Here is a 72,089-nt window from a genome sequence, read left to right as displayed (position 1 = left end):
TGGTTTCAACTGGGCCCTTATTGCTGTCTCCTGTGGTCTTTTACCTCCAGCATTTGGCTAGTGGTATTTTTGGCGAATTTTCCGCTGGTTTTATGGCACTAATAGCACCTACGCCGGACTAGAGATGGCTCTGTAATTGCGCGAGTGGGCGCCAGAGCTTTTACTGCCGGCACTATTACAGCCGGCTGTACTTGCGCCGGCTGTAATAGCGCCAGCGATATTTGTACTTGTGATCCGGCGGACCCTTAATTGCGGCGGTAATAGAGTTACTGCCGGATTTAAGGGTTACCGCCCAACTCGTGATGAGGCCCAAAGAATGTACAGAGACAACAAGGAATCTATTCGTTGAATGTCCGGCTCTCACGTCAAAAAGACTGATATCTCTTAAGAAACTGTTTTTCTCCATATGTTGGGCTGATAATGAAAATGTGATGAAAAGATGTCTAAGTGTTATCATAACATCTGATGGTATTGCAGTGGCTTCTTTTTAAACTCTTTGCATTTAGGCATCATGTGATCTGGCCAGATGACTGCACTTGATATGGTATAAACTCCTTTAATTTCTTAAAATATTGCGTGCAGTGACATGTTTTTAGAAAAGTGTTTATTGGGACTGAAATATGATATTATGGTGTGTTTGGAAAAAAAATTTAACAGTAACTGATGTGATGATGATCTAATTCCTTGTGTCCTTGTCTTCTCTTTTTGGATTGATGAATTGTAAATGTTTTTTAAAACCATATACATTAAAAGAAAAACAAATGGTGAATTTCTTGACTATACTATTTTTAATACTCATGTATGATATCTACAAGACAATATAGATAAAGGCCAATCAAGCGTGTGTGAGCATAATTATGAATATAAAATACACTATATTGCAAGTGCAAATGCTTGCTCACTTAGAACACTGTAGGCATCCATTTTTTATTGTGCACACAAGGGTAATATACATTGGTTCCTAGCTACTCCAAAGATGGGCGCGAAAAATATTGCTGTCACTAACCACTGAGATCTCACTCTCTCCAGAGCTTTGTATTGGGTACAGCACTATTCTATGCCTCAAGACCTCACTCGACTCCAGGTGAGCATTTAGACAAACCTTTGGGGTGGATGTTAGCCTTTGGCATGCATATATATTGCCAATATCATGTTTGGTCTGGCTGTTCAATGTGAAAATGATAAACACATTTCTCTAGAAGGCAATGTCCCCAGAAATGTTGAGGTTCCATTAAAAACCCACTTGGCAAAAGGCTGTTGGCTAAGCAGAGATTCTGTGAGCAACATGTAAAACACTGGCCAAAGTTTCTGGAAACAGCACTGACATTGCGCTTCTTGACCCGCCTGGTGCAAGATGAGGTCCTTGGCCATTGTTAATTTGGGATCTGCCCACACATTAAGGTCGAGACATTACCACTTTGAATGCATCAAGGGAGCGCCATGCCACTGGAAGTCAGGGCCCCGTTTGAGTTCATATCGGCCTTCCAGCAGCCATCATAGCCACAGGCCATGGAATGCTCCTACTTTGAGACAGCACCCCGGGGTGGACGGGAATGTCCAGACCCCCTTTAGAGCTTTTTCTTGGTGTCTTGATAATAGTCCAAGCTGTTTAGCTTCTACAATCCATATATTGAGGCTTGAGGCGTTATCTTATTCAGTTCAAGGTCTCTAAAATGCTCAAATCCTCAACTGAATTATGTGCTTTTGCAATGAGAGTTTGATTCCTACTGGATGCTCCCTGATCGTACTTGTATGAATCTTGTATGATTCTTAGATCTTCTCCATGTACACAATCCCTAAAACCTTACATTGGGTAGGGGCGGCTTTCCTGTTTTCTTTATCGAGATGGCTGCTTGAATTCCTGAAGGCTGTGCCATCTTTCCGATAAATTGACCAACACATAGCAACTATCTTTAGTCATTGTTGCCTGCCAAATGGGTTTCCACATTTACACTGACAGTCCTCAGGCCCAGCGCCCTCCACAGCAAGTTTCTTGAGTGCTTATAGAAAGCACAGGCTGCATGACATTCATCTGGAGGTGAACCCTACAGAACGGCCAAATGCCTAGCTTTGTAGCAGAAAGATGTTGTAGTCCTGCATTCCATCCAACCAACCACTGCGCTTCTCAATTGGAACCCAGCTATGGAGACCTGTCCATGTACCACCTAGATGATATAGCATATTGGTGTCACTTCTGATGGAGCCCAACCTTTAGGATCTCATGTAAAATAGAATGGACAGTGTATGTTCTGCAAGGTGCACCTCTTTCACAGGTTAGTCAGGCAGCTGCTCTGAACTCAGTTTAGAGAGCTATGATTATTACAGTGACACAGTGTCGGGTCTTCCTGCAAAGGAAACAGAAAGAGTACAGGCATTGACGAACTATGCCCCACCTAGCACATTTTCCGCAGGGCTAATTGTGATCACACTTCTAGGACCTGGATAATGCTCCAGCTGACCCCAATCAATCATGGCTGACACTCCAAGGGCCTCTTGTTAGTTCATAATAAGGTGCGTAGATCTACTCCGGGGGCCTCTTATCAGACACCAATCAGGGCTGTTCGTGTACTGCTCATCCTCCAGAAACAAACTTTAAATACGTATATCAAAATACAAACACTTTGGTTCTAAGATCTCTGCATGCATTGTGGGTAAAAGGTTTGGCTGGACCAGCCCCGAATAATGGAGGTGAAATGCCACTCCTTGTGGTAGCTGTTGCCTGTTGTCCACAGTTTTATGTGTTTTAAAAAATAAATACATTGTGAAAAAGTAAACAACTCTGTCCTCAAATTTGCAAAGAGCCTTCGACCTCTGCAATAGAAAGTGGCTTCAGAAACAAAGATAAAGTGCAGTTTGCATTGTCTTCTGTTCTATTGCAGCTGGTGTATGTAACTGGTTAGCCTGGCCCTCCCACCACACAGCTCAATAGACTCTCTTGCCTGGGGTTCCAATTTTTGCTGCCCTTCACAGAAAGAATTAGGTACGTTGTAGACCAGTTTCCCCTCCCCCCAGACATATATTTGACAAGTCTGCCTCACCCTTTTACATGTCACACTGTTGCCCTGCTCCTATTACTAGTATGCATGTATTTATTTGAGTAGTGTTCTCTAGCATGGCATGCAGCACATGATATATAATGAAGTATTAGTACCCAACAGGGTCGTGGCTTTGTCCTCCCAGCCAATGGAGATGCTCGGAGTGGCGGAATTACCATACAGTAATCCCGCCGCTCTGAGCCTTCTCAGTGCTGGAGCCTGCCATCGCTCCCATCTGGGAATGAGGTAAGTGCTGCCCTGAGAACCACACCCCCCTTTGCCACAGTTTCCACTCCCTTCAACTCCCACCACACTTACCTTCTCCTTTTTGTCTTGGGCAGTACCCGGAACAGTAGTGTTTCTGGCACATTCCGATGCATGCCACACCGTCATTGAAAGGGAGAACGGACTAAATAGTCCCTTCTACGGATCCATGGCAGACATTTTTGTTTTGTTTACTTTTTTAAGTTGAGAAACGACCTTGCCCTTTCTATACTTAAAAAAACAACATCTAACTATTAGTATCCTGTACATTGTGCCCGATACTAATATCAATATTTCCCTTGCAGGAGGGGGGGCCTTACCGGGCCTGGTAATGCCTCGGGATAACCGTAAAGCCCTCGTGGGGCTTTACCTGGCCTGGTACTACTCCCCCAAAACAGGTAATATTGCTTATTTCATGTCCATATGAAATGAAAAGTGTAATGCCTGCTGATGCCAGGGTATCCCTCATGTGGCCTAGGACAAAGCAGATTAATTGCCGACCACCCTCCCTGCCTGCTCCTGTGTTTCATGTCATCCTACTCTGCTCACTACCATGGCCACAGCCTCCTTAGGACGGTCATGCTGGTCCAAAAACAGTAATATGTTTTGCCTGTTATCGTGCATGCAATGTCTTTCTTCGTTTTGAATACTGCAGACATCAGCTGCAAATGTTGATCTTATTTTTCTTCCTTAATCCTGTACCTGAAAATGGAATGTTTTGTTGCTGTCCATGCCTGCCCGCTACCACTTAATCTCCCTTGGGAATGTTTACTCCAGTGCATTATGGGTCATGTAGTTTGTACCACGGCCTAGGTCTGACATTCAGAGAGTGGGACTGAAACATTTTGATGGTGACCATGACCCAATCCTTGTGTATGCGTTGACACTGTGTGTTTCAGGCACAAAGGAGCTCATGTTCCTGAAAAGTGTACTTTGTACACCAACTAAACCTCGCCCCGCTGCAAATGTAAAGGGCAAAAGGCGGTAAACAAGTGTGTACGCCACGGTATACCCTTCACATTTGCACTCTGCAGTGCAAAGTGAGTAAACACTGCCGTGCATAGTGTTTACTTTCCATTGTGAGCACCGCTGGTCATGCTTGCATGGCAAGCAGTGCATTTTTCATTTCAACTGGACACACTGCCTACCATGCACGTATGCTAATGAGTGTTCCCAATTTAAATTAAACCCTCCCCCCTGACATGCTTGCATGGCAAGGTGCATATACAATGGATCCCTATGGATCCCCTGTGCTAATTCCCTTCAACCTTAGAGACCCCCAGCCCTTTGCTGGAATCTGGGACATTTTTTATTTTAACCTCCTCTTTTTCCCACCCACTCATGCCTTTTCCCTCTAAGATTGTGAGTTCCTTGTGATGAATGGAGTCTGGTAAACTCCATAGTCATCTGCTTTTTATATAGTGACACAGAGCACCCTTTTTGCAGTGCCAGTGAGGAGTCGACTCCTCTAAATGTTTAAATACATTTTCTTGTGTGTAACAAGTTTTGTATTACTCACCTTTTTCCTTTGTATTTCCAGCACACACCACCTTATGTGGAGTGCTGGGGGTTATCTAGTAACTCATCCCACTTTTCATAAATATTTTGTTACACCAACTACCTTGAATGTCTGCTGGCAGTGGTTTCTTTTTACTATGTTTTGTGCAATGTATCTGTAGGCTGATTTCTGCGCTGCACTACAGCACCCAAGGGTGACCATTTGACCAAAATGGCCCCTGTGTTCTTTTTTCAAACTTTCATGCTTGTTAGTTCCTTCTGGGCTTTCACTGTGTTGTTTAGATCAGGTTTGCTTCCATTGCTTATTGCCCAGGCTCCAGTGTGTCTGTGAAGGCTTGAAGTGAGGGAGTAGCCCGAAACTTCACTGCTCTTTGTTTGTAGGCATGCCTGCGTGAACCAGTTCCAACTGGGCGGGTGGCTGTCCTAGAGGACGACCCCCCCCCCTCTGTGTGATTAAAAGCTTGGTGCTGTTAATGAATAGGATTGTGCATATAAAGTAAGCGTTTTGGGACTACAGGCAGAATCAACCACTGGAACATCAAATCCAAAGGTGCAGAGAGAAGCCAAGCAGCAGCTCCCATGACCACGAAAGTGCCAGTGATCCTTGCAGCTGTGCTGACCCCTTTTCCCCATCGACAGTGAAGCTCCACCAAGGACGACTTCCTCCTGGTGAGACCAACTACACTTAAGACCTACTTTGTTCTGGGCCAATCCCTGTGTCACTGCGACCTTCCTGGGCTGCAATAGCTGGGGTGCTTGGACCATAGACAAGTGCAACATCTTCCGAAGGGCGAATCTGGCTGAAACTTTGCAGACATCTGTGTGAGTATAAAGAAGCAAGAAATATTTATCCAGAGCCCCCTCACCAGAATTCAGGACTGAGGGGCTGAGGAAATTCCAACCAGGGATATTAGTTCCACTTTGGCGCCGAGAAAAAGGCCCCAAAACCACAAAGGGCCACTGAAATTAATGGAATCCATTGCTGCACAGTCGCTAGAGAGAGAGTGCTGCCACAGAAGCCCACCCGACATAATCCTTTTTGTCAACATGACGAAGGACCAGGAAAAAGGATCTACATTGCTGCATCAAGGAAGAAGTCAGCTGGAACATCTGCTTCAATTCTAAGGTACTGTGGGGCTTTGGCTTTAACCACTTTTAGCCAAATCTAGTGCTTCCTAGCTTGGTGAGTGCTTCTTTGTATCCTTTTGAATTATTTCAATGTACTTGTCTACGCCTAACAGCTTGTGCACATCAGGTGGGCCCTCTTGAGCTCCTGGATTTTTCCTCAAAGAACCATTGACTGTTCAACTAACTTGTTCTAAGAAGATTGCATCAAAACTAGAACTGTCCTATTGACTTTGGCTGCACTGGTTCCCTAAAGGCATCCCTTCTGAACCCTACTGGCTTGGGCAGTGCTTGTTTCCTATAAAGGTTTTTTTAATTATTGTACACTCTTATTGCTCGTGAAAAGACTTCCTACATCCCTGTGGGAGAAAATACTATTGTTGCAATGCAAAAGTTTTCTATTCTACTCTAGCACTTTCCCTCCAAACTCAATATTGTATGGTGACCCATAAGTGCTACTACTGACCGTGATTGATGTCACTCCGTGTGCTGGAAATGTTTTAGTATGAAAAGAAATTACTAACATGCATTATTGCTGCTTGAATAACTTGATTCTGAAATTATACTTGATGTTACTATTGGTTGCTGCATATTTAGTGTTATTCATTTGCTTTGTGTATATATACATGCATAATGTAATATAACTTTTAAGGGTGTAAGTGTTTACTTGAATACTTGTATTTACTGATTTCAATGCACTGCTCTACAGCTCACAGTACCCCTTCTAATATAAACCTGGTTGCTCAGCCACTCTACCAACGTGTGTAGTACAGGGCTATGTTAAAAATTGGGTCACTAATACCAAGCAGATAACTCTTGTAAAGTCCCACACCTGTTGGACTCTACAAAATCTTACGTAACAAGCTGACTTCATAGGGTTCTCCAGGATTCGTGCCGTTATGAAAGGAAAATGCATGCCAGTGCAGATGCTAGAGCATGTGTGTGGCGGAGAGGAAGGGTGCGGCAGAAATGAACGTTGGTTTTCCACCCCTCCTCTCTGCCATACAAAATGAAAATGAGCCGTGGCGTGAATGCGAGGCGTTAAGACCTTACGCAAGGCTTTTATGTCTTGCATTCACATCACAGCTCAATGGAAAATGCACTTCAAAGAGAGGGAAAATAAAATAAAGTTAAACTCCCTAGCCCAGTGTTTTTGCAGCTCAAATTCTGAACTGCATTAGATTTGTGAATGGGAGTACATATTGAGTCAGGGCTTTTCCCAGCTTAGTCTCTGCAGAATTGTGGGCAGAGGCGCATCATTTCATTTCATCCCAGGCTCACTGTGCCAAAGACTTTGGTGCTATATGCTGCATGAATAATAATACATCAATACATCAATCAAATATAGGTACAACAGGGGGTCCCTAACGAACCAGGTTCAATTGCAAAAACCTTTTGATTCCAATGTCTAGGGATAGACTACAATTTTATCAAACAAGGGGTCTAATTGAAAAACACAACAGATTTTCTTTGTAAATTTTGTATATATGTATTGTTGTGTTGATGAAATTCATTGTTGAAAGGTGGTCTCTATTGGTACATTTATGGTAATATATGTGTTCATGATTCTGATTCAATGAAAAGGGTGCAATAAGAGGAAACATCTTTGTATAAAGTGCAAACCATTTTTTATGAAAAAGATTTTTATGCATAAAAACAAGAATGTCTTATATTAAATGTTTGATGATTAATTAAATGAAAAGCTGTATTTTTTGATGCATAACATTATAATCAGTGTGTATGTTTATAATAACCAGAGGTCACCAAGGATGATTTGACGATGTATGAATTATACAAACATGTCCCTTTGCATCATCTGCAATGCCCAATCAGAATCCTGCTCGCAGCCTAGGAAATTAAAGGAATTACAATGGGGACATACAATAGGACATGGGAGGGCTGTCCAAGGCAATTCGAGGATTTTCGATGGCAATATTGCATACAAAGAATATTTTGTAATTCCACAGGGTATTTGTCGTGCAAATCCAAGGCTAACATGTAGGTACTCTAGCTTGTGAAGAAATCTCTAGGTAGCGAGGGTGTTGTTGTCTTAGGCTAACAATTCTTCATGGATTGACAGAATACCAATATCAAATTACATTTGTTTAATTTGGACACAATCTATAAATACATGATCACATTTGAAACATTGTTGTTCTGCATTTTATGAAGGGGAGTAGTTTGCAATCCCAGAGAGTATTGATGACCCTGTTGCAATGCAGTAAGTAAGTAAATGGGGCGCTGCCATGCATACAAAAAGTTTCCTGCAATATCTTACAGTATGAGTGTCCGAGACTGAATATCAAAGCTAAAGAAGTGACTCGCCTGTTAGGGGAGTAGGGAAGAGATGCCAAGGAAACATACATAGAGGCATTGCATGTGTGACTTGTGTTAAGGGGGTTATTTGTGTAGAGGTGCAGAGGAGAGGAAACTATACCCTACAAGGTCAGCATCATAACGTGCTCAGCTACCAGAGCAGTCTTTATTTATTTATTTTAATTTTTGTAACCCGCCACATGCCGGCAGGCCTCAGGGCATGCCACAGGCTGCAGGCCTTTCTAGCAGTTCAAGCGATGTGACCTGGCAGATGGGTCGATTGACATGACTATGCCACTGGACTCGAAGAACCACCTGGAAGGGTTTCAAGGTGGAGGAGGGAAAGCTGGTTTGTCGTTAGGAGGATTAGGCAATGTTTACAAGTTTACCAAAGATGGATCAGAAAGAGCGAGCAGGGGTAGAACCTCTGCCCAACTTGACCATGGACCGTTCTGCTATGTAACACCACGTTACATTACATGAATATGCATGTGAAGTGGAGCAGTAAGGTCAGGTACTGGCTTTGTAACAAGCAATGTGGAAGATTGAGGAAACTGGGAAGCAAATCATATTTGAGAGACAGGGTATAAGCCTTGGGAGGATAGCTCAGGGGCAACGTGCTCAGATTGGAAGCAAGACGACACAGAGCAACACGGGTTCGATGCCCGGGTCCATGGTTAAAAACCTCTGGGTATGAAGTGCTTTATAAATAACCTATTTTATCATGTCATGTGGTAGAGAAATAGCTCCACCATGGCTGTATTAAATCAGGGCATCTCCGATGTGTGGTGAATCTGTGGCAGAAAGTTAGTAGGGGCCTTAGAAAAGGGGGAGGAGGGGTGCTTCAACAGTCAGGTCTCTTGCGTATGAGTTGTATATCTGCGGTGTAAGATGTGTCCCCAACAAGATCATTAACCCCCTCTGGAGGACAATGAGGGATGTTGCCCTTAGCAGCAAAGTTCAAATGTTGGTCACAGCTGGACATTTGCAGGTGTTATTTTTAATACTTCTTGTTCTCCCCTCACCGCTATCGTGCACGCGTGTCTGATATATGATATGATGATAGGTTATTTATAGTTCGCTTAATACGCAGAAGTTTCTAAGCACTGACCCGGGGATCGAACCCATGTTGCTCCATGTCCTCTTGCTTCCAAGGGAGCATGTTGCCCTAAGCTATCCTCCAGAGACATGTGTATATGTTTGTGTGTAGGCATCTATGTATGTCTCTGCCAGGAATTGCACACCTTTCAGTATCACTGCACAGCAAGGGGAAAGAGAAATAGAGTCTAATGAATGAATACTATTAATCAGTGAGGTGGAGCTGTACCTCTCTGAGCACAGTGAGCAAGGGGTCTGTACTTTTCACAAAGGAGGAATATCCATTTGCATATCAGTCTTTGTCTAAGTTACCTGGGGGAACCCAGGCGTGGACCTCTTGTTCACTGCGCTCAGAGAGGCACAGCTCTACCTCACTGATGAGGCCCAACAAGGCTGAAACTCGTGTCTGGGGTTGCTGTTGATACTCCTGTTCAAAGGAGGTTTGCCTGGCATTCCGGTGCTGGCTTGCCCTTGGGGGTGGGACAAAGACTGATATGGAAATAGATATTCCTCCTTTGTGAAAAGTACAGTGAGCTAAAAGCTATGGCTGCAGACTCTCAAAGTGGGAAAAAAAAACACAGAACAGGTTTTCATGCAATGTTCTGTCTAGACAGAGACGCCTGCTACCTTTTTTGTATCAAAGCATAAACTTGATTTACTGAACAATAATATTCAACAAGGAGTAATATGTTGACTAAAATACATTTGAAAAAGTGCCCTCTAATACATTAGGATAAGAGGAGAGGCAACAATGAATAGTGTAGTAATTATAAGTAATACAAATCAAGCATCCAAGGGAGTCCAGTCCAATACGTGTCTTCCATGCAAATCACTATAAGACCACATCGTGGGGGTACAAACCGTCACCAGAAACAGGATAGTTAAGTAAATTTCATGCAAAGCCAGTGTGCCTTGATAATTCAACAAATATCCCCCAAAAGAGGTGTAGACCAACTGATAAGTCAGAACAACGACCAACTCAGTAAGTGTCTAAGGTCAGCACTCAAGTGGGAAAATAGACACAAGACATACCTCAACAACAGCCAATGTAGACAAATGTAGTAGTCATGATAAGGTACAGGATTCAGCAAGATGACGTCCAGCTTCTTATTTATAGTGGAGCAAACCATAAGCATCCTTATCTACTTCTCATAGCGGCAATAGAATGCAAGTATCTCGATGCAGCAATTGACATGCAAACCCTAACATACCTTCTTATTCCGATGATGTGGTAAAGCTACCCATAAGTACCCAATGCACCAATCCGATTAGGTCACTTAGCCATAATGTTGTGGAGTAACCCCTACAAGTCCAGTAGCCTCCACGATAGCAAGGCAAAAGCCAATATTGATATAGACCCTTTCATTATCACATGAACATCCACAGAAATCCTTTAGATTAACCTAAAATATTAGGAGCCAGGTCCTTTACCATAGGGTGTCTATATCTAGGTCCTCACTCTTATTTATAGGTCTCCCATTTAAGTTGGCAAATATTGTCTCAGCAGTACGTCGTTACGACCACATTGATGTTTCGCCGATTTCAGGCAACCGTCTCATGTGTGAAGGTGCTGAAATCCAAGGAAAGGGGCTGGTGTGTCAAATGTCATGTAGCCAGTAATGTCGGGATGGTCCTAACAGGTAACTATGCACAAAATGGTGCAGACTGGTGACAATGTGTGGAATTCTACAAGCAAGGGACATGCTTTGCCAAGCCACAAAACCAGCCACAAACCGCCACAAACCCACACATGTTCACTTTTATAAATATAGATGTTACATGCTTAAGATTTTATTTTATCACTTACGATGCCATGTAATACATTTGCAGATGCAATTTGTCTCTGCTCCTGAAGAAGGGTGGTTGCCCGAAATGCATTGAGCTATAGTGGTGCATTTCTGATTGGAACTAACTACTATTGTTAATGTACCAAATACAATGTATTTCTTTATGAAAGATACCTGTTGAATTATTGTTTCTTGATTTGTCTCTTCCTTGCCATTGCTTGTTCTAAAACAGCAGACTATTATTCAGTAAATTGGTTGGCAGGGGACACAAGTGTATTTTTCTGTTTTTGTGCCAGGACTGTTTCTACCTCCCTTGTACCCAGGGACCTATATACAAACCTTTGACTTAGATCCTTATCATCACCTAGTAATTTAAAAGGTGTGGAACTTGGTAATTAGTTATTCTTGCATTGCTAGTGTTAAAATTACCACTATCAATATACTACCTCCAGCACTATGAGTGCCAGTAATTGTTTTCTTCATTTAATAATATACACCCAGCCAATCGGCTTTATATATGCAATAGACATTTACATAATGGAACACACAGTACATAAAACAAAACATATGCATCCTAAATGTATTAAGATTTCCATACTTCATCCAAGGAGGGATTTAACAAAATGTCCACGCAAATTAAAAACAATAAAAGATCTTCAATAACAAAATTAGCAAATATCAATCTAAAAGTCCATATGACAATTCATCTAAAATATCTCTACACTTCAAATTCTCTCCACAAAGACGGCACCTCCGGTCCACTCTAACCAGACCTGCTTTAGGACCTCGAATTTCAGGGGTGGCACAGACATTGAATTTTAATAGTAAGTATTACCTAACGACAATACTATTGAGGAAAGCAGATATGTAATGTGGTTTACATGTGCGGAATATTCTATAATGGATAAAAGCACTGCTTTTATGAGAATATGCTTTTATGAGAATATAGTTTCTGCCTTAGCCAACGTTTGGATGGACAGACTTGGGTATTGACTGCTGTACGTTCAAAACCTTCAACCATTCAGTGTTTAATGTCAGGATTTTGCCCACAGTGCCCGTGCTGTCAAGGCTCAAGGAAGCCTGTAGGTAGCTTACCATTATGATGCCATTTTCTAATAATGATAATTTTTCATAGCACATGCTAAAGATAAAGTGGGACCACATGCCATTGAAGTCAAATTCCATCCATAAGAATTCAACAGATAGTGAGTTTGGCATTCTAAACAATTATTGCACTATCTTTGCTTCAAATTTCTTTAATTCGCTGCTTAAATTATGTCCCCAGATCTCTATGCCACACATCAACACAGGTAGAAGTTTAGCAGTGTATAGCAACAGGATTGTCTGTATGGAACATCTCCATTTCTGCCAATGAATGCAATGACAGTGTTAACTATTTTAGAGCATTTATCTCTGCTTTAATTGCAATGTGAGTGCCATTTCAAATTCTCATCAACGTTGACCCCCTAGATATTTGTAGCACTTAACACGCTCAAACCACACACCGTCAAGTTTATATTACACCGACATTTAGTTTTGCCTGTAAATGACAATAGTCTTACCCTTGCTAATATTTACGTTTAGGCCATTATTGTTTACGTATATACCCAAAGCATCAATCATATTTTGCAGTCCTTTAGGTAATGGTCTAACAAGATTAGATCGTCAGCGTATCCCAGCCAGCTAATTTTTTTGTTTTCCCACTTTAACTGGGATGTTATTCAAGCTGCTAAAGACATCTTTCAGATTGGCCAATTACATTTTAAAGATGGTTGCTGTACTATGCAGCCTTGTTTCTCACTTCTTGTATTCATGGGTTCAGATAACTTTCCTTTACCATCTAAATGGACCCTTGTGAAAATGCATCTATTCTGTGTTAGCCTAAGCGCTCACATTGAAGTGCGCCATTCAGACTCCATTTTGGTTTCTTTGATCACTTGCTGGGTTTTCATGTTTGATGCAGAAAATGATTGCAGCCTGAAGGGCTGGCAAACATGTCTCTGCGAGGAATGCTTAGCTAAATGTCTTTACCAGCTTCAAACCTGGAACAGGCAGGCACGGACAGAGATAAAGGGCAGTTCATGTGTCTTCCTGGCTCCAGACTTCCGAGGCTAATTGTGCAACTGATGATTAGGGAAAACATAATGTGCCATGCACATTACAGAAAGAAGGCTTAAGTGAACTATCAAGCCGAAATGCAGAGGTGAACTCATTGTGGGCCTGCATGTTGGGGGGGTTCCCCAGGCAGTGAAAACTCAAACATGTGATCAAACTCAAAGACCTGGCATATGTACTGGCTAAACGTAGGATGGCAATGGGTTGGAAAGCAAGTAGGAGACCGAGTACAGAGGCTTGGTAGCAGGATCTCCAGAAATGGGCGAATGTCGAAACAACTGTGTGGAATGAGGCAGCAAATAGAGGTGGGGAGGAAGAAGCAGACACGTTGAGTGCCTGGAAGCAATTAGTTGTGACACTGTCTGAATCGGACCGAGTATGCACGGAGGAAGATAGCCCTTTAGGAGAGGAGGAAGGAGGAACGCCCACAGGAAGGGGTGGAGGGAGGCTGTAGTGTGTGGTAGGACCAAAAGGGGGTAGGTGCAGGAGGGTGGGAAGAAAATGCAAATTGGAACTGTACATGAAAATTGACATGTATACTTGCTGCTGAACTGTATGGTTAACAATTTGAAATTAATAAAAATTGTTTAAAAAAGAAAAAACTATCAAGCCGAAATGTGAAAAAACCTTTTGGTCAAAGTCAAACATAGATTAAGATAGGCCAGGAATGTCTCCTTGCGCTGGGAACCAGGTGTACCTCCCTGCTCTGAGAACAGTAAATTGTACAGACGTGACATACAGCGAGGATCCATGTGTTGCCATGGATAATGCCCACGTTACGCAGGTCATAGACTATCTGTAATTGCAACACCCAAAGCATGTCTGAACTGTATAAAGAGGCTAACTGTCTGGCATGTAAATTGCCCAATTTCTCTATGACTGTCCGCAGGCATAGCTGAACCTGGGTCTGCTTGAAGCGAAAATAAACTCTTGTTGAATATTTGATTTGTGACTGGTGTTCTTCATTTATTTGCAGTAACTCATTTTGGGACTTACACCCTGATGATGGTATGTGTATGCACCCACATAATCCTTTTTAACAGACCACACAGGATATTCCATGCCACTAATTCTTTCCACAGTCTGTTATGCATAACAGTGTCAAATGCAGCACTGAAGTCAATGGGCCTCATTACGACCCAGGCGGTAAGTTACCGCCTGGGTCGTACCTTTACCACCATAGCGTAAACTACGTTTACGCCATGGTGGTTGGCGGACTTACCGCCCCATTCCGAGGTGAGTGGGGCGGTAAGTCCCCATTTACCCATTTACCCTTCCTCATTCCCATTTTTGCCCCATAGGGCATAATGGGAGTGGGGAAGGCGTTAATTACGCCACCGTAAATTACGGTGGCGTAATTAACAACAAGGTCCCTTACCGCCATGGATTTTAACACCTGCTAAAAGCAGGTGTTAAAACCTCCATGGCGCTAAGGGACCTCGGAATCAGGCGGTAAGGGTCGGCGCTGTTTACGCCGCCGTAAACCCCTTACTGCCTGGGTCCTAATGAGGCCCAATGTATGCACAATAGACGGCAGAGTTACGTCTCGTCCATGCATAATCGACTGCAGAGACCAATAAAGAGTAAGCTATGTAGCGTATTGGATTTCATCCTAAAACCAATCTGATTAGGAGTGAGTATAGCATTATTACTTATCCACAGATTCAGTTCTACCAACAGGAGCTTGGCAAATATTTTCGCCGGTATATCCAACATGGCTAACATGCACTAATTGGAGGGCGCATTCCAGGGACCCTTCTTGTGCACCGGCAGGCTATGACTTTCAGTCCAAGTGGCAGTAAGATTATCACATTCTCCAATGTGGACAAATAAATTATGAGTGCATGCGCCCACAACCCAGGGGACAATTTGAGGAGACTATTACATGTTCCGTCAGGACCCACTGCACAGGAGTTATGTAGTCTCTCTATTATTCTGGTTATATCTAGAACAGATGCCTTACATGCCCATTTTACAGGTGGCATAGGCAGTTCTTCATCAACAGGGATTATCGCACCTAGGGTAGAGTCACTATGGGTAGTCCACATAGGCTCAGGTACGCTATTAATTGGTTACTCTATTTTGGATGTCCCCCTTATCACCCTCCAGATTTCCATGGTATTTCTAGCAGTAGCGAGGTTGGAAATCTATTGCCATGTCTCCCTCTCACATCTGAGTCGGTGTTCTCTAAGCCATGTACGATATTTGTTTCAGTGGCATCAGATAGCCCTACTATAGAATAAAGGACTTCACTAAAATGTGCACAGAGTAGTTATTTTGCTGCTACAATCCTGCAATCATAATGGGATCCATTTTTATAAACCCGATTCCAAGGCTTATGGGTACTTTCTTTGGATAGACTTGTTCACTCTTTTAGTCAATACTGAGAAGTCAGAAAGAATATTAGTGATACAAGAGTCACTTTTGACAACATATTTCAGAATAAAGATGGGAAGGAGCCTATGAGAGGAGGTTTCAGCTTTATCCAAATTTGTGGCGTTCCAAAGAATGCGATTGTGCCCACTATTAATATATACATCCCCATTTAAGTCATAGGAATAGGGTACCCTATTCACTATTAAAGGTTTAAGAAGTACACACAAGTGCATGTGATTGCTTTCTTCGCGTGTCAGAATAGCCATTTCCATCACCAGTGCCAGTCCAGCCTGATTAGAAAAAACATAATCTATAGTGGAGCCACTTTTACTGGTTACACGCGTAATAGCTTTAGTAGCATCTCCAGTGAAGTTTCCATTGAGCCCACTAAAGCAATGTGCATAGAGCATGTTCGCCCAAGCCTTGCCTTTGGCGATTAGTAGTAGAGAACAATGCCGGAGCAGACGTTCTCCACCTTCTCCCGGCCCACCCCACCTACACCTGGTCACTTCTTTCGCATGATGTCTTCACCTAACTGTGTTCCACAGTTGTGGTAAACTAGGGTTTTTCTCCCCTCACAGGATTCTCAAACTTAGGTGGCCTCTCCACTGTGTACCTAACACGCATTTACTGTTGTTTTTCTGAAATGTGGTAAACTTGGGCTTGCCGCTCACTTCCTGTCTGCATGCTCTCATATCGTCTGTCTTCCCCCCTCACTCCCTCCTACTCCATGGTGCTCTCTATCTCGCCTATCTTCTCTAACTGCTTCTCTATTGACTATCCTGCTCTCCTCACTAAATCTGGTAGGAAAAAGTTTAAAAGGACATCCTGGTCACCAACCCAGGCCTCCTATAGAAGTCAGGCTTTTGGGGGCATTACGGGATGATAAAATCTGCCACGGGGTTGACCTTGAGACTGAATCGAAAGCAGTTTTTAAATCTAAAACCACCACATTTTAGTACATTTTCCATAAAACAGTGTATTTTAAAACTAACAGATAAAATATTGAACATTGATCAAATGTGCCTGTTCTTTCTAAATCCAGCATGCAAATCACTAATTATGATATTTCTTTACACCCATTCCTGGAGATGATATAATACAATCTTTCCAAAAAACCTACCAACCCTATCCAAGAGAGAGATCAGGCAATAATTTGAGGAGTTGTGCTGGGCCCCTTTTTTATAAATAGGGACAATAACTGCATTGCACCAAGAGCTAGGGATAGTTCCCTGTGTTACAATAGTTTTATAAATCTTTCAAAGACCAGGGGCCCAAACAGCCACCTCATCCTTAAAGAGATTGAATGGTACTAAATCAGAGAATGCAGCTTTACCCCTCTTAAAAGAGCCCATTGCAATTTCTACTTCTTTCACCAAAATACACAAATGGCCAGAAGCCGATTCCATTGTTGACAGACAGGTGGGAGATTGAAATGAGGAATCACAATATAAAACTGTGAAATGTGACTTGATGATTTGCAAATATTTCCAGAAGAGGGAATTATTCCCAGTGTTAAGAGCAATTTGCAGAGTTCTCAATGTGTTTGCATTAAATTCCTTCTTTTTAGATAACATCACGCTTTTATAATTGACTGTTATGCCGCAAAGCTTACCCTATCCATGCCTTGTTTCGAGTACAATTTTCATATTTCCTTTTTGCCATATGGCACACTCCGTCATACCACTCGGAATGAAGGGATGTTTATTCCTTATACATTTTACAGGAGTAGATAAAATAGGAAGTACTTTATCCTTCATATTTCCGCATTCTATTAGTAATGCCTTGTCAGCGATGTCCAACTGAAAGAAATAATTCTAGATTTTGAATGAGTAAATCATATATACAAAATTTGATTATGCTGTCATTAAATGCCACCCACTTTAGTGATTTACAGACGTGACCTCCAATTACCAATGCTTGGTCATCGGAAGTGTTGGAAAACTTAAGGCAACCTTGACCAGATACCGAGACACAAAATGAGCGTGAACAGTGATCAAATCTCTGGTATATCTCAACATCGCTAATTTTACCGAAATAAAAAAATAAAATCAATGAGGGAACTTCCTTTCACCCCATTATAGGTGGACTGTGCCGGCTTATCAAATTTCCCATTACAAGCGCTCAAACATAAGTTGGACATGATATATATAGACTCTACAGCCAAGCGACGCTTTCTTGGAGGAGGAGCCACCACCAAGAGTGAAACGCCCCAAACAAAATCCTGGTCGTCCCACAGTCCCCAAAGCCCTTTTAGTGGTTCATACTGAATGTTGAAATCTCCAGCTGCAATAATATATTTATTTTTCACAGGCAAAGGGATACATGTGATCATAATTTGGAATTAAAAACCTTCAATGGTTTTCAGATCAATCTGAGTGCAAGCGCTACTGTAGATGTTACAAAGACAAAACATGCCAACATTTCTTGTCCAAATATATAGCATCTGGAGATCTGCACAAACAATTTGAATTTCCATAACGTTCCAATTAAAAGTGACATCAAGCCACATTAATAAGTCCCCAGAGGGCCTCCCCTTGGGGCCGTTATTTGCCAGAAATAATGGATCGACTGCCCAGGTCTCCTGTAAACTGCGAAGGAAGGAACACCAATCCGGATTAGTCAGCAGTATACAAGCACCTGCAATATTCCAAGAAAGCAGTTTATAACCACAGACAACCTTAGATCTACTATCTGTCCCTATATTTATTCAGCCCACTGCCTCAAGGACATTGCTGCTCCGAATCTGCCCCTGCCCTTGTAAAACACCCTCAGCTCTAGGGCCCAGAATTGTTACACCACTGAAGATTGGGGTCCATCATTCCCAAGAGAGGCCATCTATACGGAGTGAAAGTACTCGCATGATCTAATTGTTATAGCAGATTTTCCACTTGATAGCGCATGTAGTCAATACGCAGAAGGTCTTTTACAAAATCAGCTGATGCAAAAGAGATCTGTTTATAATCATGGTCAGAACCCAGAATTGTACCGTGGGTGCATCTCACTATGTCATCTCTAATAATTGAGGGACAGGCTTTTGTGTGCCAAATCCAGAATATGAATTTACGTATCAATGCTTAGGGAGAAGCAAAAGACCCCCATAGATACTCTGGGTGTATTTACCATAAAAACTGAACACACATGGGTGGTAATTCATAGAATTTAGCGCACAAGTGGCGCACGCGGCTGGCGCACAGTGGGCGCGTGCGAATCTCTGCGCCAGCCGCGTGCACTAAAATCCATTTCCGCGCACAGCGTATTCATGGATTTTAGCTACCAAAACCAGCCGTGGTGCATAGTGGCGCAGCGACCCTGCAGCAGCGCCAGTTACGCCCCCAAGAACGCCCCTTGCGCAGGGAAAAGCCATCAAAATCCCCAATCCAGCGCAAAGGGCTGTGCTAACCCTGTACCAGCACGGCAAGCGGGGAACGTACATTACTGGGGGGCACGGGAAGTTTCACACGAGATAGGCCCTGTGCGAGTGGGGTACATGTATTACTGGGGTTCGCGGGAAGTTTCACACGCGATTGACCCTGTGCGAGTGGGGTACGTGTATTACTGGGGTTCGCGGGAAGTCTCACACGTGATTGGCCCTGTGCGAGTGGGGTACGTGTATTACTGGGGTTCGCGGGAAGTCTCACACGCGATTTGAGCAATGGTACGTGTATTTTGGGGGGTGCGCGGGAAGTTTCACACGCAATTGGCCCTGTGCGAGTGGGGTACGTGTATTACTGGGGTTCGCGGGAAGTTTCACACGCGATTGGACCTGTGCGAGTGGGGTACGTGTATTACTGGGGTTCGCGGGAAGTCTCACACGTAATTGGCCCTGTGCGAGTGGGGTACGTGTATTACTGGGGTTCGCGGGAAGTCTCACACGTGATTGGCCCTGTGCGAGTGGGGTACGTGTATTACTGGGGTTCGCGGGAAGTCTCACACGCGATTTGAGCAAGGGTACGTGTATTTTGGGGGGTGCGCGGGAAGTTTCACACGCAATTGGCCCCGTGCGAGTGGGGTACGTGTATTACTGGGGTTCGTGGGAAGTTTCACACGCGATTGGACCTGTGCGAGTGGGGTACGTGTATTACTGGGGTTCGCGGGAAGTCTCACACGTAATTGGCCCTGTGCGAGTGGGGTACGTGTATTACTGGGGTTTGCGGGAAGTCTCACACGCGATTTGAGCAGGGTACGTGTATTTCGGGGGGTGCGCAGGGAAGTTTCACACGCGATAGGTCCTGTGCGAGTGGGGTACGCGTATTACTGGGGTTCGTGGGAAGTTTCACACGCGATTGGCCCTGTGCGAGTGGGGTACGTGTATTACTGGGGTTCGTGGGAAGTTTCACACGCGATTGGCCCTGTGCGAGTGGGGTACGTGTATTACTGGGGTTCGCGGGAAGTTTCACACACGATTGGCCCTGTGCGAGGCGGGTACGTGTATTACTGGGGTTCGTGGGAAGTTTCACACGCAATTGGCCTTGTGCGAGTGGGGTACGTGTATTACTGGGGTTCGCTGGAAGTCTCACATGCGATTGGCCCTGTGCGAGTGGGATACGTGTATTACTGGGGTTCGCGGGAAGACTCACACGCGATTTGAGCAGGGTACGTGTATTTCAGGGGGTGCGCGGGAAGTTTAACACGCGATAGGCCCTGTGCGAGTGGGGTACGCGTATTACTGGGGTTCGCAGGAAGTTTCACACGTGATTGGCCCCGTGCGAGTGGGGTACGTGTATTACTGGGGTTCGCGGGAAGTTTCACACGCGATTGGCCCTGTGCGAGTGGGGTAAGTGTATTACTGGGGTTCGCGGGAAGTCTCACACACGATTGGCCCTGTACGAGTGGGGTACGTGTATTACTGGGGTTCGCGGGAAGTCTCACATGCAATTTGAGCAGGGTACGTGTATTTCGGGGGTGCGCAGGGAGTCCTACACGTGAATTGGCAGTGTGGGTCCTCCCAGGTGTTCCCTCTACACCCTCCAAGGCCCCTGCAGGCAGCCCACACCACAGGGGACTACCCTGCACCCCTGGTCATGTCCCGCAGGCAGCCCATCCACCATGGGCAAGCCCCCCAGCCAAGTCACATGTCTGCTTGCACTACTGATCACCAACTCTTGTCCCCCTGCACTCCACCCGGCAGTGCAGGGCACCTGCCAGCAGGCCCCACTCATGTCCCACTCATGTCCCCCTGCACCCCCACCCCCCAGCAGTGCAGGGCACCTGCCAGCAGGCCCCCACTCATGTCCCCCTGCACCCCCACCCCCCAGCAGTGCAGGGCACCTGCCAGCAGGCACCGACTCATGTCCCACTCATGTCCCCCTGCACCCCCACCCCCCAGCAGTGCAGGGCACCTGCCAGCAGCCCCCCACTCATGTCCCACTCATGTCCCCCTGCACACCCACCCCCCAGCAGTGCAGGGCACCTGCCAGCAGGCCCACACTCATGTCCCACTCATGTCCCCCTGCACCCCCACCCCCCAGCAGTGCAGGGCACCTCACAGCAGGCCCCCACTCATGTCCCACTCATGTCCCCCTGCCCGACGTCATGACGATCCTCAATCATGGCCCTTATAGCCAGTCTCCCCAGCCCAAAGACCCAACCAAGTATTGCATCCACCCACATAGAAAAGGCAATTACATGATACAACCCCCAAAGGCAAGTATGTTACTGAACACATGTCCATCACACACACACAATGGGTGCAAGTGAATGTGAAAACCCACATCATGACATGCATGAAACCAATGAGATAATACCACACATCGAAGTATGGAGACAAATATGTATTAAACACAACATGAATGTAATTAAAAGAAAACACACAACAATGGGAATAATTAAAGAAATGCTGCATGCCCGTAAAAGAATAAAAAACAAGAAATCATAATCCAAAGAAATCCAAAAGAAATGGTGTCCAAAGTCACAGTCCAACAAAGCAAATCCAAAGGAAAAAGAAAGTGAAATCCATTGCTCCATGGTGAAAATAAAAATAAATGAGAATAATCCAATGGTGAACTATGTACAAATGAACAATCCAGGGTCCATGAGCCCAAATGATGAAATTAAATCTACCAAAAATACTACCTAATAAAAAACTATATACAAAAACGTGGTGCATGGTCCAAGCGCAACCAAAATAAAAAAGAAAATGAAAGGAAACCTTACACTATCTAACTATATACAATGGTGGTGGGCAAGTCCTGCGGATCACTCTGTGGTGTCCCGGGCCAGGGCATCATCGAACTCCATGTCGATGTCCTGGAGGCGGGCCTCTGCCCTGGCCCCAAGGTCTCGCAGGGAGGCACTCATGGCCTGTTCCAACTCCCTGCGTGTCGCCTCGAGGCACTCTGCCCGCCTCAACACCCGACGCATGGAGAACTCCGCCCTGACTATGGTGAGCCACGCCTCTTCCGCCCGCCGCCGCTCTGCATCTATGCGCTGGCCCAACCACAGCCACACGGAAGACACATCCATTCCTGGGTCCTCCTGCCCTCTGGCCGATGCCTGCCCCCCTGATGTCGATGGCCCCAAGCCATCATTACTGCAATCTAGAGCCTGCTCGTGCTGTTGCTGCTGTCCATGTGCCCTGTCCGATGATGCCTGCACATCCTCCATCAGCTGGTCTCCAGTTGTGGTGTCCACGCCTGCTGGACCACCGACTCCTGACTGTGGCAGGGATGACCCACCAACCAGGGCCCCTCCCAACAGTGCCACGTTGCGGCGCTGCACTTCTTGATGGCGTGGTTCTCTGCCCAGGAAGAACGCACGTCATCATGAATGTCACGCGTGCGCAACGCGACACCAATCAGGACGGAGCCCATACGTTCATTGGACCCCTCGTCCGCAGGTAGTGGAGAGGCAGATGACATGGCACTCTCCCCTACCTGCGGACGGGCCTGGGACGGGGCCTCCCTGCTGGTGCATGGTGGTGCAGTCACAGGGTCAAGGACAGGGACATTCACAGGCCCCTCCACGGGGACCTGTGCTGCCTCCTGACCCTGGCCCTGGACTGCACCACTTATACCAGTGGTACTACCCCCACCAGGCCCCATGTGTGGCTCAGTAGCAGGCTCCTCCTCCTCTGTGGAGACCACGAACCTGGATATCTCCATACCGTCTTCCGCCATTGCAAGCCCCTGTGGGGGCTCACCCGGCCCTTCCGCACCAGCCATAGTGGCAGACGCGGCACCAGCCCCCTCGATCCCAGATTATGGCAAGTCCTGGGAGGGTGGCTGGGCCTTGCGTCACCGCCGGGTGGAGGCATCCCCGCCGCTTGGCTCCACAGCGCCGTCTCCGCCTTCTTCTTCACTTGACGCTGCATAGAGGGAGACATAGAACACAAGCATCAGGGTACAGTACAATATTCCCCTAGACAGGAAGCAATAACACATGAGTGGCAGTGTCTAACATCACTTCCATCCTGTCCCTCCACAACACATGGGTGAATGCACATAACACACATGCATGGCGCCTGCAATCAACATCAGCATCCATGTACAAGGGCCTCTATTAATCAAAATGTTGCCTTCAAACTCACATGCATCCTGGCTCACACTGACCCCATGCACACACATCACCGGAGGGTCATGCATCATGCCTTGTACACCACAGATGCAGTGGATAGACACAGTGCATACAATGGTGACCGCACTGCATGAGTGAATCTACACATCATCACGTACATGTGTCATGAATCCATGGCGTATCAAAGTCACAGACAAACTTCTCAGACACACACACATGTACACCATATATGTACATGACAGCAGCACCCAGCCCTCACACCCCCACCATGTGCAAGAACAGACACTGGCATGCTTTCATGTGTGCATTTGCCATACAGCTGCCATGTAGCATTGGAACTCATGCACCAACCATGTGGTTCGCACATTAGTGGTCTCACATGCATGACCATGATGTCCCTGCACACACGCACCCATACATAGCCCATGTCACACATACAGGCAAGTATCAGACTATCAGCACACTGCAACATGCCCTGTCTCGCACACTCTGGACTGGCTAGCTGTGCACAACTGCCAGTCCTGGTCTCTGCCATACTCCTGCAGCCCTGGACAGACCATTACTTGATCTCGTTCACCCTAGAGGCAACCCCAGCACAAGCTAACAGCATAGCTCCAGCTGTCCAATCCCGAAATAAAAAAAAAACATCACCCCCGAAAACTTGATCCCGCTAATCACACCAGCCTTGAATGCCATTCCGGATCATACAGATCCATTCACGATGGTGGACATCTATAATAAAATCATGCTCTCATCCCTTGATGCCATAGCCCCTTTGAAGCTAAAAAAGAGCAAGCCCCGGAAACACATCAACTCCTGGTTTTTGCCCCACCTTAAAGCCCTCAGACAGGAAAAGCGATGCTGTGAAAAAATCTGGCGACCTTACCCCTCAGAAAATAACAAAAAAAACTTGAGCAGTCTAACTTCCCAATATAAAAAAGAAATTATATTGGCCAAACAAACGTCTTATAGTACGCGAATCTCACAAGCTAAATCTAACACTAGAGAGCTTTTCACAATACTTAAAGAGGTTGAATCCCCGATCCAAGTGCCCGACTCGTGTATCAAAGATAAAAACTGGTGCAGGGGCATACAAAATGCCCTAGCGAACAAAATCTCCTCCCTTAAGACTAAGATAAGCATTAAAAAAGAATCTCTGCTCTCCTCTACTAAGCCGAGTACCGTCTCCCATAAAAAGGTTCACCTGACTCAATCATCCCCCCCAGCGCACAACCCCTCCTTTAATTTTCATAAAGTATCCACCAAAGAGGTAGAAAATACTATTCTCACCCTCAAACCTTCAAATTGCCACGGAGACCTATGCCCCCCTCAACTGATTAAGGATGCAGCCCGTGATCTCGCACCATTTATTACCAAACTAATAAATGCGTCTTTCACATCAGGCACCATACCTAATAATTTAAAACAGTCCTGGGTCCTCCCTCTGCTTAAAAAAACGAATTTAGACGCATCCACTCCAACTAACTACCGCCCTATTACCACAGTACCGTTCCTTCTTAAAATCATCGACAAAATAGCATACCAACAGATCAACATTACCTTGAGCACTTCCATCTCCTAGGCGTCCGACAATCGGGCTTCAGGCCACAGCATGGAACCGAAACTGCACTTATAGATCTCAAGGCACAGATAGACGTGCTGGGAGACCAGGGTAAGACAGCACTATTGCTACTCCTTGATCTCTCTGTGGCCTTCGATATGGTCGACCATGAGATCCTGTACAACCACCTACAAAAAGCTGCCCACTTCTCTCAAGAAGCAACCAATTGGATCCAATCCTTCCTTAATAACCGCACGATGAGAGTCTTCTCATTGTCAGCAGCAGCCGACCCTACACCTATCACTTGCGGCGTGCCTCAAGGATCTTGCGTCTCCCCTACACTTTATAACATCTTCACGAAGCCCCTTTTTGATGATTTAGACGATCTGGGCATCACCTACACTAATTACGCCGATGATATCCAGAACCTCATCCCTTTGTTGGGGGATTATGACAAGGATTTGGCCTTCGTTAATAAAGTGTACCTCATCATCCAGGCAGGGATGGCCTCACACGGTCTATGCCTGAATGATGACAAGACGGAACTCATTATTCTAGGCTCTACACACTACCTCAACAAGCTGGGCCCCAAATACTCATTGTTCATAATTGACGATAACAAGATCAAGGTAGATAAGGAGGTTAAAACCCTCTGCTTCTATCTAGGTTCCACCCTTACCTTCAACAAACAAGTGAATGCAATGGCCTCCACCACCTCCTACACTTGCAAACTCATTAGGGCAGCCAAACCCTTTCTCTCCCCCACCAACTGTACCACCTTGGCCAGGGCGCTGATCCTGTCCAAGTTGGACTATTGCAACGCTCTATATGTAGGCTGTAACAAATATATCTCAAATAAAATCCAAATCCTCCAAAATAATGCCCTTAGAGCGGCCCTCAGTATCCCGAAGAAAGCCCATATCTCAGATTCTAGAAGATCTGTCAACTGGCTATCCACCAAGGACAAGATATTCCTTAACTCGGTGTCTCTGATTCATAAATGCCTCCACCAAGCAGCCCTTCAATACCTTATCGCCAGATTTACTAGACCCACCCTCTCTCGCCCCTCGAGAACGGCCAATTCCAACCTTCTTCTGGTGCCCAGGTTCAAACGTACAATATCTGGAGGCAACAGCTTTCCAGTAAAAGCAGCACAATTCTGGAACTCCCTTCCTCCTACCTGCAGGGAGGACCTACCCTACCACCAGTTCAGAGCCAGGACTATCCACTGGCTCAAATCTCTCGACTCATAATGACCTTCCGATGCCCAGATGCGCCACTACCATGTGGCTCCTTACCTCATTGAATGTAGATATGTTTATAGTATTGCCTATAGTGTATATGTTCTACCCTTCCTATTTGGCGTGATACATCCGGCACTGTAACCTCAGCTGGACCTCACCCTACTGTATGTAACTAAGTTTTGCAACCCTCTTGCTGCCTTTGCGGCTGGCTACCCCTGGGTTAGGTGCGCATTACAAATAAATACAATACAATACAATACAATACCAATGCTTGGCCACTTACCGCTCAACTCCAGACGGGTCTTCCTCTGAAGGATCTGGGCGTGGAGCGCTGGGCATACGTGTTCCAGGACCCTCATCTGGATGTCACTCATGCTGACCCGCGAACCCCAGTAATACACGTACCCCACTCGCACAGGGCCCTTTCGCGTGTAAAACTTCCCATGAACCCCAGTAATATATGTACCCCACTCGCACAGGGCCCTTTCGCGTGTAAAACTTCCCGCGAACCCCAGTAATACACGTACCCCACTCGCACAGGGCCCTTTCGCGTGTAAAACTTCCCGCGAACCCCAATAATACACCTACCCCACTCGCACAGGGCCCTTTCGCGTGTCAAACTTCCCGCGAACCCCAGTAATACACGTTCCCCACTCGCACAGGGCCCTTTCACGTGTAAAACTTCCCGCGAACCCCAGTAATACACATACCCCACTCAGTACATACGTGCTTTTATTTGTGCACACTTTTGTGATGCGCAGGGACGTTACCGCCTGCCTTTGTGTGGCGGACGTGTTTAGGCCTGTGCGTGTCTTTGCCTGTGCGAGGTTTGCCCTATTCGATTCCATGAATACGTATGGTTCGCGTGCGTGTGGGTGTTCCGTGTACTTCCCAGCAGTACTTCCCTAGTTATGGCTTCTTTTTCACGCGTTATTCCCCATTCCGCGTGTTACACCCCCTGTTCCGCCTACTTTTGTTGTGTGCGCTGCGCTATGTGCGCTTTGCTATGCGCTTAGTGCACACTGTTTGGAGACGTGTGCACCAGCGTGCGCCATGCACGGATTTGGCGCACAACCAGTGGGAAAGTAGCGCAGCGCCTTCCTTGAATCGCAAGCTTGCGCTGGGAATTTCGGCGCACGTTTGTTCCATGAATCGGTCCCATGATCTTCCTACGGTTCCGAGCAGTGAGTATTTACTTGCCCCAACCCATACCCTCTTGTATTCCCTAGGGGAAATTCCCTAGGGGAACGAGATTAGGACCAGACAGATCTACATGGGAAGGTGTTGTGATGTTAAAACCCCTGAATAGCATTAGGAATTGTATCAAGGGATAGTTGAGGCTAACTAAAGCATCTGGGAAAGCCATTCATATTAAGAGTTAGTCTACTTGAAAAAGAAGACCATAGAGCCTTAGAGGGATAGTTGTCCTTGTCAGTTCATGTCCCCTTGTGCCTTGGGATCAAGGAAGCTCTTGCCTCCTGTGAAAGACCAGATGGTGTTTCACTGTCTAAACCGCAGGGATCCCTTACTCAGGTGGCCAGAGCATGGCCATCACCTTTGGATCCATACACTGGGGGTGGACAATTGCAGGAGGATCACCTGGGTGAGGGCCCTTAGGGGAGTCGTGGAGGATTGCCCGATGGCGAGACATGGTATTGTCGTGGCTACTGGGCAAGTGCCCAGTACTTCACTTCTTGCAGGGTCCCAATGGACCCAGTCTTGGCGCCTATGGCACCGAGCTCATTACATAATGTGCTTAGCACACAGGACACAGAATGCACATGCAAGAAGGCCGGGCGGGGCCCTATTAGCACCACGCAAGGCACGTGCAGAAGACAGGAGGCAGAGCAAGGTGGGGCCACAAGGTGGGGCCTAAGGGGAGTGGATGGGGCCAGGCTATATAAGCTGCCCCCACCCGCATGCTGGCGCTTCGCGTTAGTCTGCTAGAGCAGTGTAACGCTTACCGCCGTCCAGAAGACCCTTACCTGGTTCAGCACGTGCATCTTCAGTCTCCGTAAAACTCCTGTACCTTACCTGGATGCAGCCACATCATTGCTGGAAGCACTGTCATCAGCTTTCTACTCTGCAGCCGTCCCGCGCATCCTACCTTGAAGCCTCACCATCGCTGGAAGCTCTGCCATCAGCTTCCCACTCTGCAGTCGCCGCATTCATTTTACCTGTCTTCTTGAATCCTCTGTGGGTGCCGCCCAACATCCTTACCTGTCCCGAACTCCCAGCAACATGGGACCATCTTCGAGCATAGCACCCACGCAGATCTTCATCTGCAGAAGCCTGCAGGAGTTTGGAAACTGCTCACCAGCTAACACCAACCAGCCGCACCTGTAAAGGGAATAAACACATAGACTTTAATACGTTAAAGCAGCGCAACTCACGAACTTGGCGCAACTTCTGGAACTGTCTACTTACCACTAGTGGGTCGTCCGGAATAGACTTTTTCACCATTACGCGCCCTTGAGCCATCTTCACCACTAAGGGGAATAGAGAACAATACATGGTTACGAACAATAATCTTTGGGCAAGAATTAACATAATAATACAGAAAATAAACATAGCTATAAACACTTACCTTCAAGACAGAATGGTCGCAGCTGGCCTGGACCTCCACAATCTGGACCAGTGACGCAACTAGGTCCAACCACAGCGCCCCTGCTGAAAGAAAGCAGGATGGAGAGCTCCTTCTTACTTAAAAACAGGTGAGCTTGCATGGGCAAACTCCTGCAAACTACATTTTGGCACGAAAGGGTCGAGGGGAACCGCGACATCATCACGCTATCCTCACTGCCTCTCATCTTCTCTCAGGAACAGTTCCAGCATTCTGTGTCCACGAAAACGCAGAAGTTGGGGTAAAGAAGCAATCCGAGGGAGTCAACTCCTGAGAGGGCTCCAACCGTGCCCCAACACCCCCGCAGAGACCAGGTGAGCGTAACAGGTATCCCTCTTTCCAAATACCCCTGTCCCATCCTATTTTATAGGATATTCCAACTTCCCAGATCCCACCCCCATTTCCTACAGAAACACTGAACTAAGGTCTGAGGCTCAAAGAATCACCACCCATGCAATACATTGGACATGTCCCAGTATTAAGATCAGGCATTTCCAGGCATTTGATCTTAATTACCTATTAGTTCTCCCCACGTGGTTAAAAGGTGGAGAACTGAGACACACTCTGAGAAAGGCGAGTGACAGGCTGATGGATGGAACTGAGGTACGGAGAAGCCTTGGACACCACAGCGAGAGATTGCTACCTCAGAAGGGCCATGAAGGTTGCACAAGGAAGCCCAGCCAGAGAGAAGAGACAAACCTCTTTTGTGTTTCAAGGATATCAGCCACCCTACTGGGTGAAGGGCAGAGTTGGGGAGGTGCAGCGGCAGTTGTGGTATCGGCCATGACTTCAGGATCAAAGTCACGAAAGGTGAAAATGAATTAACACCAACGGTGAGTTGATGAAAGCAATGAAAGTCTGGTCTGTGTTAAATTAAACTTAATGGCAACAGTATTTGACGAATGAAGGTTGCGTGTGTGTGTATATAAGACTTGAGAGAAAGCAAAACATTGTAAAAAAACGGTAAATTATAGATACAAATGAACAGAGAGGTCCGGCGAAAGAAGATGGCCAATCGAAAGTCTCTGTGAAATGTCTGATGCCATAGAAGTGGCAGGAAGAGAAAGAAACTGAGATGCAAGATTGTAACTCTTGTTGGGTTCGGGCCCGGCAGAGGGAAACCTGAATGTGAGAGATGTCTTTGAACTGTTAGGTTTGATCCCGGCAGAGGGAAACCTGGCTGTGAGAGATATCTTTGAACTTTGAAATAAGTACTGTGCTCGAAACTCCATTTACCAAGAGGCCTTGGTGTAGGAGAGAAAAAGTGACTTTTGATGAAAAAAGGTCAAAGTGGTCATGTCGTGGTAAGTGCAAAAGCCTCACCGTTTCCAAAGTCTTTGACAGTGGAAGGAAAGTGAAAGGAGGCTTGAGACCGACAGAGAGAAGCCTATGAAGGTATGATTGAAGCTTGGGGAAGGGAACCCCCAAAAATTGTGATTGAAAGGTTTGAGCCCAGCGGAGGGAAACTTGTACTGAATTGTGATAACCAGAATGAAACACACTTTTGTTGAACTATATTGCAAGCTAAAAGGTAACCTGGGCTGAAGTGAGAAACAACCGAGAGGCCCAGAAGATAAACTAGTGACTTTTCGTGGAAGGCCAAGTGGACACTAGTCCATGAAACAAACGGCATCCTTGTGTCCGAATCCAGAGTGTGTCATGGGGATTTACATATAACTCTAGAGGAGTTTTACATGACTCAAAATCTGCTTTAGGAGCAGATGAAAATGGCTCAACTCACTGCTCTGTTATATTTCCATTTGCAAATAAATTGATGAGTGATTACAACATCAAGAGGCTACGATGCTGATTCAAACTTGAGACCTGGGAAACGCCTAGCAATCACTCATGCAAGATGAAGTACAACAATAAAATCTCATTGAGCAACTTCGAAATGAGGTAAAACACATCAACAAGAGAGCACAGAGATAGAAATGAAGTTGGCTGCACTACAAGATACATATAAAGAGAGTGCAGAAATGATATGTCACCTTCAACATGAATTGAATGACCAGACTAGTCACAAGTTGTTGGATGAAATTGTGACTGCCAAACAGTCCATAAAGGAGCTTAAAGAAGAACAGTCAGTTTATCATATGAGGGCTTGACTCCCAAAATGACTTTGATCAGATGTACCAAGATTTAAATATTCTGAAACAGAAAATTCAAAAGATGTAATGAAAAATACATCTTACACCAGGATACCAGTGTGTTCTGTTACAAAAAGTGAATCAGATGAAAATGGATGTAGAAAAGGGTAAACCTGATTCTCAGGAGCAGACCATTATCAGGGAAGAAAATATAGAGCTTAGACAGCATTTAAAGCAAGGTGACCTATTACATGCAGTGCATAGTAGAGACGCTCAGGAGAGAGAACTTGTCATTTAAAAGAAAAGTGCCAGGAATATACGTGCATAACGCTATACTCTCGGTGAGAATACTAGATGCTTCAAGATGAAGTACAGAACATAAGGGATTGCTTGGTGGCTCAGAGCAGTGTGTTCGAAGCCAGTTAAGAATTAGTGTCAGAGTTAAAAACTCATCTCTCTGAACATAAGCAGGACATCATGGAAGAGAGAAATAAAGAGTGAGAAATTGAATAATTATACCCAAAAATATAAACCGGCATTGAGACTCCCTGGCTAATAAGGGTATGGGATAGGGCCCTATGACCAAGGAGATTTGTCCCTCCCATTAAGGACCTCATGCCAGTTAACTACAAACTCCCAGATACAGACTGGAACTGACCTCACACGTACCACTTATAGAGAACAGAGAAACATACGGCAGGGGGCCTTACCTATTGCTGGCCAACCTGATCAGGAAGACCAGTCCTCATCTGACATTGATGAATAGTCACCTCTACCCAACAGAAGGGAAGGTTGCTGGAGCAGTGTGTCATGCAAGACCAAAAATAGTCCTATGAGTACTTCTGATCCTGAACAGGCATATGATAAGAAAATCACAGATGTATATTAATATAAAATCATATTGTAAAGAGAGCCCACTTCACTGAAGAGAAAAGCAAAAGCTTCAAAAGCTCATTCAAACCCTCAACCTAATCCTGCTTCCCAGAATGCCCCAACACCTGGGTCGGATGCCCTGGGGTGAAATGACTGAAGGAACGTTCTGACAATTAACAGGTTCCTGAGGATGGGGCCCTTGTTAAAGATAGATGTCAAGTCCTTGGGGAAGTTTCCTTTCTTGCTAGAACAGAACCTCTGGAAACCTCTGAGCCTGATAGTGACTATTCTACCCCTGGGATATTAGAACCCAAAGAACAGAGGGTAAGTAGAAGAGGTCAAAGAAAAACTAACTTTGTAGAGAAACAAAACAAAATTATCACCTTTGAAAACAGAAGAATCCCCAGATGATTCAGGAAAGGAAATCAACTCTTCCAAAAATGGTGGACCCCTCCCAAAGAAAAATGGATCCCAAGAGGTAATGATTCCAACAAGGTAGGTATGGAGACCGACCCAGATCGAGAATTCCTGTAGAGGTATCCTCCCCACAAACAGGTTCTGAGAACTGTCTTCAGACCAAGGGGGACAGCCAAGAACCTGGGTAGAAATAAGATTCTGCCAGCTACACAAATTGCCAGATGTAAACATCTTTGTACAGGTCCAAAATCTCGAGCTGGCACATAACTCACACATTCTTTGTACGCTTGAGGAAAAAGATTAGCAATTTTATGTCCTGGTTAAGGTACAGTGACAGTGTGAATTATTGGCTCTGGTGGATACTGGATCCCAAGCTACTCTCCTGTACAAGAGGTTTTTCGATCAACTGAATTTAGGAAGGGGTGAGAGTCATCAGATTCCCCTCATACCACTTCTTGGACAACACAATTTGAATGGGAATGATATTTCCATCGAAGGGACTGAGGATCTAGAAATACAAATTGGGCGACATTGTTTAAAACACCCAGTGATAGTCATGACCACATAGGTTAGTCCTTGTTTACTGGGGAATGATTTCCTTCAGATGTTATCACCTCTGAACAACTGCATGAACCAGGTCGTCTGGATCCAGACTAACCGGCCCATCAAACTAAAGAGAAGTACAGATTATGTGAGTCCAAACAGCACCTGCCATCTTTTTGTTGACCGGCGTAGCTATCAATCTAAATTTCACTTTCAGAACAATCAAGACCCAGAAATCCCCCTAATTTCTGTAGGAGAACCATCTGGTGATGGGAACTCTTCTCAACTCCTGACAATCACCCTTCCTCCGAGTTGCAAGTGGCATTCCACACTGGAAGGGAACACTCTGAAATGTTATATAAGTTACAAATTTGAAGAAACAATGAATTCCTTGAAAGAGGAAGATGAAAAACCAGCCACAATTCTGACCAACATTCAGAAAAAGAGTGAACACTTGTCTTTACCTATTCAGATAAATGAGGGGAAGGAGCCAGTAGTCGCCATTGTAGGCCTGAATAATGGAAAAAGTTTAATCAGTGAAGGATTATTCAGGAAACTTCAAAGAGATCGGACCATTCCCACATTTAAATTGATTGATAAATGGGAAGTGGGCCTTGAAACACCAAATTCTAAACATTTCCTGCCTAGCAGGTATATGCTAAAAATGTCCATTGGCAACAAAATTATAGAACAAAATTGTTGGGTCATTAGAGATGTTCCTTCTGACTTTTATTTGGTTGGTGACATTCACAAATGATTCGCAATTAGGCTAGATTTTTTATACAACAAGGTGTGGTCACGACTGACGGTAACCCCACAGACTTTGACAACATCGAAAGAGCATTTTGGTCAGCTCAATTTCTGACTTATACTGTTGAAGGTCAGTTGTGAAAAGAGGTTACCATCAAAGGACAGGTGCAACAATTCACCATTCCCCTCAAAATTAAGCAAGGACAGAACCTCAAATATACAGATGCCTATATAAACCTGTAATCTTACCTTCGACAACAAGGTTTATATTTACATCCAACATCTTTAGTGGATGCAAAAACATGACACGATTCGAATATTGGTGGATAACAGTGACCCTCAAAGTATCCCTTTGGGCACAGACACCTCTATTTGAATGGTGGTTGATGCCCAACACTATTCTATTGATATAGGTAATGAAATAATTGGACCAATCCCAAACAACTGTTTCAACTGTTTCAGTGACAGTATTCCTCCAGAAAAGATTCACGCCCTCTTGGGGTAAAAGAGGTAACCTGTGATATCAGGAAGGATGAGGTGTTATTTAGAGTCAACAACTTCCTCAAATCCAAGGAACCTCATTTCCAGATAAACACCATCATAAGAGATCTCTCCACACAACTGGAGGATACAGCTGAAGTTTCCAAGCCTGTGGTCTTTCTAGGTTTCATGCAGATGGTAGAGGAACATATCAATCTAGCCAAAGTCTGTGAGAACGAAGAACAAACACAGTCCCTTTAACAACCTGGTACTGTGGATACTAAAACCCAATGGACAATGGAGACTATGTTCATACCTGAGGGAGTTAAACAAATGGCCCACATGTCAAGATGTCCACTTCCCTACATCGATCAAGGCCTGGCACAGATCCAAATATCAAAAGTGTAAACAGCCATTGATTTGACCAACAGTTACTGGACAGTACCCATGAGTAGGGAAGACCAATAAAAGCGTGCCTTTAACTTTGGGGGGCAGCAATATATCTAGACCCAAAAACCCTTCAGATATATAAACTCCAGATATGAGTTAAATATCTTCATGCATAAGGTCATGCCCGATTTGGGCGTAAGGGGAAACCTGGTTCATATAGATGATGTATTAATCAAGATCTCAACTGTGGAAGAACATATTGCAGAAATTCACTATGTTCTGACCAGTTGCCGAAAGCCAGAGCAAAACTGTCCTATGAAAAAGCACAGTGGTATAAGATCAGAGTGAACTTTCTAGGGCACGAAATCACCACTTAGGGTTTCAACCCCCACACAAAGCAACTGGAAACCTTTTTGAAATTGTAAAGACCCTACTACTCTGCGAGAATTGAGAAGCCTTCTTGGACTCACTAATTATAGTCAAAAGTTCAGTGAAGACTTCGCAAAGTTCACTCGATCCTTGGTCTATTTATTAAAGGCCGAAGTCAAGTGGGAGTGGGGTCTGGAGAAATCCAAGGCAGTTAAACAACTGAAAATAAGCCTTTCTCAAGCTCCTTGTTTGCCTTACTCCATTAAGAATAGTGAGTTCTTCTTGGAGACAGGGTTTTCCGATACCTGCCGAACAGCTGTATTGTAGCAAAAGCTTGACAAGGTCAAGAAAGTTATCTCTTATGCAACTAAAACTTTGTCCTCAGTGAAGGAACAATTCAATGATTGTGAAAAGGCTTTCTTGGCAACGGTATGGGCAGTGAAAAACGACTATCTATTTATCCAGGAGGAGAACATCATCGTAGAGACTCCTCACCAATCCTTGCATTATTCACAAAGTGACAGAAACCAGGCTGGGAATATGAGTAATTCCAGAATTACTTGCTGGATTCTATCCATGCAAGGCTTTCCTGTGGAGGTCAGATATGGCCAACACAAGAAGAGTCCTCTAACACAAGGATTGGCTGATTTGCATGATTGTGCTCAAGCAAACTGTCTCGGCGACAAAAGTCTAATGACCAAACACAATATGGAAGCGTACCTAACATCACCACAAAAGGTCTATGAAGAAGACACTTGTCAGGGGATATCTTTATCAACCAGTTTATACGGACAGGTGCTCTTACCAAGTTGCCCATAACGGGTAAAAAGAACTAGTTGCTGACATTGGGAATGCCTGGATGAATGATAAATCAGAGCCCTCTGTTGGTTACAAAATAGGACCCAGAAGTAGTCAAGTGACAGAGTTGATGGCCGTTCATCAAGCCATCCTCACTGCAGTCTACCACCAACCCAAAGAACTGATGATAATCGCTGACACTGACTATGTCAGGAATGGGATTGTGGAACACCTGATAAACTGGAAGAATAGAGGCATGCGTTTTGCAAGAGTGGTTGCTGAGTGGGCTGTCTTGAACTTTGGTACAAATTGTTTTTAAAAGGGTCTACTAAGGAATTGATTGACTTTATTCAGTGAATAGTGGCTCATTTTTCTTATTTTTTCTGTTTTTCCATAGTACATTGTGTAACCAGTCCATGTCATTGACGATTTTTGGGTCATTTCTCGACTTCCTGCCTGCCCCTTTCCCAGCAACCTCTTCAAAACCATCAACACTGCGCGTTTAGCGCGCGCGTTTTGCAAGAGTGGTTGCTGAGTGGGCTGTCTTGCTGTCTCGCGTGCAAGCGTGCTGCGGCTGTTCTCTCGCTCTCCCTAATTAGTTGATCACCAACATATTATGTCAACTACGGTCAGTAAAAAATTCAAATTAACATCAGGCATGCCTGTAATTAATCCTAGCCAATTTTTTAATTTAGAAATGGCAGCGAACAAAATTAATACTAGACTAAACCGCAAAAAGCATAATCTCCAGCGCTCAATATCACTTTCATCTGACATTCGTTTGTATTATTCCCAAGATACCCTGTCCAGCCTAGAGAGTGGGTCTAATGTGTGTGTGTTAACCAGTCCTCCGCCACCTTTGACCCCAATACAATCATTATGTTCGGAGACTGGGTTCGAGAGCGTGTTGGCTGAGGCCAGTGTGAGTGATAGTTCTGGACTTTTGCCCATTACTAGCACACATGTAAAATCCATTGGTGTTGTTGAAGTCGAAAATATGAATGAAATCCCTAGTACATTGATTGTCGCTGATGTGCATGTAACCCCCAATCTTTCAAGCGAAGTGACTGATTTGACTCTTGTGACAGCCTGTACTCTGGATGATCCTCAGGGTGGTGGAGAGTCCCGGCCCCAGGTTGATGTGTGCTCGCAGCCAATGTTGGAGCCCTTTGGTTGCTCAGTGGCAGCCCAACATTGTTTGCGTGCTGTCCATGAGGAGCTTGTTCGAGCAGGGGAAATTGATGAGGAAGTCATGGAAGTCATGGAATTTGTGAACACTTCGGGAGGACCGAACTCTCCCTTAGCTGATGTTATGTATATTTGTTCAAATACTGGGGATTTAATTCAATTACAGTCAGATAATACAATGGGGCCAGAAAACCAGGTAAGCAATTCTGGAGGAGGGGTGAAGCCTACTGAAAATTGTCACCAAACCCCCCCAGACAATAATCAAATGTCTAACTCCAATTGTATTGATGAATCGCCCTCTTTCATTGCTCCGACTCCTCGAAGGACAAGGTTTGAGGAACCCCATCGAGAGTCTGACTTTTTCATTAATAAGAACTGCTCCAAGCGGTTTTCTTTTCCGGAAGCCCCGGCGCTTAATAATACTCTTAGCGCCATGAATACTGCGTTGCTTTCATTAGCGAAACTTTACGAAGTACTAGATGGTAAGCTCAATCATCAAACCATCCTACTAGAGCAAAGCCTACCAGCCCCTCCTCTCCCGCTTTAAAGGGAGAGGAGGCGGACCGGCAGGCGAAGCCGCATCAAGGCGAAGGCCACAGGACAAGGCCAACGCCGCTCTCTGCAGCTCCGCTGCGAGAGCCCACTCCAGGATCCCTCATGCCCCACTCGGCCACCATGGAGCTCGCCCCCCCTGCCGCCGCCATTGAGGCACACGCGGCCTCGAAGCCCGCAGCCAGCTGCAACACGGAGCAGCGCCCCGCCCACACACAGCGCCGCCGTACAGCAGCTGATGCAAGATCAGCTGTTCAGCCTACCAGCCCCTCCTCTCCCGCTTTAAAGGGAGAGGAGGCGGACCGGCAGGCGAAGCCGCATCAAGGCGAAGGCCACAGGACAAGGCCAACGCCGCTCTCTGCAGCTCCGCTGCGAGAGCCTACTCCAGGATCCCTCATGCCCCACTCGGCCACCATGGAGCTCGCCCCCCCTGCCGCCGCCATTGAGGCACACGCGGCCTCGAAGCCCGCAGCCAGCTGCAACACGGAGCAGCGCCCCGCCCACACACAGCGCCGCCGTACAGCAGCTGATGCAAGATCAGCTGTTCAGCCTACCAGCCCCTCCTCTCCCGCTTTAAAGGGAGAGGAAGCGGACCGGCAGGCGAAGCCGCATCAAGGCGAAGGCCACAGGACAAGGCCAACGCCGCTCTCTGCAGCTCTCCGCTGCTCGACGTCGCTGATGGCACACAAAAACTCTGCCAATCCAGGCCAAGGTAAGGCCAACATCCCCCTGCCCCCTTGTCTCACGCTTTACCCGCATGCTCTCCGCTGCACAACAGTAGGAATGCGCGCCTACGCTCCCGCACCCTGCTTACCAACCTCAGCAGCTATACTCCTACCATCGGCTACCGCAACGCCAGGTTGGCCATAAGAAGCCAGCTGCCAGTACTCTTGAGCGCTGCCACCAAATGCACCCTGGGCCACAGGGTCACCTCGCAGTCTCCCGCCACGACGCAACAAGTCTTCAAGGCCTGTACGTACAATCACTACCCCTCCATTAACACTAACTCTCTATCCCTACCTCCGCCCCTTGGCCCCAATGCAATTACCGCTATCGCCCACTCTGCCACTCTGGAGTGTGTACGGCCCAATGATGTTCATTTGTTTTCTGAACCCACTGCTGGTGCTTCCATTGACTGTTTGCGGCCTAATGATGTTCATATGTTTTCTGGTCCCACTGCTGGTGCCTCCATTGACTGTGTGCGGCCTAATGATGTTCATATGTTTTCTGAACCCACTGCTGGTGCCTCCATTGACTGTTTGCGGCCTAATGATGTTCATATGTTTTCTGGTCCCACTGCTGGTGCCTCCATTGACTGTGTGCGGCCTAATGATGTTCATATGTTTTCTGAACCCACTGCTGGTGCCTCCATTGACTGTTTGCGGCCTAATGATGTTCATATGTTTTCTGGTCCCACTGCTGGTGCCTCCATTGACTGTGTGCGGCCTAATGATGTTCATATGTTTTCTGAACCCACTGCTGGTGCCTCCATTGACTGTTTGCGGCCTAATGATGTTAATATGTTTTCTGAACCCACTGCTGGTGCCTCCATTGACTGTTTGCGGCCTAATGATGTTCATATGTTTTCTGAACCCACTGCTGGTGCCTCCATTGACTGTTTGCGGCCTAATGATGTTCATATGTTTTCTGAACCCACTGCTGGTACCCCCCTTGATTGTGTGCTGCCCAATGACACCTTAGTGCCCCCTAATCTTACCGCTGACTCCCCCCTGACCACCCCACCTAGCTCCTTTGATCCTCCTTCAGCTACCAGCCTCCCACTCCCCCTGCCTCCCCCCAGCCGCACGCTCTTGTGCGCCCTGCTCAATGCCCGCTCTGTACCAGCCCACGCCCTCGACATCAATGACATGCTCATAAAAGACGAACTAGACCTCCTCATCCTCACTGAAACCTGGCTCAATGAAAGTTCGGGCCCTGCCCTATCACTGGCCATCCCACCTGGTTACTCCATCTACAGGAAAGACCGCACCTCTCAGAGAGGTGGAGGCGTTGCCCTCATCGCCAAAGACACCCTCTCCATCAGAGAAGTAGAAGGCATCCTTGACAGCAATAGCGACTACCTCCCTCTAAAAATTAACGTATCAGCTAACTGCACCATATCCATGCACATTGTCTACAGACCCCCAGGACCGTGCACCGACTTCCACGACACACTCATCTCTGCACTCTCTCATAACATCAAAAAGACCTCACAGGTCCTACTCCTCGGTGACCTTAACTTAGGGTTGAACGACCCCAAGGACTCCCCTGCAAAACACCTCAAGAAGGCACTCTCCAACCTAGGCTTCACGCACTCCATCTCCCAGCCTACACACATCAAAGGACGCACCCTTGACTGGGTCAGCCATCACAACTGCACCCTTCTCATCAAGGACAACAACCCTATTCCTTGGTCCGACCACCACTACATCCAATTCAACCTCGGAACTAACAAAGCTGCCTTCTCCCCGCCACCACCCTGCCCCGACACGTACTCCAGAAGTTCACGCCTTCTCACAGCCGAAAACCTGGCACCCTACCTCCTTAACCCAGCCCTTCAAACCCCCTCTTCGAACAACCCCGATACCTTAGCTAACACCTTTAAGGATATCATCACATCAGCTGTGGATGCCATTGCCCCCCTAACTCTCAAAAAAGCCAAAAAAGCCAAACATGCCAACTCCTGGTTCTCCAAAGAACTCCTTGATCAACGTGCACAGAAGAGGGTTGCTCTCTCCACATGGAAAGCAAACCCGTCTGAAGCCACTAAACAAAAATTCAAAGCCATTTCCAAACTATATAAGACCAAAATCACTCGAGCAAAGGCTGCCTCCTTTAACACCAGGATTGCTGACGCTAAGTCAGGCTCCAAGGAACTTTTCACCATCTTCAGGGAACTCGAAAAACCATCTGCCCCCCCCCCTCCTCTATCATCAAAGATGACAAATGGTGTAACAACATTCAATCTGCCATGCTTGAGAAGCTCAACACTCTCCAAAGTAAAATTCGTGGCCACCAAAAAGCCCTCTCCGAGATTATAGCGAACATGCATGCTAAACCACCCACCAAGACCACGTCCGCCCCGCTGTTCGAATTTAAAAATATCACAGAGCAAGAGGTCATCACGCTGCTCAACTCCATTAAACCTTCCAACTGTAAAGGGGATGCATGCCCCGCCAGCCTCATCAAGGATTCCGCACCCAGCCTAGCCCCCTTCCTCACAGCCTTTATCAACTCATCCTTCCAATCAGGCCATGTTCCACCAGGACTTAAGGAAGCTTGGGTTCGCCCGCTTCTCAAGAAACCTTCTCTTGACCCAACCGTCCCGGGGAACTACAGGCCCATTACGACTGTACCGTTCCTTCTCAAAATCTTGGACAAAGCAGCTTACCTGCAAGTCCAGAAGTTCCTAGAGGACAACCGCCTCCTCGGTCTACGACAATCTGGCTTCCGCCCTCGCCATGGCACTGAAACGACCCTCCTAGACCTGAAAAACCAAATGGACGATCTCAGAGACGCAGGCAAACCGGCCCTTCTACTGCTCCTTGACCTCTCTGCTGCGTTCGATCTGGTCGACCACAATACCCTGTGTCACCACCTAGCCACACAAGCCAACTTCTCCCCTAAAGCCTGCCAATGGATCACCTCCTTTCTCAAAGAAAGGGCCATGAAAGTATTTTCTGAAGTTGCTGCTGCCACCCCCAGCCTCCTCACCTGCGGTGTCCCCCAGGGCTCCTGTATCGCTCCTACTCTATACAACCTCTTCACGAGGCCACTGTTCAGCATCTTGGACTCCCTGGGTATCTCATACACCAATTATGCGGACGATACGCAGGTACTCATCCCACTCACAGGCGACTACCTAGCGGACTCTAACACCCTCTCCTCTATCTACTCTACCATCCAATCCTGGATGGCGGAGAATTGGCTTTGCCTCAATGGTGAAAAAACCGAACTCCTCCTTATTGGCTCACCTTTCACCATCGGCAATCTCGGAGAACAGTACACCTCTTTCACCATTGATAATATTCCAATTAAAGTCTCTAACCATGTTAAGACACTCGGAGTCTACCTTGACTCCGACCTGTCGATGGACAGACAGGTCAATGCCATCGCCGCCTCCTCAGCCTACTACACCAAAGTCATCAACGCAACCAGGCCTTTCCTGGCCCGTCAAAGCAGCCTCACGATTGCCAGGGCCATCATCGGATCAAGACTTGACTACTGTAACGCCCTTCTCGTCGGGACTTCCAACAAAAACATCGCCAAACTTCAGCTAGCCCAAAACAATGCTCTAAGGGCAGCCACCGGCACCGCAAGGAGAGACCACATCTCCGAAATCAGAAGGCAAGTGCACTGGCTCCCTGTTAAAGAAAGAATTGTCTTTAAAACTCTTGCCATCACCCACAAATGCATTCACGGCTTGCCCCCCCCTACCTGACGAACAGAATCACCAGGCACTCCGCCACAAGACCGCTTAGATCTTTCTACGCCAACACCATTGTCAGGCCTACCTCGCGGAAAGTGCGTGCTGGTGGCTCCAGTTTCCCCACCCTAGCAGCCACGCACTGGAATGCCCTGCCACCTCACCTCAGACTCATCGAGTCACACCTAGCCTTTCGCAAGGCTATCAAAACCAGACTCTTTGTATGACTTCAACCTGTTTCTGCCTATATGCCTGCTAACCTGTAACTAAGAGCCTCCTGCACCCGAATGTAATCTTAAATCTGTGTATCCTCTGTAACAGCGCCTCAATGCCTCATGGGCTGCAAGTGCGCTTAACAAATGCAAATAAATAAATAAATAAATAAATAAATGCAGTAACGGTATAGCGGTGCTTTCACAAAAACCGCCTGTCGAGCAAGTGACCTTGCGGTCCAATGTTGAGACTGTTCAAGGCTATCGGCCTGATTCATGTAGCATAGTGAATACTGATTGTATACAAGTGTGTGTGCTGTCTGAAACAGAAAATAACCGAAGTCTGTGTGAGGTAGATCCCAATGGTTGTAATCGACCAGCCGTGCAAATGGTTGCTGAATCTGATCCATCTATATCCAATAGAGATACAGTACAAAACAATCTCAGCAAATATATTGATAGCATAGTTACCAATGACCCTGATGGCCTGATCAAGGAGAAAGAGACCTTACCTACCACAGTATTGTCAAACAATACATTCTTTTCATCTAAACCTATTACGATGAATCTAATTAAAACATCGGCGGTAGTTACTGACCCGCTGCCCACTGCCTCCAGAAAACTATTTACGAAAGGCAGAGGTGCCAGTTCTCAGGTTGCAGGCCGTAAGTTCATCAAAGCCCTTTCTAGACGTGAACAAACTGCAAAACTTGTAAAAGTCAATTTGGTAAAATCAGGCCCCAAAGAAGCTATTCAAACCTTCATGCCTTACGGGCCCCTGGACGATTTGGTCACTATTTCAGCTGGCATGGGTGCCCAAGACTCGGCACGGTGCATTAATTCTCCAAAAACATTAAATAATACTGACTCCAGTGATAATAACTCCGATGGTGTAGGACCATGTAATGTGGGACAAGTTGACATACAGACCAGGCCACCCACGGGTGGGAGTGATGGGCTTCTGAGTCAAGTGAATTTAGCGGTACTCAGAGAGGAAATTAGAACATCCATCAAATCATACATGTCAGACATACCCGGGGCTTCTACCGAACCTTTGAACAGTGTAAGTTCCATGGTAACTAAGGGTTTTAATGTGGAGAAGACCTCTGCTTTAGTGGAAAATCCAAAAACAGTAATAATTAGTCAAACCCATCTACAAAATGGTGTGAATACAAAATTAGGCCCCTTTCTTCCATTGCAAGTTGACTCTTCTGGCCGAACCGAGCTTTTAGCCCTGCCCCGTCAATCAGTAGATGTCTCGGGTGTTTCCTTGCCCCAACAACATGGCATCTCGCAAATACATGAACAGATGCCGTGGCCTGAAGCTGCCATTCAGACCCAGGACATTCGAGATATCATAGAATCCTCGATTGCAGCTTATATCGGCGAAGCCAGCCAAAGTTGCCAAGGGGCTGGAGGTCCGCAATCATTGCGTTATCCTGACGTGAGCCAGTTATTAAAGGGTCCGGCACAGTTGGGCAATCGAGTAGCGCAAGGAAATGATATGCCATCAAGCCTTTGTTTCCAGACAAATGCTCAAGCCCACAATATGAATTTCAAGGATGGTAATAAACTACAAGTCAAGTCCATGTCTAATTGCCTAGTGATTAGATGTCGAGAAGACCCTTATCCCAAATATGTATTAAATCGGGCTAGCATTTTGAACATATGCAGTGAAATCCCGTCCCTGTCTGATATATCATCATCAGATATAACCTTGGTTGAATTTACTAATACAAATGACCCTTCTGAAGCAAGAATCCATCTTCAATCGACAATTGTAATGAATATATTGTGGCAATCTAAAACAGTCCTATATGAATTGGGTTTTAATTTGTTTCAAGACCCTTTTATAACAAATAATGTGATGGACAAAGCTCAAATCAGGACATATCAGTCTATCAAGAATAGAGAATCGAATCAGATTGTAAACTCTGCTCCACGAATGGTGGCATCCCAGGACTACTTTGCTAGATCATAATATAATGCAGGTACAGGTAGCCTACTCTCGTGGAATACGAGAGGCCATAAGCATTTATTTGACCTTGCAAGTAGAGATTTGGCAACTTATGATCTGGTAGCCTTACAGGAAACCTGGCTTGTTGACTGCCCCATCTGGACGTCCTATGATGTAATTATAACTCCGGCCATACAACATCATAGAGGTCGACCCAGTGGTGGTCTATTGCTTGCAGTCAAGAAAGCTACAGGTTTTGTAAGTGAAAAATTAGTCTCTCCATCCTCATATTTCCAAATTGTTAGACTCCAGAGAGGTGGTGAGCTCTTGGTTATTGTCAACATTTATTGGAGCAGAGGTAATATGACCGCAGAATCTTTTTTTGGGTCACTAAATTCGATTCTCGATCGCCTGACTTTTGAAGGTAACATTTGTCAAACCATCATAGTAGGGGATTTAAATCTCCATTTGTTATCACAAACTTATACTGAACAAACTGATGATGAATTAACTTGGACAAATATGATGCACGAGAGAGGATTTGTAATGCTGAATGGTGCCATCGTAGGGGATATCCCTGCTGAGTATACATGGAGTAGAGGGTCACAACGGGCAATACTTGACTATGTGTTTGTCCATAAGACATTTGTAAACTATGTACAATCTATGCAAGTGGTTGCAACCGACCATAGTGATCATAATAAGCTAACTATGCGATATTCAAGGTCATCATCTGTAATTTCGCCTATGGTTGAGACCTATCCCTATCCACATTTTGTAAATAACAGCGGTACGCGAGTGAGATGGAATAGAAATCGACTAAAACAGTTTCATGCGGCCCTGCTTGTGTCTTCTGGGTCAACAGACTGCTATGTTACAGTAATGCATTTGTTTAAGAAGGATAAACTGCCAGACCTGAGTGTTCGTCATAAACATTGTCATCCCTTTGACCCAATAGTACAGTCTAAGAAAGCTGAATTGCGAAGAGACCTACGTAATTTAAAATTTGTCCCTATAACCTATCGTTTGCTTTTTAAAACAAAATTAAAAGCATCCTATAGAACATGGCTAATGGGTCAGAGAGCTGTGCGCTATCAGCAAAATGGGGAAACCATGATGTCCCAGATTATTAAGAAATCCACTAGTGGTATATGGGCTTGCCTAAATGAGGCCACGCATAGAACACAGGATGCTGTTCAAATAAATGCTATTCCAAATGCAATTTGGAAAACTTACTGTGAAAAGCTTTATGCATCGTCCTTCTCGAACTTGATTCCAAAGACATACTCCTTAGGCTGGTCTCATTTCTTTACCATCACCGTCAATGATATACTGATATGTATTAAAAACTTGAGTCGCTCGAGGGCAATAGGCCCGGATGGTCTCCATAATAGCACACTTAAAGATCACCCACAAGAATGGGCAATGATCCTCCATCAGATCTTTAGCAAAGTCATCTCGACAGGGGTCATTCCTAAATCTTGGCAGAAGTCCATCATTCTGCCCATATTTAAGAAAGGGGAGCGTGATGACCTAGCTGCTTACCGCCCCATAGCACTCTTGGATTGTCCTGGGAAAATTTTCGCCCGACTAATCCTGAATAGATTTAACATTTGGTTGGAAGAAAATAACTATCGAGACATCTTCCAAACAGGATTTTTGCCTGGAAATGGGACGACTATAAATGTTATTACCCTTACAAGTATTATTCAGAAGGCTTCCCATCAACACCAGCCACTCTATACAGCTTTTATAGATTTTAAAATGGCGTTTGACGCTGTTCCTCGTGAACTTCTTTTTAAAAAACTTATGGATAAAAAATGTCCCTGGTCAATTGTCAAGTGGATAATTGACTTACATACAGATACCTCGATACAAATCAAACTTTCTAGTGAGGGACTATTGTCTGACCCAATTAAGACTGCATGTGGGTTGAAACAAGGTTGTTTGCTAGCTTCTGCTTTATTTACTTTTTTTTATCTCAGACATTGGTGTAGACCTTAGTAAAAGTGTGGCAGAGCCACCCAAAATTAATGGGGTTAATGTTACATACCTACTCTATGCTGATGACATGGTGTTATTCTCAAAGACTCCCAAAGGATTACGGGCACTTTTGTGTGCGTTGGATACCTATACTAAAAAGAACTGTATTTCCTTTAATTTAAGTAAAACAAAGGTTATGCAGTTTGGCAAAAGCATGCAAAGGAAAGCCACCTACAAATGGCCTTTACAAAATGTCAACCTGTCTTCAGTTTCCTCTTACATCTATTTGGGGGTCTTCATAAGTAATTCACCAGATAAGAATGCGAATCATCAACATCTAAAACAGCGTCTAACGACGGCTCTATCACAAAGCAGACTAATAAGGAGTAAATATTGTAAGTTTTCAATAGTACCATTATTGGTTTATTATAGACAAAAATTTATTCCGGTAATTCTTTATGGTTCAGAGGCTGTCTTGGGAAAATCATATCAATACTGGGCCATTATGGAAGGATGCTATTGGAAGCGTGCTCTCAACCTCCCATTGTCAGAACCCATTTGCATCCTGCGACACGAGCTAGGACTCCTGTCTTTATATGCCATCTATAAGTGGAGGCTATGCTCGTTGTATCGCAAATGCATATTAAGTGTTAATCATCCTGGGTTGTTAGGAATGATTGCTATTTACCTTTTAAGATCTGATGATCCATTTGCAGTGTCTTGGAGAAATCAAGCAGAAAAAATCATTACTAATATTGGATTTTCAATGGCACTATTGCTAGGCAATCCCACTAAGGCAATAAAACGGATATGGGATTATGACTGGATAAAAACAAGATCTGCATGTCTCCTATACAAAAAGTTTAAGAAAAACCCATTTGCCTTAAAGCGCTATGGGGAAACAGAAAGTTACCTAATGATGTTCCCACATTCCCGACAGCGGGATGATTATTTAAGATTTCGATTAAATATCTGGCCCATAAAAGAAATTCTGTGCCATCGCAGAATTATCAGAAAAGACGATGCTTTGTGTCGGTTTTGTCAATTAGCCATTGAAACAATGCAACACTTATGTGTTGAATGCCAAAGTTTGCAAGCAAAAAGAATTGTGCATTTTGAACATTTATTTACTGGGTACATGACCATGTCTCAAGCACGTTGCTGGTCTCTCCTATTTAATAGTCAATTGAAAGTTGTTAGATATGCAATATTGAGTTTTTTGTATAGTTTGGGACTTAAAGGCAAAGTTAGTGTGCAAAGTCGCACTAAAGGAAGTTCACTAATCAGGTTTTAGATACAGGATTTATCTTATTACTTGTTTTTTTGAATGATCTTATTTTGTTTAAAGTGATTAGGTATAAATCTGTATCTAATTAGTTTGTTGTTATTGACTATGTAAATCTGCATATGGACGTAATTCTTGTTAATATCAATTTTATTTTTCATAATATGTTCTCATTTAATTTTAAATACGTTATGTTAATTTTGTATGTTGAAAAATCAAGATATACTTGATTAAAACAACTTTTAAATAAAAAAAAATAAATAAAAATAACAAACCATTCAAACATGGGAAACTGATTCATTCTATTGATAATCTGGTGACCTCTAATGGGATGACCATATATTTGAAAAGGTTAAGAGGTAATTCCAAAATAGAGGGTCGGAAAAAACTGGGAACGACCTGGCGGGCCATCTGGCTAAAACTGGAGCTCTGCAAGGGGGATTTCATAGATACGGAATCCCTGCAGGGTGAAATCCAAGTCACAGCTGTAACCATGTCTCAAACTGGTGCCAACAGTTAACTCTCAACTGACCAGTGGAGTTAAGATACCCCGGATAGAAATTTGATCACTGCACACAAAGAGGACCCTATTATTGGAAAATGCTATCGACACATTGAAGACTCTGTGAGTTTTCCTCTAACAGAATTGGATTATACCGATAAAGAGTACCTCTGGGTGTTGTTGACATTTTCAAAATCTTTCAAATCCAAGACGGTTTTTTTGGTATGGAGATTTCTATCTGGATATGACCAGTGGGTGGTACCTACCTCATTTCAGAGACTGACGTTTAATCACACAACTAACCGGTCATAGGGGTTTTACACAACATTGGAAATCTTGTGAGAGGTTGCATACTGGACACACATGGGCCAGGACCCCAACATGTATCTCAAGGGGTGTCTTGAGGGGGCGTGGCCAGCACGTATGCCGTAAAGACGTGCATGCACAAAGCTCCTATACCCATGAAATTTGCAAAAAGGCACACATATATTGATAGGGGAACCTCTGCCCACTGCAGCGAGCTGACTCCTGAGCAAAATCGGAGTCGGCATCACCTCGAACGAGCCGAACACAAAGGCACCCCTGCAAATCCAAGATGGCAGCGACCGCTACGACTTCGAGTGCCGCCGAGTGAGTGACGAAGCTTCGCCGAGACCGGAGGAGGCTGCCTTCCCCTCCCCACGCAGCGAAGATCTAGTTCCCGGCTCCTAATCTGACCTCGGTCCCACGAGGATTGAAGGAGTCACTACAGGACTGCGCAGAGTAGGGACCTGCAGATCGTCTGCTGCTGTCGACTGGGAAGGAGGAGGAACCTGCGTGGGCTATATCGAAGGAGCTGGAGGTGTGGGCCTCCCTCTGCCGCCCGACCACACAGACGCTGGGCCCCCCTCCGACTGCAACTGGTGACGGAGAGCAAGGGAACAGACATCAGCGAGCAAGGGAACAGACATCAGCTCCCCGCAAATGTCCAGAAGCACGAAGGAGTGGCCCCGCACAACGGGACCTGAAATCTATTCTCGGCGAATCGGACCGCAGAGACGCGCGTGCGGCCTGGTGCTGGACCACAACACCAAAAACAGTGAGTGACTCCCTTACATCTTCCCCCACTTGCTGCTATGGTCATATAGGGAGAAAGAGTGGGACTATACAGGAGTGCGCCGACTTAACCAGCATGAGATGTGAGCACGGGGACTTGAACTAACTGCTAGGCCAACCTCTAGAAATCCCTGGCCTGAGCCCACAAAGTAAACACCTCGACACAGCTCGCTAAAACGCTAGGCGGGCTGCGGCTAGTGTACCCTTGACGGAGCTCTACTTAAACACAAACTGAGAAACTGCACGCAATTGCAGGTGACCTGTGGTCCCCCCCACACCCAACCTCGGAGGAGAACTTCTAACGCACTTACTCTTGGCTTGAGATCCCTCTGGCCTGGTTGAACGTGGGAGACAACACACCGCTGCAGCCGCACCGGAGCCAGGCCGCAGCTGAGAGCACAACCCAACACTACCAGGAATACCCCCTGGGCCACTACTAGCAATATTCTGAAAAGCTGAACCTAACCCAACGCGACCAGAACGTGCAATTTCAGTGATGCACTATCTCTAGTGCATCACTGAAATCCAGCATTTACATAAGCATCCACTGAATAGAGAGGCCGACACGGCGCCCCCGAGGGAACAGATGTCTCGACCTAGAAACAGATCAAAATCCACAACAATGGACTCTTATATGACGGTCAGGCCCAAACAATTGCCACAGCCTCAACCCATAACCGCTGATGAACCATCGCACACGGAAACAGTGACTAACTATACACAAGTTCTCCAGGCCATTGCAGCGCTCCGCACCTCCATTGAAAACAAGATTGATGAAATGAAAGCCGACATGCAGCTTATGCGTCAAGACGCACGCAACCTGACCGAAAAGGTGAACACCAACAAAGTCACTCTACAGGTCAATGTTGAAAGCAAGCACCACAGATCTGAAGAAGCGAGTCCAAGACCTGGAACAAAAAGTGGCAAGATTAGAAACACGATCCGAGGACGCAGAAGGTCGCGCAAGGTGAAATAACATCAGGATTTTAGGTGTTCCCGAAGATATGGAAGGCCCAGAACCTACAGAATTTATAGAGACAATGCTACAACAAGAAATTGGGGCAGGAAAACTCTTGCAAGGTTTCTCAATAGAACACGCCCACAGATCCCTCCAAAAGCGCCCTCCACTGGGCTCGCACCCGCGTCCGATTATTGCCAAAATTCAAAATTTTCACGACAGAGAAACGATATTGCGATATTCCAGAGAAGGCGGAGAAATTAGAAGGCAAGACTCGCCAATCGTCATGTATCCTGATTACACCCCTGCAGTACAACGCGCCAGGAATTCTTTCATACCGGTGAAGGCGAGTCTGAGTAAACTTAATCTTAAATACATGTTGCTCTATCCCTCTCACCTCAAAGTTCTCTATAAAGGGAAAGCACTCTTCTTAGAAATCCCAGCTGCAGCAAACATGTGGCTTCAGCACAATACCCTAGCAGACAACGAAGAACCACCAAAAGCAGACAACAGATAAAGCAGGAAGCTACAATTACTAACACCAGTCATTGATCCCACACGGGAGTATAATGCAGTCAATCGGCCTTTAACTGAGACCGTAATATGAAGATAGCAATATCGGGCAGAAGCACAAGGAACCGCATGCAACCACATCAATGGCTCACCCCCGCAAAGCACGTGTAAGTCAAATGCTTGCACACCACCCACACCGGAAGGTCTGGAGAGGCCTGGAAGGCTCGGGAGCCCCTGAGCGCTGCAAGTTCAATGCAACTGCTGGGGGCAGTTCACAGTTAAACGGTTTAGATAGTTCATTCACTAGAATGACAGTTGAAAAAGTTGGTAAGTCTCTGAGATACATTATGTTGGCGGCGGGGAGCGAGGCAGGAGTGGGGGATATGCCTCTGGAACCCTGGCAAACAAACAAAGTCCCTTATTCAAAACACCCTGACTCCGGGAGCCAACCCAGTATATTACAAAAACTGCAACACCCCCTGTAAAGTGACATGGCGATGAGAATTAAAATAATGACTTGGAACGTAAGAGGCCTTGGTACTTACCTTCGTAGAAATAGAATCAAGTCCTATCTACACAGAAAAGGGATAATGATAGCGCTTCTACAGGAAACACACTGCACTGCAGAGTCTATGGCCAAACTCCGAGGTCATTGGGGTGGGCAGGGGTACGGAACTGCCTGCTCTAAGTACGCTAGAGGGGGCTACACATGGATCCACGCCCAACTTCCATTTCAATTAACCAAAGCCGTAAATGACCCAGAGGGCAGATTTGTGATACTGTGGGGACTCATAGAGCAACAAGAAATGTGCATAGTGAACTCCTACCTCCCCAATAATAATATTCCAGCCCACCTCGACTCAATGTACGCCAGAGTCACACCACACAGAAATGGCCTATTCATATGGGGTGGGGATTTCAATTACACCCACAATCCAGAACTGGATAGATCCTTACCCTTACCCAAAGGCCCATCAGTGGCCACAACCTCATTAAACACCATGACGGGTAGATTGGACATGGCTGATGTGTGGAGGGAACTGCACCCGCAGACACGTAACTACTCTTACTATTCGTCTCCCCATGGCCTCCACACAAGACTAGATTATATCTTTGTAGGTAGGGAACACTTACCCCAAATGGAAGAAGCACAATACCTGGGTAGAACGATCTCTGACCACTGCCCATTGGTGGTAGAATGGAACCACGCTGGCCCCAGACCACCCATTCCCATGTGGCGAATGCCGGTGGAAGCTCTGAAGGACCAAGCTTTCAAAGATGAGCTACAAGATTTAATAGATGACTACATAGAGCTAAATATGGGAAGTGTAGACCTCGTGAGTACCGTATGGGAAGCCCTGAAGGTAGTGGGTCGCGGTGAAGTCATAGCGAAGGCTGGAGTGTGAGAAAACAGTTGCAAGATGAACTGACACAAAGAGAAAGGCAGATAGAGAGGCTTGACACCAGTCCCTCAGACCCACAGCAACGGGAAGACAAACTCAAAACCCTTAAAGCTGAATGTACGAAGGCCTGGGATAGACTGGCTAAGTTTGATTATGTTACCAAAACAAACAGAGCGCACATGGAAGCTGACAGGCCCAGCAGACTGTTAGCCTGGTTCTGCAGAAAGGAACATCCCAGACACACAATCACCACACTCCAAGACAAAGATGGCAACATACACCTGACCCAACACAACATAAACAACACCTTTAAAGACTACTATGCACACTTGTACTCACATAACGATGGAATCCCTTCAGACCAGATAATGGACACCCTAGAGGAGATAGGATTACCTAGACTCTCCCATGCACAAGCCGAAGCCTTAGATGCTGACATCACTGCAGAAGATATAGCTGAAGCAATTAAATCACATGCTAGGTGCAAGGCCCCAGGCAGTGACAGATTACCCCCAGAATTGTATAAGACGTATGGCCCCTCTCTGGTCCCACTATTACACGAGGTCTTCCTAGAAACATACGAGCGAGGCATTCTACCTGACAGCATGAGGGAAACCCTAGTGATCCCACCCCTCTACCGAAACAAACCGGCCGAACAACGCAACTCATACCGACCTCTGGCCATGCTTAATTATGACATTAAATTACTGATCACAATCCTAGCTAAAAGACTCTCCAGACTTATAGGCGGCATCATCCACATAGACCAGTGCGGATTTGAGCCAGGACGCAACACAACTATGTATTTACGCAGACTCCAACATATTGTCAAACAAACAGACACGAGTCCCGAACCCTACGCCTTACTGTCGCTAGATGCCATTAAGGCATATGATTCTATATATTGGGAATGGTTGTTGGCGGTCCTAAAGGAATTTGGCTTTGGCCCAGGTTTTGTTAGATGGGTCAAAATGCTATATACCAGACCAAGGGCTTGGGTTAAAACTGGGAGATATCTGTCAGAGATATGGGACATATATAGGGGTACTAGGCAGGGATGCCCGCTGTCCCCCATGCTCTATATCCTTGGGTTGGAACCCATAGCTATTTATTTCAGGAAACAGTTTTCTGATGCAGGGATAAGGCTAGGTGGGACAGACCACATCATTTTGCTCTATGCGGATGATGTCCTGTTATACGTTAGAGACCCGCACCTTAATGTTCCTACTATGTTGGAGGTCCTTGACAACTTCTCCAAGGTCTCAGGTATACAAATTAGCAGAGCTAAGTCCTGTTTGATCCCTCTAGCAGGGCTAAAAGGCAGAGACACAGAGGAGCTCCCGGCGCTAGGAATACAAATGGCAGACCACAGCTTTCCTCTACCTCGGAATCCAAATAATGCACGCCCCGGAACTGATGCACGAACACAATATGAAAGCGGCGATACCTGCACTACGCAGATCAATGAGTTTCTGGGCGAAACTTCCTTTATCAGTGATGGGCAGGGCCTCTGTGGTTAAAATGATTGTTCTCCCTCGGTTCCTATACAAGTTCCAGAATGTGCAATATTACATCAAAAAATCGTTCTTTGGCCTGCTTGAATCGATTATTCGTGAATTCCTTTGGGGGCAGAACAGACACTAAGTAGCACATTCTACCTTGGTATTGACATATGCACAAGGGGGTAGCCAACTCCCGAATCTTGAAAAATACTATCTAGCTGGCCAACTCAGTTTTGTGTCCAAATGGTTGGCCGATGACATCACATCCAAGACCCCCCTATTGCAATCCATGATTTTCCCCATACAACTGAGAGAGCTCATACGGGCACCACAACACCTACTAAGAGGCATACCCCTCATAGCCACTCTGGGGAAACAAATATGGCAAAGGGTGAGATCGATAATTCAGCTAAAACACCTGTATTCTCCAGATACCAATGATCCAAGACATGTGCAAAAAGAGTGCGGACCTACTGCACCTCAGACATTGGGAGAGGAAGGGTGTTTACACTTGAGGGGACCTGTACGACGAAGGTTCCTTCAGGGAATTTGAATCACTTCGAAGGGAGGATGACATACACGCTGGTCAATTCCTCTGGTATCGCAGGATACGAGAAACGGCAAAGAAAAAATGGGTTACTTGGCCAGAGGAACCAGAGTCTGCCCCCGTCTTAATGTTGCTATATAATTTGGGGGATGGACGGAGAGCGGTCTCCCAAATATACAACCACCTCAGCGATACCCCCAACCCAAAAGGTGAGACAATGAAAAAGAAATGGGAGACAGATCTGAGACTGGAACTGTCAGAAGGAGAATGGGACAGAGCCTTAGCATACCCTAAAGCTGTGTCCAGAAACCACAGATTCCGGTTCATACAACTGAACATGCTACATCGAACATATCTGACTCCCTGCAGGCTAGCGAACATTAATAGACAAACGGGGTCCCACTGTCCATGGTGCAAAGCAGACGAAGCAGACCTACTCCACATGTTCTGGGAATGCAATACAGTGCAATCCTTATGGATGAAAATTAAACAGACATTTGAAAAAGCGGGCACCTCAAGCTACAAGTGGTCCCCCGAGGAGTGTCTTCTAGGTACACACCCCAGGCTGGCCAAACTTAAACACTGGGTGAAACTTATGGATTTAACCTGTATACTGGCTAAAAGGCAAATTGCCATGGCCTGGAAAAAACCAGCAGGGCCAAACTACAAGGCATGATGTAACGAGTTGGAAAGATTGATCAATGCGGAAACAAGAGCATGGGAGGATAGCGTCACCAGGTCGACCGACGAATCAAGCTCTGCTCTGGAGTCATGGAAAGAAATAACCAGTAGCATGCTTTCCTCCCCAGATGATAAACCCCCATGAACAAATACGGATTAGACCATACCGTGTTGCAAGTACACAACACCCATTGCAGAGGCAATCACAGACTGGGTAAGACCCCCGGAACCCCGGAACTCCCCCCTGCTCCCAATACCCCACCCTACCGATCGCCACGAATTTGAGTAAAGACAATGAGACTCGGAGACAGTTGAATGTTGTTAAGTTACCTTTATAAAAGTAAAAACGTTACTGTTTATTAAGCAATACTGTTACTCCTGCTACTAAGAACACATTCAGTTCAATATGTGTAACTGTATGATAACAAATGCCAATTAACAAATTTGAAAATAAAACTAAAGGGGTGTCTTGTGTGTGCACAATTCCCCCACGCACAGAGCTCCCCTACAAAAAATGACACTGCCCTCGACAGATTTGCAAGTCGATTTTATCGGGCCAGAGATTCGCTCCTCCAGAGGAAACAAGTACATGTTGATGGTAACATTCTTGTTTATAATGTGAGTAGAATGTCTTACTGCACTGATTTGAAAGGCAGAGACCTCTGCTGTGCTAATGATCAACCACATCTTCTCTCATTTCGGCCTCCTACAAAGGATTGAGTCAGACGGAGGAAGTAATTTTACCAGTGAGATGATGACCAAGATGTGGGAGATTCAAGGGGTCAAATGAAAACTCCACATCGCCTACTGCTCGGTATTAAACAGAGGGGTTCAGAGATGCAATAAGACAATTGTAAGCATATTGAAGACATTTTTGGCTGACTCTGGACCCAGTTGGGACATTCGATTACTGATTATCCTGATGGCTATTAGGTCTACACCATCTTCTGCAACTAAAATATTTCAATTTGAGTTTATTACCAGACAGAAAATAGTGCTACCTCAGCATCTGCTCTAAAGAACTCAGGAACAGACGCTGGTAAATGCATCCATTACTGATGGGTACATTGAGAATCTAAGGAAAAGTTTCCAGCATGCTTTTGCGTCAGCTTCAGTCAGCTGAAGGGATGAAATCATACCATGATTTAAAGACCATGAAAAAGGAGTATGAGGTAGGTGACAAGATTTATTTGTACAATTTCCAGAGAAACCAAACCAAGGAACGGAAATATCTTCCGTCTTGGTGGGATAGTTTTGAAATTGTAGACAAAATATCTCCTGTTGCCTGTAAAAGCCGCATCCCGAAAGGAGAACAGACAGAAGAGAAATAGGTCAATATCAATTAGTTAAAAAACTGTCATCCCAGACTAGCTTTAGAAATAATTGAGGAGTGCACTGAAGTTCGACCCAAGGAGCCATCAAGGGATGAACGTAAGAGCAAAACCCCAGATGTAAACTAAAATGTATAGAATAGGTGAGTAATTAAATTAAATATTCATCTTAAATGTTAGATAGAAAAGGAAAGAGTGTTTATGGAAATGTGAAATACAATCAACCTGTTGCAATTTGCCTGAAATGTTATCTGGGGAATGAAGGTATAAAAAAAATACTCAACAATTCTTTCTACACCTCTCTTTAGAATCATTAACCTTGTTCAGTTCCGCCCTGGGGACAGAAAGAAGTTGAGTCTTGGGAAGAGCCCTGGGACCATGGAGAGGAACCAACAAAAAATAAAAGAGGAGAAGTCCTTTCCATACAAATGGAACACAAAATCAGGAGGTGGAGATCAGATCAGCCACTCACAGAGGAAGATAACAGAGTGGGAACATGTTCTATCAAAGTATTTGAACTGTGAGAAGAATCCACTCTTCCCTGCTCTTTCCCAGGAATGAAAACATAAAAAAGAGCAGGATGCGGGATCTGTGGGGTTTAAATGTAGCCCCAAGACAAAAGGAAACTGTGTTTGGCTGACTAGGCCTATAAATGCTGAAATACTGTCCAGTAATTATAAAGCGAAATGTGGACTGGCAGAGAAAAGGCCAGAAGTTAATTTCAACTGCAAAACCATGAAAACATTGGTTCATTTTCTAAAACACAGATACCATGGAAATATGTGCATTCTGCAGCTTGAAACCAGTGACATGGAAAATGCAGAAGTAAATGTAAAGGTACATATTAAGGAATTGGGTGGCTTGTCAGAACTCTTTTAAAAGAAACTGTGAGAATGAAGAATGGAAAACAAAATATAATTTTAATTTCAAGACCTTGGTACAAGCCCCATGTAGAAAAAGATAGAAAGTAAAAGCCTCATTGTTTTGCTGTTTATAGGAACTGAATGAAGAGCCGTGATCAGCTAACAGATATTTTTTGACAGAAATGAGGGGTTAGCCCATAAGACATTTTCACGTCCCCCCTCATCAGAGGCAATGCTAAAAGCTTTGCTCTACTCTCGATCTGAAAGTCTTTGAAACCACATCTGTGACCAGGAAGGAGTTTATGGATTTGAGGTGCTAAACTGTGTAAATGAGGGCAGCCCTTAATGGGTTGAACTCTAAATAATCCATGAAAATAAAATTCTACTTTGTGGTCTCTGCTCTGAGATAATTATATCCCTGAGGGGTTTCCTAGGGGTATGGAGTTGGATCTTGCTTCTCTGTTCTTAACGATAAGAATCCAAATGGGCATCAACCTAATAATGTTAATGGATTAATTGCAGGCAGAATCAACAGCAAAGAAGCAGAAGGCCCAGACCCCATGTTAAGTGGGGTAAAACATGTACTGTGGATTTGCAGTCAAAATATGCATCTATGTCTTGAGATTGACATCAATTTAGATGGACTATTATATTTTCTTTATTTTCTCAGGAACCATAAGTTGCACAGTAATGGTTACCATTAAAAGCTTATGGGAAGACTGTGCTTTTCATTCAATTAACATAAGAATTCAATATTGGGAACAAGAGTTACAACCTGAAATGTGATTATGAAAGTTTGTCATAAGAGTTTATTGATATACTTTTAGCCAAAAGGCTTTGTATATATATAATTGCCTAGCATTTTGGTGCTGGACTGCCCCAGGGCAGGACACAGACTGATATGTTTGGGATATTTCTTCTCTGTGAAAGATAGTGAGCTAAAGACTCTGGGTAAATCTCTCGTAACCGGACTAATGTCTGGCAGAGGGACTCCCAGGACCCCCTTGTTAATTTGCATATTTAAGTAACTTTGGGTCTCACCCTAAGTTACTAGGGGAATCCAGACGTGGACACCTTGCTCACTATTCTTAGAGAGGCACAGATCCAGCCTACTGATGAGGCCCAACCAGACCGAAACACGTGTCTGGGGTTTCTGTTGGTACTCTTGTTCAGAGGAGAATTGCCTAGCATTTTGGTGCTGGACTGCCCCAGGGCAGGACAACGACTGATATGTTTGGGATATTTCATCTCTGTGAAAGATAGTGAGCTAAAGACTCTGGGTAAGTCTCTCGTAACCAGGACTAATGTCTGGCAGAGGGACTCCCAGGACCCCCCTTGTTAATTTGCATATATACATACAACACACAATACAAACTTACAGAAATTTGCAAAGTTAAAAATCACATTAATGCTGGCCCAAGAAGGCCCTTAAAAATGTCCACAATTTTCAGATAAAGAACACAATAAAATATATAAGATTAATATCATCACCTAGCATAAACCTGCACCATACATCAGCAATATTGTTAAAAATCAAACATATTGTTATATGATTTTGAAAACTTATAGCGCAACTTAGCCAAGCTCACAGTTAATTATCAAATGTTGCAGTGTCTCTGTCTCATCACCTCCACATAAACGGCACTGCTGCATATCCTTTGGCGCACCTAGCCTTGCACCCATAGTTTCTAATGCTACTGAGGAGTTACATTTCATTAGTAGGTATGTGCGAAAGGTGTTTACACTGGGATATGCCAAGATGTATGCTGGCAGATTTGTTTGTATGAGCCTGGATTGACAGTAAGGTCCACTATACACCTTGGATGCAAATTCAATCATGTTATATTCATAACTATACTCACGCAGTTTCTTTTTTAACCAATGTTTAAGTCCACCGTTAACTGATGTAGATACATTCCAACAGTCCATTTCCCATGCATGGTGTTAAGTATTCCAACCGTGCCAATAATCGAACTGCCCTCCAGTCTCAAAAATGCCTGGATATAGGTAACCATAATAGAGTCATTCTGTAATTTACACAAGTTATCAAAGAATATGACACATTGGCTAGAATATGCCAACATTACACTTTGCAGGTCCAACTGAAGATAAAGAAATTCCACAGAAATATTCCTAGGCAGTCACATCAATTTGCAAAGTAAATCGCTTCACATGCTATAAACCGGGCACAATATTTATGGCCCCATATTACTACTGCGTATAACAGAAAGGCTCTGAGTTTACCTCTATATATCGTTAATATGGCATGCGTTGAGTATCCCACATTTCTCCCAATAAACACGCAATCAGGGTAATTCATAGAATTTCGCACAAAAGTGGCGCACGCTGCTGGCACACAGTGTCCCCGTGCGATACACTGCGCCAGCCGCGTGCGCTAAAATCCATTTCATCGCACAGCGTATTCATGGATTCCAGCCTCCAAAATCAGCCGCGGCGCAGAGTGGCGCAGCGACCCTGCAGCAGCGCCAGTTACGCCCCAAGAACGCCCTCGCGCAAGGAAAACCCTTCAAAATTCCCAATTCATCGCAAAGGGCTGTGCTAAACCTGGACCAGTTCACAGGGCTGCCAAACAGCAAACGCCAAGCGGGGAACGTGTATTTCAGTGGTTCGCGGGAAGTATCACACGCCATTGTCCTGGGTACGTGTACATCAGAGTTGCGTGTGAAGTATCACACACGGTTCCATCAGGGTACATGTATTCCAGGGGTGCGCGGGAACTATCACACGCAATTCCGTCAGGGCACGTGTATTCCAGGGTTCGCGGGAACTATCACACACGATTCCATCAGGGCACGTGTATTCCAGGGGTGCGCGGGAAGTATAACACGCAAAATCAGCAGGGTACGTGTATTTCAGGGGTGCGCGGGAAGTATCACACGCGGTTCCATCAGGGTACATGTATTCCAGGGGTGCGCAGGAAGTATCACACGCGATTCCATCAGGGTACGTGTATTCAAGGGGTGTGCGGGAACTATCACACGCAATTCCATCAGGGCACGTGTATTCCAGGGGTGCGCAGGAAGTATCACATGCAAAATCAGCAGGGTACGTGTATCTCAGGGGTGCGCGGGAAGTATCACACGCAATTCCATCAGGGTACGTGTATTCCAGGGGTGCGCAGGAAGTATCACACGCAAAATCAGCAGGGTACGTGTATCTCAGGGCTGCGCGGGAAGTATCACACGCGATTCCATCAGGGCAAGTGTATTTCAGGGGTGCGCGGGGAGCACTACACGTAAATTGGCCGTGTGGGTCCTCCCAGGTGTTCCCTCTACACCCTCCACGGCCCCTGCAGCCAGCCCACACCACAGGGGACCACCCTGCACCCCTGCCCATGTCCCGCAGGCAGCCCATCCACCATGGCCATGCCCCCCAGCCAAGCCACATGTAACCTTGCACTACTGATCAACAATGCAGTTCTCCCAGCACCCTCACCCCCCAGCACTGTGGGGCACCTGCCAGCAGGCCCCCACACATGTCCAACTCATATCCCCCTGCACCCCCACCCCCCAGCACTGTGGGGCACCCTCCACCAGGCCCCCACTCATGTCTCCCTGCATCCCCACCCCCCAGCACTGTGGGGCACCCTCCACCAGGCCCCCACTCATGTCCCCCTGCACCCCCACCCCTCTGCATCCAGGGGCACCCTCCACCAGGCCCCCACTCATGTCTCCCAGCACCCCCACCCCCCAGCATCGAGGGGCACCCTCCACCAGGTCCCCACTCATGTCTCCCAGCACCCCCACCCCCCAGCATCCAGGGGCACCCTCCACCAGGCCCCCACTCATGTCCAACTCATGTCTCCAAGCACCCCCACCCCCCTGCATCCAGGGGCACCCTCAACCAGGCCCCCACTCATGTCTCCCTGCACCCCCTACCCCCAGCATCCAGGGGCACCCTCCACCAGGCCCCCACTCATGTCTCCCAGCACCCCCACCCCCCTGCATCCAGGGGTACCCTCCACCAGGCCCCCACTCATGCCTCCCTGCACCCCCACCCCCCAGCACTGTGGGGCACCCTCCACCAGGCCCCCACTCATGTCCCCCTGCACCCCCACCATACACCAGTCAGGGGCACCCTCCACCAGGCCCCCACTCATGCCCAACTCATGTCTCCCTGCACCCCCACCCCCTTGCATCCAGGGGCACCCTCCACCAGGCCCCCACTCATGTCCCCCTGCACCCCCACCCCCCTGCATCCATGGGCACCCTCCACCAAGCCCCCACTCATGTCTCACAGCACTCCCAGCCCCCTGCATCCAGGGGCACCTTTCACCAGGCCCCCACTCATGTCCCCCTGCACCCCCACCCCCCAACATCCAGGGGCACCCTCCACCAGGCCCCCACTCATGCCTCCCTGCACCCCCACCCCCCAGCATCCAGGGGCACCCTCCACCAGGCCCACACTCCTCCCTACTACCCCCCCACCCCCAGCAGTGCGATTCGCCTGTGTACATGTATATCAGGGTTGCGCGTGTAGTCTGACATGCAATATCAGCAGGGTACGTGTATTACGGGGTTCACGGGCAGTTCCACACGCGATTGCCCTGGGTACGTGTATTTCGGGGTGCGCGGGAAGTTCCACATGCGATTTCAGCAGGGTACGTGTATTCCAAGGTGCGCGGGAAGTTCCACACGCGATTTCATCAGGGTACGTGTATTCCAAGGTGCAAGTGAAATTCCACATGCGAATCCAGCAGCCTACGTGGATTCCGGGGGTGCCGGCCAGTCCTACACATGAATCCACCGTGTGGGTCCTCCCAGCTGTTCAACCAACACCCTCCACAGCCCCTGCAGGTGGCCCACACCACAGGGGACTACCATGCACATGTCCCGCAGGCAGCCCATCCACCATGCCCATGCCCCCCAGCCAACCCACATGTCACCTTGCACTACTGCCAACCAACGCATGTCTCCCAGCACCCCCACCCCCCAGCACTGTGGGGCACCTGCCAGCAGGCCCCCACACATGTCCAACTCATGTCCCCCTGCACCCCCACCCCCCAGCACTGTGGGGCACCTGCCAGCAGGCCCCCACACATGTCCAACTCATGTCCCCCTGCACCCCCACCCCCCTGCATCCATGGGCACCCTCCACCAGGCCCCCACTCATGTCTCCCAGCACCCCCACCCCCCTGCATCCAGTGCACCCTCCACCAGGCCCCCCTCATGTCTCCCAGCACCCCCACCCCCCAGCATCCAGGGGCACCCTCCACCAGGCCCCCACTCATGCCTCCCTGCACCCCCGCCCCCCACCAGTCAGGGGCACCCTCCACCAGGCCCCCACTCATGTCCAACCCATGTCTCCCTGCACCCCCACCCCCTTGCATCCAGGGGCACCCTCCACCAGGCCCCACTCATGTCCCCCTGCACCCCCACCCCGCTGCAACCAGGGGCACCCTCCACCAGGCCCCCACTCATGTCTCCCAGAACCCCCACCCCCCTTCATCCAGGGGCACCCTCCACCAGACCCCCACTCATGTCCCCCTGCACCCCCACCCCCCAGCATCCAGGGGCACCCTCCACCAGGCCCCCACTCATGCCTCCCTGCACCCCCACCCCCCAGCATCCAGGGGCACCCTCCACCAGGCCCCCACTCCTTCCTACCACCCCCCAGCAGTGCGATTCGCCTGTGTACGTGCATATCAAGGTTGCGCGTGTAGTCTGACACGCGATATCAGCAGGGTACGTGTATTACGGGGTTCGCGGGAAGTTCCACACGCGATTGCCCTGGGTACGTGTATTTCGGGGTGCGCGGGAAGTTCCACACGCGATTTCAGCAGGGTACGTGTATTCCAAGGTGCAAGTGAAATTCCACACGCGAATCCAGCAGCCTACGTGGATTCCGGGGGTGCTGGCCAGTCCTACACGTGAATCTGCCGTGTGGGTCTTCCCAGCTGTTCAACCAACACCCTCCACGACCCCTGCAGGTGGCCCACACCACAGGGGACTACCCTGCACATGTCCCGCAGGCAGCCCATCCACCATGCCCATGCCCCCCAGCCAACCCACATGTCACCTTGCACTACTGCCAACCAACACATGTCTCCCAGCACCCCCACCCCCCAGCACTGTGGGGCACCTGCCAGCAGGCCCCCACCCATGTCCAACTCATGTCCCCCTGCACCCCCACCCCCCAGCACTGTGGGGCACCCTCCACCAGGCCCACACTCATGTCTCCCAGCACCCCCACCCCCCGGCATCAAGGGCACCCTCCACCAGGCCCCCACTCATGTCACCCTGCACCCCCACCCCCCAGCTCTGTGGGGCACCCTCCACCAGGCCCCCACTCATGTCCCCCTGCATCCAGGGGCACCCTCCACCAGGCCCCCACTCATGTCTCCCTGCACCCCCAACCCCCTGCATCCAGGGGCACCCTCCACCAGGCCCCCACTCATGTCTCCCATCACCCCCACCACCCAGCATCCAGGGGCACCCTCCACCAGGCCCCCACTCATGTCTCCCTGCACCCCCAGCCCCCACCAGTCAGGGGCACCCTCCACCAGGCCGCCACTCATGTCCAACTCATGTCTCCTTGCACCCCCACCCCCCAGCATCCAGGGGCACCCTCCACCAGGCCCGAACTCATGTCCCCCTGCACCCTCACCCTCAGCACTGTGGGGCACCCTCCACCAGGCCCCCACTCATGTCTTCCTGCACCCCCACCCCCCTGCATCCAGGGGCACCCTCCACCAGGCCCCCACTCATGTCTCCCTGGACCCCCACCCCCCTGCATCCAGGTGCACCCTCCACCAGTCCCCCACTCATGTCTCCCTGCACCCCCACCCCCCACCAGTCAGGGGCACCCTCCACCAGGCCACCACTCATGTCCAACTCATGTCTCCTTGCACCCCCACCCCCCAGCATCCAGGGGAACCCTCCACCAGGCCCCCATTCATGCCTCCCTGCACCCCCACCCCCTGCATCAAGGGGCACCCTCCACCAGGCCCCCACTCATGTCTCCCAGTACCCCCACCCCCCACCAGTCAGGGGCACCCTCCACCAGGCCCCCACTCATGTCACCCTGCACCCCCACCCCCCAGCTCTGTGGGGCACCCTCCACCAGGCCCCCACTCATGTCCCCCTGCACCCCCACCCCCCTGCATCCAGGGGCACCCTCCACCAGGCCCCCACTCATGTCTCCCTGCACCCCCAACCCCCTGCATCCAGGGGCACCCTCCACCAGGCCCCCACTCATGTCTCCCATCACCCCCACCACCCAGCATCCAGGGGCACCCTCCACCAGGCCCCCACTCATGCCTCCCTGCACCCCCACCCCCCACCAGTCAGGGGCACCCTCCACCAGGCCCCCACTCATGTCCAACTCATGTCTCCCTGCACCCCCACCCCCTTGCATCCAGGGGCACCCTCCACCAGGCCCCCACTCATGTCCCCCTGCACCCCCACCCCCCTGCATCCATGGGCACCCTCCACCAAGCCCCCACTCATGTCTCACAGCACTCCCAGCCCCCTGCATCCAGGGGCACCTTTCACCAGGCCCCCACTCATGTCCCCCTGCACCCCCACCCCCCAACATCCAGGGGCACCCTCCACCAGGCCCCCACTCATGCCTCCCTGCACCCCCACCCCCCAGCATCCAGGGGCACCCTCCACCAGGCCCACACTCCTCCCTACCACCCCCCCACCCCCAGCAGTGCGATTCGCCTGTGTACATGTATATCAGGGTTGCGCGTGTAGTCTGACATGCAATATCAGCAGGGTACGTGTATTACGGGGTTCACGGGCAGTTCCACACGCGATTGCCCTGGGTACGTGTATTTCGGGGTGCGCGGGAAGTTCCACATGCGATTTCAGCAGGGTACGTGTATTCCAAGGTGCGCGGGAAGTTCCACACGCGATTTCATCAGGGTACGTGTATTCCAAGGTGCAAGTGAAATTCCACATGCGAATCCAGCAGCCTACGTGGATTCCGGGGGTGCCGGCCAGTCCTACACATGAATCCACCGTGTGGGTCCTCCCAGCTGTTCAACCAATACCCTCCACAGCCCCTGCAGGTGGCCCACACCACAGGGGACTACCATGCACATGTCCCGCAGGCAGCCCATCCACCATGCCCATGCCCCCCAGCCAACCCACATGTCACCTTGCACTACTGCCAACCAACGCATGTCTCCCAGCACCCCCACCCCCCAGCACTGTGGGGCACCTGCCAGCAGGCCCCCACACATGTCCAACTCATGTCCCCCTGCACCCCCACCCCCCAGCACTGTGGGGCACCTGCCAGCAGGCCCCCACACATGTCCAACTCATGTCCCCCTGCACCCCCACCCCCCTGCATCCATGGGCACCCTCCACCAGGCCCCCACTCATGTCTCCCAGCACCCCCACCCCCCTGCATCCAGTGCACCCTCCACCAGGCCCCCCCTCATGTCTCCCAGCACCCCCACCCCCCAGCATCCAGGGGCACCCTCCACCAGGCCCCCACTCATGCCTCCCTGCACCCCTGCCCCCCACCAGTCAGGGGCACCCTCCACCAGGCCCCCACTCATGTCCAACCCATGTCTCCCTGCACCCCCACCCCCTTGCATCCAGGGGCACCCTCCACCAGGCCCCACTCATGTCCCCCTGCACCCCCACCCCGCTGCATCCAGGGGCACCCTCCACCAGGCCCCCACTCATGTCTCCCAGAACCCCCACCCCCCTGCATCCAGGGGCACCCTCCACCAGACCCCCACTCATGTCCCCCTGCACCCCCACCCCCCAGCATCCAGGGGCACCCTCCACCAGGCCCCCACTCATGCCTCCCTGCACCCCCACCCCCCAGCATCCAGGGGCACCCTCCACCAGGCCCCCACTCCTTCCTACCACCCCCCAGCAGTGCGATTCGCCTGTGTACGTGCATATCAAGGTTGCGCGTGTAGTCTGACACGCGATATCAGCAGGGTACGTGTATTACGGGGTTCGCGGGAAGTTCCACACGCGATTGCCCTGGGTACGTGTATTTCGGGGTGCGCGGGAAGTTCCACACGCGATTTCAGCAGGGTACGTGTATTCCAAGGTGCAAGTGAAATTCCACACGCGAATCCAGCAGCCTACGTGGATTCCGGGGGTGCTGGCCAGTCCTACACGTGAATCTGCCGTGTGGGTCTTCCCAGCTGTTCAACCAACACCCTCCACGACCCCTGCAGGTGGCCCACACCACAGGGGACTACCCTGCACATGTCCCGCAGGCATCCCATCCACCATGCCCATGCCCCCCAGCCAACCCACATGTCACCTTGCACTACTGCCAACCAACACATGTCTCCCAGCACCCCCACCCCCCAGCACTGTGGGGCACCTGCCAGCAGGCCCCCACCCATGTCCAACTCATGTCCCCCTGCACCCCCACCCCCCAGCACTGTGGGGCACCCTCCACCAGGCCCACACTCATGTCTCCCAGCACCCCCACCCCCCGGCATCAAGGGCACCCTCCACCAGGCCCCCACTCATGTCACCCTGCACCCCCACCCCCCAGCTCTGTGGGGCACCCTCCACCAGGCCCCCACTCATGTCCCCCTGCACCCCCACCCCCCTGCATCCAGGCGCACCCTCCACCAGGCCCCCACTCATGTCTCCCTGCACCCCCAACCCCCTGCATCCAGGGGCACCCTCCACCAGGCCCCCACTCATGTCTCCCATCACCGCCACCACCCAGCATCCAGGGGCACCCTCCACCAGGCCCCCACTCATGTCTCCCTGCACCCCCAGCCCCCACCAGTCAGGGGCACCCTCCACCAGGCCGCCACTCATGTCCAACTCATGTCTCCTTGCACCCCCACCCCCCAGCATCCAGGGGCACCCTCCACCAGGCCCGAACTCATGTCCCCCTGCACCCTCACCCTCAGCACTGTGGGGCACCCTCCACCAGGCCCCCACTCATGTCTTCCTGCACCCCCACCCCCCTGCATCCAGGGGCACCATCCACCAGGCCCCCACTCATGTCTCCCTGGACCCCCACCCCCCTGCATCCAGGTGCACCCTCCACCAGTCCCCCACTCATGTCTCCCTGCACCCCCACCCCCCACCAGTCAGGGGCACCCTCCACCAGGCCACCACTCATGTCCAACTCATGTCTCCTTGCACCCCCACCCCCCAGCATCCAGGGGCACCCTCCACCAGGCCCCCATTCATGCCTCCCTGCACCCCCACCCCCTGCATCAAGGGGCACCCTCCACCAGGCCCCCACTCATGTCTCCCAGTACCCCCACCCCCCACCAGTCAGAGGCACCCTCCACCAGGCCCCCACTCATGTCTCCCAGCACCCCCACACCCCCAGCATCCAGGGGCACCCTCCACAAGGCCCCCACTCATTTCCAACTCATGTCTCCCAGCACCCCCACACCCCTGCATCCAGGGGCACCCTCCACCAGACCCCCACTCATGTCTCCCTGCATCCCCACCCCCATGTATCCAGGGGCACCCTTCACCAGGCCCCCCCTCATGTCTCCCAGCACCCCCACCCCCCAGCATCCATGGGCACCCTCCACCAGGCCCCCTACTCATGTCTCCCAGCACCCCCACCCCCTGCATCCAGGGGCACCCTCCACCATGCCCCCACTCATGTCTCCCTGCATCCCCACCCCCATGTATCCAGGGGCACCCTTCACTAGGCCCCCACTCATGTCTCCCAGAACCCCCCCCCCGCATCCAGGGGCACCCTCCAACAGGCCCCCACTCATGTCCCCCTGCACCCCCACCCCCCAGCATCCAGGGGCACCCTCCACCAGGCCCCTACTCCTTCCTACCACCCCCCCACCCCCCAGCAGTGCGATTCGCCTGTGTACGTGCATATCAGGGTTGCGCGTGTAGTCTGACACGCGATATCAGCAGGGTACGTGTATTACGGGGTTCGCGGGAAGTTCCACACGCGATTGCCCTGTGTACGTGTATTTCGGGGTGTGCGGAAAGTTCCACACGCGATTTCAGCAGGGTACGTGTATTCCAAGGTGCAAGTGAAATTCCACACGCGAATCCAGCAGCCTACGTGGATTCCGGGGGTGCTGGCCAGTCCTACATGTGAATCCGCCGTGTGGGTCTTCCCAGCTGTTCAACCAACACCCTCCACGGCCCCTGCAGGCGGCCCACACCACAGGGGACTACCCTGCACATGTCCCGCAGGCAGGCCATCCACCATGCCCATGCCCCCCAGCCAACCCACATGTCACCTTGCACTACTGCCAACCAACACATGTCTCCCAGCACCCCCACCCCCCAGCACTGTGGGGCACCTGCCAGCAGGCCCCCACACATGTCCAACTCATGTCCCCCTGCACCCCCTCCCCCCAGCACTGTGGGGCACCCTCCACCAGGCTCACACTCATGTCTCCCAGCACCCCCACCCCCCGGCATCCAGGGGCACCCTCCACCAGGCCCCCACTCATGTCTCCCTGCACCCCCACCCCCCAGCTCTGTGGGGTACCCTCCACCAGGCCCCCACTCATGTCCCCCTGCACCCCCACCCCCCTGCATCCAGGGGCACCCTCCACCAGGCCCCCACTCATGTCTCCCTGCACCCCCACCCCCCTGCATCCAGGGGCACCCTCCACCAGGCCCCCACTCATGTCTCCCAGCACCCCCACCCCCCAGCATCCAGGGGCACCCTCCACCAGGCCCCCACTCATTTCTCCCTGCACCCCCAGCCCCCATCAGTCAGGGGCACCCTCCACCAGGCCCCCACTCATGTCCCCCTGCACCCCCACCCCCAGCACTGTGGGGCACCCTCCACCAGGCCCCCACTCATGTCTCCCTGCACCCCCACCCCCCTGCATCCAGGGGCACCCTCCACCAGGCCCCCACTCATGTCTCCCTGCACCCCCACCCCCTGCATCCAGGGGCACCCTCCACCAGTCCCCCACTCATGTCTCCCTGCACCCCCACCCGCCACCAGTCAGGGGCACCCTCCACCAGGCCCCCACTCATGTCCAACTCATGTCTCCTTGCACCCCCATCCCCCAGCATCCAGGGGCACCCTCCACCAGGCCCCCACTCATGTCTCCCTGCACCCCCACCCCCGTGCTTCAAGGGGCACCCTCCACCAGGCCCCACTCATGTCTCCCAGTACCCCCACCCCCCACCAGTCAGGGGCACCCTCCACCAGGCCCCCACTCATGTCTCCCAGCACCCCCACACCCTCAGCATCCAGGGGCACCCTCCACCAGGCCCCCACTCATGCCTCCCTGCACCCCCACCCCCCACCAGTCAGGGGCACCCTCCTCCAGGCCCCCACTCATGTCCAACTCATCTCTCCCTGCACCCCCACCCCCCTGCATCCAGGGGCACCCTCCACCAGGCCCCCACTCATGTCTCCCAGCACCCCCACACCCTCAGCATCCAGGGGCACCCTCCACCAGGCCCCCACTCATGCCTCCCTGCACCCCCACCCCCCACCAGTCAGGGGCACCCTCCACCAGGCCCCCACTCATGTCCAACTCATGTCTCCCTGCACCCCCACCCCCCTGCATCCAGGGGCACCCTCCACCAGGCCCCCACTCATGTCTCCCTGCACCCCCACCCCCCTGCATCCAGGGGCACCCTCCACCAGGCCCCCACTCATGTCTCCCAGCACCCCCACCCCCCAGCATCCAGGGGCACCCTTCACCAGGCCCCCACTCATGTCTCCCTGCACCCCCAGCCCCCATCAGTCAGGGGCACCCTCCACCAGGCCCCCACTCATGTCCCCCTGCACCCCCACCCCCAGCACTGTGGGGCACCCTCCACCAGGCCCCATTCATGTCTCCCTGCACCCCCACCCCCCTGTATCCAGGGGCACCCTCCACCAGGCCCCCACTCATGACTCCCTGCACCCCCACCCCCCTGCATCCAGGGGCACCCTCCACCAGTCCCCCACTCATGTCTCCCTGCACCCCCACCCCCCACCAGTCAGGGGCACCCTCCACCAGGCCCCCACTCATGTCCAACTCATGTCTCCTTGCACCCCCACCCCCCAGCATCCAGGGGCACCCTCCACCAGGCCCCCACTCATGTCTCCCTGCACCCCCACCCCCGTGCTTCAAGGGGCACCCTCCACCAGGCCCCACTCATGTCTCCCAGTACCCCCACCCCCCACCAGTCAGGGGCACCCTCCACCAGGCCCCCACTCATGTCTCCCAGCACCCCCACACCCTCAGCATCCAGGGGCACCCTCCACCAGGCCCCCACTCATGCCTCCCTGCACCCCCACCCCCCACCAGTCAGGGGCACCCTCCACCAGGCCCCCACTCATGTCCAACTCATGTCTCCCTGCACCCCCACCCCCCTGCATCCAGGGGCACCCTCCACCAGGCCCCCACTCATATCCCCCTGCACCCCCACTCCCCTGCATCCAGGGGCACCCTCCACCATACCCCCACTCATGTCTCCCTGCATCCCCACCCCCATGTATCCAGGGGCACCCTTCACCAGGCCCCCCCTCATGTCTCCCAGCACCCCCACCCCCCAGCATCCATGGGCACCCTCCACCAGGCCTCAACTCATGTCTCACTGCACCCCCACCCCCCACCAGTCAGGGGCACCCTCTACCAGGCCCCCACTCATGTCCAACTCATGTCTCCCAGCACCCCCACCCCCCTGCATCCAGGGGCACCCTCCACCAGGCCCCCACTTATGTCTCCCTGCACCCCCACCCCCCAGCATCCAGGGGCACCCTCCACCAGGCCCCCACTCATGTCCAACTCATGTCTCCCAGCACCCCCACCCCCCTGCATCCAGGGGCACCCTCCACCAGGCCCCCACTCATGTCTCCCTGCACCCCCACCCCCACCCCCCAGCATCCAGGGGCACCCTCCACCAGGCCCCCACTCATGTCTCCTTGCACCCCCACCCCCCAGCATCCAGGGGCACCCTCCACCAGGCCCCCACTCATGTCCCCCTGCACCCCCACCCCCCAGCACTGTGGGGCACCCTCCACCAGGCCCCCACTCATGTCTCCCTTCACCCCCACCCCACTGCATCCAGGGGCACCCTCCACCAGGCCCCCACCAGGCCCCCACACATGTCCCCCAGCCAACATGTCATCACAATCTAGATCCCTGGCCCTTATGGTCAGCCTCCAAATGCCAAACACCCACCCGAGTATTGCATCCACCCACTTAGAAATGGCAATAACATGATAGAACCCCAATTGCAAGTTTGGAAATGAACACATGTCCCTCACATACAAACAATGGGTGTCCGTGAATGTCAAAACCCATATGATATGCATGAAACCAATGAGATAATACTACACATTGAAGTTTGAAGAAAAAATATGTATTAAAAGCAACATAAATTGAATCAAAAATAAACAAACAAAAATGGGAATTAAAAAAAAAAAGCATCATGTCTGTGAAATAATGCAAAACCACAAATCATGATCCAAAGGAAAGGTGTCCAAAGTCACAGTCCACAAAAGTAAAAAACCATTGCTCCATGGGGAAATCATAAAAAAAAATGAAAATCCAACAGTCAACTATATACAGATAAACAATCCAGGCTCCATGATCCCAACAGAAGAAATGAAACCTATCTAATAACACTACCTAATAAAAAAAACTATATACAAAAATGTGGCCCATTGTCCAAAAGGTCCAACAAAAATGCAAAACCAAAGGAAACCTAACACTAACTACAGAACTATTTACAAGGGCAGCGGGCTAGTCCGACGGCTCACTTCGGGATGTTCCGGGCCAGGGCATCATCGAACTCCTGCTCAATGTCCCGGAGGCGGTCCTCCTCCATGGCCCCGAGGGTCTGCAGGGCCGTCGACATGTTCACCTCCAAATCCCTGCGGATTGCCTCGAGGCACTCGGCCCGCCTCAGGGCCCTCCGCATGGAGTTCTCCGCCCTGACCATCGTGAGCCGTGCCTCTTACGCCCGCTGCCGCTCCGCATCTATGGCGTGGCCCAACCGCTGCCACACGGAAGACACTTCCCGTCCTGGGTCCTCCTGCCCTCCGGCCGATGCCTGCCCCTCCAATGTCGAAGGCCCCGAGCCATCATGGCTCCCACCTCGTTGCTGCTGCTGCTGTGCCTCTGCCCATGCCCTGCCTCCTGCTGCCTGCACATCCTCCACTGGCTGGGGTGCAGTCGTTGATGTGGCCCCCCCTGCTGGACGTCCGACTCCCGACTGTGGCAGGGATGCCTCCTCCACCAGCCTGGCCGCACCATCAGAGGCAGCTCCACAGGGCACCCAAGTAATGGGTGGGAAGATAGCACGGAGGACGACTGGCACATAGTGGGTTCAGTTGAGGAGGGGGTCTGAGCAAGCCCCATCAAACGGAGGAATCCGGCCTGGGTGACCTGTCCCAGTAGGCCGACGCGGTCAACGAGCCGTTCGAGATGACGTGCAGACTCCTCATGAAAAGACTGCAGGTCACCTCGCATGGCCCGTTGACGCAACGCCACACCAGTCAGGACAGGCTCAACCCGGACCCGGATAGCCACGGCTGCAGGCAGAGGAAGGCCAGTTGTTGTGAGCTCATCCCCTGCCTGAAAACGGGTCTGGACGTAGGCATCCCTGCTGGTGCAAGATGATGCAGTGACAGGATCAGGGACAGGATTGGACACTGGCACCTCCGCGGCGGCCAGTGCTGCCTCCTGTCCCTGGTCCTGCACTGCACCACTAGCACCAAAGGAATCCCCACCTCCAGACCCCGTCTCTGTTGCTTGCACGGCCTCCTCCTCCACCAAACCCCCCACCAACCTGGATGACTCCGTGCCATCTTCCCCCGTTGGGCCCTGTGGGGTCCCATCTCCCCCTTCTGCTGCCGAGGAGTCCAACTCCGACCTCTGCCTCTTGGACCTCC

Source organism: Ambystoma mexicanum, chromosome 7q (genome assembly GCF_040938575.1).
Source record: "Ambystoma mexicanum isolate Mex_15411 chromosome 7q, UKY_AmexF1_1, whole genome shotgun sequence".
Lineage (NCBI taxonomy): Eukaryota > Metazoa > Chordata > Amphibia > Caudata > Ambystomatidae > Ambystoma > Ambystoma mexicanum.
This window is presented reverse-complemented; position numbering follows the sequence as displayed.